This window comes from Apium graveolens, chromosome 4 (assembly GCF_009905375.1).
Source record: "Apium graveolens cultivar Ventura chromosome 4, ASM990537v1, whole genome shotgun sequence".
NCBI classification, from domain to species: Eukaryota; Viridiplantae; Streptophyta; class Magnoliopsida; order Apiales; family Apiaceae; genus Apium; species Apium graveolens.
In genome coordinates, this window is record NC_133650.1 from 115,004,972 (window position 1) to 115,077,060 (window position 72,089).

General features: G+C 37.6%; 2 protein-coding genes and 1 non-coding gene across 3 annotated transcripts; 1 reads left to right on the forward strand and 2 right to left on the reverse strand.

Annotated features, from left to right (window-relative positions):
• Positions 1 to 22,613: 22,613 nt before the first annotated feature.
• LOC141719148 (heat shock factor protein HSF24-like) lies at positions 22,614 to 27,015 on the reverse strand. Its single transcript, XM_074521530.1, has 2 exons — positions 26,348 to 27,015; positions 22,614 to 23,569 (listed from the first exon to the last, which is right to left on the reverse strand). Exons 1-2 carry the CDS (start codon positions 26,549 to 26,551, stop codon positions 22,925 to 22,927), a joined length of 849 nt encoding a protein of 282 aa, XP_074377631.1. The 5' UTR covers positions 26,552 to 27,015; the 3' UTR covers positions 22,614 to 22,924.
• Positions 27,016 to 31,681: 4,666 nt separating this feature from the next.
• Positions 31,682 to 38,970, forward strand: LOC141718888 (uncharacterized). Its single transcript, XM_074521264.1, has 3 exons — positions 31,682 to 31,871; positions 33,956 to 34,321; positions 38,942 to 38,970. The coding sequence occupies exons 1-3, from the start codon at positions 31,682 to 31,684 to the stop codon at positions 38,968 to 38,970; spliced, it is 585 nt and encodes a 194-aa protein (XP_074377365.1).
• A 28,618-nt stretch (positions 38,971 to 67,588) lies between these two features.
• LOC141723230 (small nucleolar RNA R71) lies at positions 67,589 to 67,695 on the reverse strand. The gene has a single exon (XR_012576216.1). It is a non-coding gene; the product is annotated as a small nucleolar RNA R71 (small nucleolar RNA).
• Between the last annotated feature and the right edge of the window lie 4,394 nt (positions 67,696 to 72,089).

Sequence of the window (72,089 nt, forward strand, 5' to 3'; positions counted from 1 at the left end):
CCCTGAGATCATTATTCTTTGCTTTTCTTATATCCTGATCTAGTCTGATCAAATAAGCTTTATCAGACTCAAGATTGAATTCCACAGCCCTGTAACCCAGAAAGGTAGTTATAATTTGAGCAGTGTTGGGTTTCATTTCAACTATATCACCCTTGTGATCTCTGTACTTTGGAACATATGTACTGTCAGACTTAACAGAATAAAGCCTTTTCTGTCTCTAAATCTGATCCTTCAAATAGTTTGTAGCACTTTCTGTCAATCTGTCATTCACTTGAAGTAAGAATAGTACATGCTCCAATTCTTCAAAATACTTCAAAGGAATGGCATTTTGCCTTATATGATAAACCTACAATCTGTCATGAAGTACAACAAGATGTGTTCTTTTAAGTAGGTATGGTAAACCATTCGTACAGATTCCAGTTGATTCAATCTCTCAGGGGTTGCTCCAATACCTGGTTCACTCAAGGAAGTTGGATCATTGGTAGTGTTCTGTATTCTTCTTTCATCAGCACTTCCCAATCCAGTTTTATCTCTTGCTTCCTTTCCAGTAACTACTCTTACTTCAAAACCACTTGCAATAGTCTTCAAAGGTTGAGTATGTTTTGCTTTAGTGAACATCCTGGTAGGAGTGTCTTTGATCTATCTTCTGATATCAAGTTAACTTGAGCTATGTCAGAGGTTACTTGCTTCTTTGGAATATCTGAACTTACTGTCTCTTGACTCTGAACAACTTGAGCCATGTCAGAGGTTGTTTTAAGAACTTTTCTTGAAGTCAGAGCAAGATCATCATTTTCATCAGTTTTTTCTTCATTCTCAGAAGGCACATAAACCTTGATAGGTTCACCAACCTTTTCTTTACCCTTGGATCTTGGATCTATCTGCGGTTGTGATTTAGCCAATGTTGCTTCAGTATTTGTCCTTTCTTTTATCACAATGCCTTTGAGTTTTGGAAGTGTCTTTTTACCAGAAGCTTCAGATTTTGATGTGACTTTTTCTGATTTAAGTCTGGCTTCTTCTACCATTAAACTCTCCAAGTCCATTCCTGGATTTTCCCGAAGAAATAACTGTCTTGACATTTCTTCATCAAGATCTAAAAGTTCATCAGAACTTATCCTTTTACCAGTAGCAGAACTAATTCTTTTTCCAACATCAGAACTTGTCCTGTGACTTGTGATTTCAGCTTTTCTTGATGAGAAACCTCTACCTTGACTATGACCTCTACCCATTCCAGAGTTTCCTTGGTCATCCTTTTCATCATCCTTCCCTTTCAGTGTCTTATCAGTTTTGCATTTGGACTTAATTACTTTCTCCCCCTTTTTGGCATCAGCAGGTAGTAGAAGAGAGACAAGCAATTCCACTGAGGCTTGGATTTCACTAAGTTGAGATTGCTGAGAAGCTTGATTTTTCAGAATATCATCAATCTGAGCTTGTTGTTTCTCTTGAGTCTTCTCAATATAAGCAATCCTGTCAAAGGTAGGTTGGAAGAACTTTTTCTTATCAATCTTTTGAACCTGTTCCTGTTTGATGAATTCTTCCTGAATCTTGTGTATCTCTGCATGAGTAGTTGAATGGAGACCTTGAAGATGTTTAGTACTCAATGCAGTGACTCTACGCTGGGTTTTGAAATCATCAGTATTTAACATCTCATCAGCTTTTGTCAATTGCTCAGCCAGATTCTTTGCAGATGGAACACAAGTAATTGAGTTCCATTCCTTAGTCCACTCCTGACCAGCAGGAGTTTCACTCCAAGGCACTGGTGCTTCTCTAGTAACAAACTTCTTAACAAGTTCAGATTTAAGAATAGTTTGTTGAGGAGCATGTCCTGAAGGACCTGCTTCATCAGTATCTGCTTGTAGAGCAGCATCACCAGTATCTCCAGCATTAGCAGTATCAGAACTTACAGAATCAGTATCTTCTGATAGAACAACAGTGTGAGTAGCAATGGAGGCTTCAGCATCCTCTAAGTGCTGATCTGGATCCAAGTTCTGATCAACAGCCATATCCTGATGCTCACCTAAATTCTGATCATCAGCATCTAGATGCAGAGAAGGTGAAGTAGATAACTCTGGAGTTTGAACAACATCAGTAACAGGTGTTGGTGATGGATTAGTTGTTGTTGGAGCTTCTAAGTAAAGTACTTCAGGCACAACCAAGGTCTGAATATCTATATCAGCACTTGTGCCGGTATTAACAGGAGATACAAACTTTTGAACAGGAGACACAGATGGTGTGTTGGCCTGTTCAGGAACAGCTTCCTGAGGTGGAGTTGATGGAGAAGCAGTGGCTTTACCAGATTCTGGTTCTTGTGAGATCAGAGATTCCTGATCTCCTTCCTTAGCTGCTGCTTCTTCATCATCTGAAACTGGCCTTTTTTTCCCTCTGTTTCTTGTATCTCTTTAAAGATATGGATTCCTTGGGAGTTTCATCAACAGTCATTCGTCTAAGTCTTTTGAGAAGCCTAGATCCCCCAATTGCAGAATCCTTCTGAGAAGGAACTTTCTCAGCTTCTTTAACAACAGGTTCTGAAGAGGGAACCTGTTCCTCAGTATCAGATTCATCTCTCAAAGCAATCTTCCTTCTCTTTTGAGGTGTTTGAGAAACAGTCTTTGTCCTCTTTGGCTTGGAAGATGAAGGCTTCACAGGAGGTTCTGAGGATGAGGGTTGAACTGTCTGTGAAGTTGAGAGATATGATCTAAGATATTGCCTTAGTGTAGGTTGAGTAGTATGGGTGGTAGGTGCTGATGGTTGTTGTGGTGTTTGGGAGGTTGTTGTTGGGTGGACATCTGGATAAATAGATTTATAAGTCTCAGGATCAGCATTTACTAAGATCTGTTTTACAGACTGAGGAATCTGTAAAGGTCTAACCACTGGTTTCTTAGTGTCAGCATGTACCAGATCATTAAAGTATCATTTTGCAACTTTAAAAGGTGGAGTTGAGGTACTGGTTAGTTGAGGTTCATCAGTAAAAAAAGTATATATAAGTTGACGGAATCTAGTAAAGTAGACAACATTCCTATCCTCTGTCATCATATCCCCAATAAAACCAATTATAGCAGTTGCAAAATCAAAATGAGTTTGGTTTATAATGGCATACCCGATGTGCTGACTCATTATGGGGATAGCATCAAAATTCGAACACTTGTTCCCAAAGGCTTTAGTGATGCAGTCGAAGAAGAAGCTCCATTCCCTTCTGATATGAGCCCGTTTCAACTGCCCAAGCTTTGCCAAACTTTGTTCATACCCCAAACTGGCCATTAACTCCTGAAGAGCTGATTCCTCTGGAATTGAAAAAGTACATCCTTCTGGGAGATGTAGAGCCTTGCGTATTGTACCAGGAGTGACTGCATAAGAAGAATTACCCACTTCAAAAACAATACTAGGAGTACCATTTGGACCACCATTATCAAAGTTTCCAGTCCTCCAAAGTGTCAGAACTTGTTGGCTTGAGAAGATGGAAGGTTGGGTCAATGCATACCCGATTTCACTCTGTGCAAGAAGGTCTTGCACAAAATGCAATTCAGACGGAGCTTCAGCATTATCAAGAATTGCAGCATAGTTGTTTGGAACAAACTGAGCTCCATCAATGATTAAATCCTTTGGTGCCATGAAATTAATCGAGATGTGTCAGTGCCTGTTAGGTGTTTGATAGAATGTCTATATGAAAAACCAACGTTAGAAGAAGAAAGAGAGTAAAAGCAAATAGAGAGAAAAAGTGTGAAAGGAAATAAAAGATTAAAAAATCCTCTTTCTGTCTTACTTATACTTTTGAAAAAAATGTAACCGTTGGACACCTGTCAGACATGCAGTAAAAACAAATAGTTAATGGGCATGAGAAAACAGTAATCATTACTTACCCACTTGCAGTTTTTCAAGGAAAAATCGTTCCACTTACCAAGTTATTCCATTAATCAAGGTGAAATAGTTTTAATTGAAAATTGAATCTGTTCCCACTTATTGAATTATTTTTCACTGCAACATCAATATTCTAAAAAAAATTGAGTGAAAATGACCATAATAAATCGGACAAGCAAGTACTGATAAAAGAAAATCAGAACTTATGTTAAAACAGAATTTATATAGTCATCAGAATATGAATATGTATCAGGATTTATCAATGCATTACAAAATATCTCAGAGACAAGATCTTGAAACAAAAACAAATTTCATTAATATATCAAGAGAATACATTCATGAAATTTAAATTACATCAGAACTTGTACAAGATGTCCCTAAGCTGTTAAACCTAACGTCAACAGCCTTTGTCCTAGCTCAAGAAGCAGGGCAAGGCTGATGATGAAGAAAAACAGGAAGAAGAAAATAAATCATTTCTTCTTCCTACTCTCGATAAACAGAATAGCGAGTCGTATGATTCGCTCTTGCTGGGGGAGAGCTTCCAGCCTTTCCTCCTCCAATCGCTCCAGATGGCGATGGTAGTCCATGTAGAAGAACAGGAGGTGGGTAAGTACCTCCTGGGGAATAGAGTGCTATATCTCATCAGGAATGGCAGTGACGTGCCATTCCTGCTGCCAATCGGCACAGCTCAGCTCCATGTTGAATGTTTCGTAGTTCAAAAACATATTGTAATTGACCATGGTGTTTTTGATAGAAAAAGTATGAAGGTGAGTTTGTGATAAAAGAGGTGATGGGAAGGCTGATGTGAAGTGGTTGTTTATATAGGCAAGAGAATGCCAGGAGACGTAAAGAAATTTAATGCTGACAGGTAGAATTAATTCCACCTCGTCTCCCCATACTTGGAAAAAGAAAAACATTCATTGGAAAGAGAAAACATGGTTTAATGCGCACAAGAAGCAAGTAAAAGTTGACTGTTCATGTACGAGTACCACTATCCCTAACTATAGTGACTATTAATCTTCCACTTCAACAGTATTCAGGTTTAAACTAAGACTGTTGTCAAATTTTATCCACAAATAAGTCAAGTAAAAAAATCAGACTGTAATATCAGAACTTAGACTTATATCAGAACTTAACAGTCATCAGAACATAATTTCTTAACTCGAAAAAGGAATGCCTATTTTAGTAAGTCCTCACACAAATTCTGATTTATATTCTTCAGAACTTAATCATCAGATCATGCAATCAGAACTTGTCCTCAGAATTTTTGCAATGTGACTCAATGACTGTTCATCTAAAACAACATAGATCCCCACAGTGATTTTCATCATTCATATGGAGTGGTTAGTGTGTGCATTAAGCTAAATATCAGACAAAGAGAAAAGTCTGATTCACTTCAGTACATCTTAGAAATAAAGCATAACTAAAACTTTACTAAAAACCTGTCAATATTCTGAAACCTACTATTGAATGAATTCATGCTTGAGTCCACCTCAACTATTTTGTGCTAATTTTGTGCATCTTTTTAAATTCTATTTTACAGTGGCTTCTCAGTGTAAGTGAGTCACGACTGCTTATCAGAATTTATGCTATTATCAGAGTATTTCTCCAGTAATCATAGAGTGTGAAAAGTCACCAAGAAAATATTTTATTTGCTTTTCTGATGCATATTACTTAATACCAGCAATGCACTTGGGTCTTCCCTTCCACATTTTTACTCTAGATCTCAAAGGAGTACCTGATTTTTAATCCTTGTTTCTCTTTCTTTTTCTTTTGATAAGTGAGGTTTATCAGCACGTAGTACATTTAACAGATTGACTAGCATCAGAATTTAACAGATGGGTAGCATTATTTTAGTTTGTGACTTAGTAATAAGATATATAAAGTAAACTCAACTAAGCTCAATTATCAGAATTTGCTTGTGTCAATTGATTTCCACAGAAATAATTACTTCTTACATAGGATCCCTTGTTTATTGAAGACTACTGGGTCAACATCTAGCACAGTTATCCTCATAGGATTGAATAGTTACCTAAACAGACATATCACTATCAGAGTTTAGAAACATTGATCAGACAACAGTCAGTACTTAAACATATTTTTCAATTAAGCACAGAATACACAAAGAGATTGAATTCTGTAAATTCTGATCATAAAGTCTGATGCAACAGAACAAAACTAAGCAGATTTAGAGAAAGAACCTAAAACCATTCCAAGTTCATTTACCAATATTGTAAAAGTAGCTTCACACAATAGTTTTGTGAAGATATCTGCTAGTTGTTGATCTGTTGGAACAAAGTGCAATTCCACTGTACCTTCATCTACATGTTCCCTGATGAAGTGGTACCTGATGCTGATGTGCTTTGTCATAGAGTGTTGAACTGGATTACCTGTCATAGCAATAGCACTTTGATTATCACAGTAAATAGGGATTTTGAAATATGTTAACCCATAATCCAGTAATTGATTCTTCAACCAAAGAATCTGTGCACAACAGCTTCCTGCAGCAATATATTCTGCTTCTACAGTTGATGTGGAAATTGACTTTTGTTTCTTGCTAAACCAAGAAACCAATCTGCTTCCAAGAAATTGGCAGCTTCCACTTGTGCTTTTCCTGTCAATTTTGCAACCTGAAAAATCTGCATCTGAGTAACCTATTAGTTTAAAATCTGATTCTCTGGGATACCATAATCCCAGATCAGCTGTTCCCTTAAGATATTTGAAAATTCTTTTCACAGCTGTTAAGTGAGGTTCTCTTGGATCTGCTTGAAATCTTGCACAAAGACAGGTAGCATACATGATATCAGGTCTACTAGCAGTTAGATAGAGTAGAGAGCCAATCATACCTCTGTAATCAGTAATATCTACTGATTTACCAGTATCCTTATCCAGTTTTGTGGCAGTGGCCATGGGAGTGGATGCACTTGAACAATCTTGCATTCCAAATTTCTTCAGCAAGTTTCTGGTGTACTTAGTTTGACAAATAAAGGTGCCTTCTTCATTTTGCTTGACTTGAAGGCCCAGAAAATAGCTAAGTTCCCCCATCATACTCATCTGATACCTTGACTGCATCAGTTTGGCAAACTTCTTGCAAAGTCTGTCATTTGTAGACCCAAAAATGATATCATCAACATAAATCTGGACCAAAAGTAAGTCATTTCCATGGTTGAGGTAGAACAGTGTTTTGTCTATAGTTCCTCTGTTGAATCCACTTTCCAGAAGAAACTGAGCTAAAGTCGCATACCATGCTCTGGGAGCTTGCTTAAGTCCATAAAGTGTTTTATCAAGCCTGTAGACATAATCTGGATGTTTGGAATCTACAAAGCCTGGAGGTTGTTCAACATATACTTCCTCCTCCAATTCTCCATTGAGAAAAGCACTTTTCACATCCATTTGAAAGACAGTAAACTTTTTGTGAGCAGCATAAGCCAAAAATATCCTTATGGCTTCTAACCTAGCAACTGGTGCAAATGTTTCATCATAATCAATTCCCTCTTGTTGAGAATATCCTTTTGCAACCAGCCTTGCCTTATTCCTTGTAATTATGCCATCACTGTCAGTTTTGTTTCTGAACACCCACTTTGTACCAACAACAGATCTATTCTTTGGTCTTGGCACTATGGTCCAGACTTTGTTTCTTTCAAATTCATTTAACTCTTCCTGCATTACTTGCACCCAATCAGCATCTTGAAGAGCTTCTTCCACTTTTTTTGGCTCAGTCTGAGAGAGAAAAGAATTGTAAAGACATTCGTTTGAAGTACCTATTCTAGTTCTGACACCTGCATCAGGATTTCCAATTATCAAATCAGGTGTATGCGATTTAGTCCACTTCCTTGCAGATGGAAGGTTTTCTCTAGAACTGGATGCTCCCCCATAATCCATGTTGTCTTCATTTTCATTTTCTGATGCTCCCCCTGAAACTATGCTCTCTGAGTTGGATTCTACAGAATTTAGATTTTCAGAACTATCAGAACTTGGCTTATCAGAACTTGACGAATCAGAACTTGAAGAGCCAGATGTATGTTCTGATGCTTCTTGAGATGTGGTATGTTCTTGAGTATGCTCCCCCTGCATAGGTGCATCTTCCTTTGGCGTAGTCACCACAGTTTCAATAACATCAGAGTTTAATCCATCAGAGTTTACAGTATCAGGACTTAAACTGTCAGGATTTTCAGTATCAGAACTTGAGTCTTCATTTTCAAATCTCAGCTGATCATGATCAATAAAATCTTCAAGACCATTAATATTCTTGTCATCAAAAGAGACATTGATAGATTCCATGACCACTCTTGTTCTCAAATTATAGACTCTGAAGGCTTTTGTGGAAAGTGGATATCCAACAAAGATTCCTTCATTAGCTTTTAGATCAAATTTAGATAGCTGTTCAGGATGAGTCTTGAGAACAAAACACTTGCATCCAAATACATGAAAGTACTTCAGATTTGGCTTCTTTTTCTTCACCATCTCATATGGTGTTTTTCTTTGCTTGTTAATGAGTGTTGCATTTTGAGTAAAACAAGCAGTCTACACAGCTTCAGCCCAGAAATAGGTTGGAAGCTTTGCTTCTTCAAGCATTGTACGTACAACTTCAATGAGAGTTCTATTCTTCCTTTCAACAACTCCATTTTGCTGTGGAGTTCCAGGAGCAGAAAATTCCTGCTTAATTCCATGGTTTTTGCAGAACTCTTCCATTATCAAATTCTTGAACTCAGTGCCATTATCACTCCTTAAGGTTTTCACAGAATCTTTGACCAATTTATCCAGATGTTTGACATGATCAATCAAGATAGATACAGTTTCACTTTTTGTGTGCAAGAAATACACCCATGTGTATCTGGTGAACTCATCCACTATGACCAACGCATATTTATTCTTTGCAATAGACATGACATTCACTGGACCAAATAGATCAACATGTAGTAGATGATAAGGCTCAAGAATTGATGATTCAGTCTTGCTCTTGAATGAAGATTTTCTTTGTTTGGCCTTCTGACAAGAATCACAAAGGCCATCAGGAGCAAATACTGACTTTGGCAGTCCTCTCACAAGATCTTTCTTGACTAGTTCATTTATATTGTTGAAATTTAAATGAGAGAGTTTCTTGTGCCAATTCCAGCTTTCTTTAATTGATGCTCTACTCATCAGATAGATTGCAGAACCATCAGTACTTGTTGAAAGCTTAGCTTCATAAATGTTACCACGCCTGTATCCTTTTAGAACAACTTTGCCTTTGGATTTACTCACAACTTCACAGTGTTCTTCAAAGAAATCAACATGATAACCTCTGTCACAGATTTGACTTATACTCAGCAGATTGTGTTTAAGTCCTGAGACCAGAGCTACTTCTCTAATGATGACATTCCCAAGATTAATATTGCCATATCCCAATGTTTTTCCAATGTTGCCATCTCCATAAGAAACACTTGGGCCAGCTTTCTCCACAAAGTCTGATAGCAGGGCTTTATTTCCAGTCATATGTCCTGAACATCCACTGTCCAGAACTAGAATATTTTTCCTGTTGCCCTGCAATCACAAAGACCACTAATGATTAGTTTTAAGGACCCAGACTTGCTTGGATCCTTTGGCCTTATTAAGTTTGTTAACATTTGCAGCGGATTTAGCATCAGAGTTTATGTTAACATTTTTCTTATCAGAACTTACACTATCAGACTTTGAATCAGAATTTACAGTAGAAGGAACAATGGAAACTCTCTTCAAAGAAGGTTTTATTTGATAATAATCATAGTACAAACTATGATATTCCTTATAAGTATAAATGGAATGCCATAAACTACCACAATGAAAACAAGGATTTTATGGTTTATATCTAACAGACTGACTCTTAACTCCTGATTTTGAAGGTAAGGAGTTTATGTTCTTATTCTTCCTGCAAAAAGAAGCCAGATGATTAGAACTTCCACAGTTATGATATATTTTCCTAGGAGCATCAGGAACCGGTTTATAATCATTGCTTTTATTCACACCTTCCTTTCCATTCCTATTTTTCCTAGATGATTTTACCTTGTTTGCATTCTTAACATCTTTCAGCTTATGCTTAAGCTGCTTCTTAGTCATTAAGCCTATGTTTACTTCAGCTGACTTTTCCTGTTTTAGTTTTTCAGAAGTTAATTCCTCTTTAACTTCTGATTTCTCATTATCAGACTTTACAGTTACAAACTTAACAGTTTTAACTTTGGCTTTTGCTTAACAATAGGCTTAATTTCTACAGTTCCTTTATCATTCTTATCCTCTCCATAACCTAAGCCCTTTTTCCAGTTTCCACTACTAAGAATATCCTGAGTTGCTCTACCAAAGTTAGTCCAAGTCCTGATAATCTCTCTTTCCTTTTCTAACTCAGTTTTTAGAGATTCATTCATTTTTAGCACTTCATCCCTAACATAAAAAGCATCATCTCTATCCTTCTGAGTTTGATGGAACATAACTAACTCTTTTTTTAAGAAATCATTTATTTTCTTAAAAGCAAGATTTTCAGAAGTTAATCTTTCACATGTTAAAGTCTGATCTCTATAACTAACAAACATGGTTTTAAGATATCTTCTCAACTCATTAATATCATCAGTATGAAAAGCATAAGTAGTCCGAGGTACCTTTGTTTCAGCAGCTTCAGAACTGCTCTCAGCACTTTCTTTATCAGCATTTGCCATCAAAGCATAGTTCTCCTCACTTTCAGAGTCTGAGGTGTCTGTCCAGCTTTTCTTCTTTGTGACCAGAGTCTTGCCTTTGTCACCCTTCACTTTCTTGCAATCAAGAGATATGTGGCCTTTCTCACCACAGTTATAGCATTTGACATTAGTATAATCTCCTCTATCAGACTTTCCTCCTCTGCCCTCAGATCTTCTGAAATTCTTTTTATCAGAACTTGTGCCTTTCCTGGAAAACTTCTTTCCCTTCCTGAACTTCCTGTATGCAATCTTTGTGATCCCTTTCACCATAAGAGCACACAGCTTCATCATCTCCTCATCAGCATCAGTCTCAGGCAAGCTTTCAGAATCTGAGTCATCATCACTTTCAGAACTTGATGACTCAGTATCAGACTTTGTGAAAAGAGCTTTACCATTGTCTTTTCTTGAGGTAGCTGCCTTGGGGGATTCTTCTTCAGCCTTAAGAGCAACTGTCCTTGACTTTCCTCCTTTCCTCTTGCTTCTTTGTTCCATCTCAAGTTCATGAGTCTTGAGCATTCCATAAATTTCATCAAGAGTTGTTTCATCAAGATTATAGTTGTCTCTTATTGTTGTTGCCTTCAAATCCCAGCATTCAGGAAGAGCTAACAGGAATTTAAGGTTTGAATCTTCAAGATCATACTCCTTATCAACCAATGACAAATCATTCAAGAGTTTGACAAATCTATCATATAAATCAGTCAATGACTCATTAGCCTTTGAGTCAAAGTGTTCATACTCTTGAGTGAGTATTGTCTTCCTGTTCTTCTTAATTGTATCGGTTCCCTGACACCTTATTTCCAGAGCATCCCATATCTCCTTAGCAATCTTGCAGTTAATTACCCTGTTTGACATTACATTATCAATGGCACTATGCAGTAAGTGTCGTACCTTAGCATCCTTAGCAATTGATGCGATATCTTTAGCAGTATAATCACTCTTCTCCTTTGGTACGGTCTTTGCTACTTCACCTGCAACTGCAACAGCGAGCTTGGTTGGTTTGTGAGGTCCTTCCTTGATTCTATCAAGATATTCCGGATCTGTAGCTTCCAGAAATATGGTCATCCTCACCTTCCATATGGCATATTCAGATGGTCTCAGTATGGGAACTCTGATGATTTCATACCGACTTTGAATTTGTGTCTTTGGAGGTTCTTCAGTTTTGGTATGCTTAGTTAGAGTTTCTGTGTCAGACATGATTGTGTTTGGATCTTTAACTGTATGTGCGTTAACAGATAGGCTCTGATACCACTTGTTAGGTGACACACACTGTAGAGGGGGTGAATACAGTGTAAAGTACAATCAAATCGAACTTTAATATCACAATTAACAGAAAACAAACTTTATTGAAATAATAAACTCTGTTACAGTATAGAACTGTTACCTCTCAGTGATGAATAATTATCACGAGAGCTGCTAGGGTTACAATGAATAATCTTCTCGAATATGATAACACTTATAGTGTAAACCCTATGTCTGTGTTTATATACTACACAGTTACAAGATAATCGCTAATTGATATGGAATATAATTCTGCTTCCTAAAATATATCAATCAGATATCTTTTCTTCCAAGTATTCTATTCTTCATAGAATTCCTTCTTCATGCATATCTCTTCTTATGTTTATCTCGATCTTCTTTCCTTTAATCAGCTACTGTCCTTATCTGAACGTCCTTCAGCACTTAAGTTTTGATATCCATCTTCTGATGATTATCTCCTGATAATATAAGTACTGGTATCCTTAAGTCCTGATTCCAGTAAGTACTGATTTATCCTGTTTAAGTAAGATCTGAAAACTAAACATAAATCATATTAGCCATGACATTATCAAATATATCTAACATAAAACAAACATAAATCATGTATATATCAGTATATATACAGATTACATAATCATCTTATGATTATACAACTCACATGAATATCATATATTCAAAACCATATATATATAAGCATATTATATCAACATCAAATCATGGCGAATCACGTACATGCTCATATATCGAAAACAGTTAAACACATAAACAAATTAAAAACTTTTTGCAAGTAGCTTTAATGCCATTGAAGGGTTTTTAGCACATAAACGCAGCGAAAATATAAATTTAAATCTTAAAAAAAACTGAAACCCTCCGCAGGATCCATGCGAAAAATAATATTTAATTCGTAGTTCAGTATGTTTACCTTAAGAAGCTTTACGTTAATGGAAAGATGGAGGTCTATAATAGCGATCCAAGAACAACGAGTGGAGATCCTTAGCAACTGCTCCTCAAGTGTGAAGCACTCCACCGATATCCACCAAGAAAACGATGTAATGAAGGAGGAGGAGGTGGAGAGAATTAGGATTTTGTAAATCTTTTGGTTGAGGCAAAAATAGGGTTTATAATAGTATATTTATATGCAAAATTTTCAGCTGAAAATTTTCCCATAAAATATTATTATTATTAACCCTTTATTATTCTCACTAATAATTAAAACACCTTTTAATTATTAATCCTTTTTCTAAACTCTTTAGAAATTATTCTCTCACTTGATTTAATTTCAAAAAATTAAATTCTTAATTAATAATATTAAGAACATTTTCTTAATTAATTTATAATCAATTAAATCTCATTTAATAAATTATTAAATTTGTCAATTAATTATTTATTTCATAAATAAATAATTATCAGCCATTATTAATTAATTCCTCCACCATTAAATCATTCTCTTTTATGGTGTGACCCTGTAGGTTCAATATTAAGCCGGTAGTAGAAATAAATAATAATAAAACTATTTTATCATTATTTATATAAATTCTCTAATTCATTAAATATAATTACTCTAATTCATTAAATATGATTAATTAATTAATCATATTTATTCTACATCGTGACGGATACTTTTCAGCATATCGCGACTATCCGGATAATAAGAATTCACTGCTTAGAATACCAAGAACCTATTCAGTGAGTAGTTACCGTACAATCAATTCCTTCTACCCTGCAATGTCACGATTAAATACAAGGCACAGAACTTGTGTCAAGCCTATCTTATTTAATCACTTGCTTTCCCATTCACTATGCTTAGTTCTATTTAATGTAAATTAGAAAATCCTTTCTAATTTCATTCACTCTGGCCAGAGATTCCTGAACTAGCATAAGTGGATCAGCATTGAACATTCTCTTCCTTCACTGGAAGGGGTAGATCCTTTATTGATCATACACTATCTTCGTGTACAAAATCCTATACCCAGTAGAGCCCTTATAATTGTCCCTAGAGACTAAGAACTAAACCAAAGCATAGTTCAGTGTACACAAGATGACTATGATGACCTCAAGTCTAAGGATACTTGTACAACTATCACTATGTGAACAACTGCTGACACGTGAGTGAACTCCATCAGTTGTTCAGACGTGAGTGAACTCCATCAGTTGTTCAGCTGTGTGAGTCATGTTCAGTGAACTTATTCTATAATAAGCACCTACATACTAGCTATAGTGTCACCACATAAATGTCTATGAGAACAGACATCCTTCATAATGAAGCAAGCATAGTATGTACCGATCTTTGCGGATTATTAATTACCAGTTAGTAATCCTACGACCAGGAACTATTTAAGTTTAGAGTTATCATCTTTTAGGTCTCATTATTATGATCTCATCACAATCCATAAAAAGCTTTACTCTAAACTGTGGTATATCTTATTTAAACACTTAAAATAGATAGAGCCCGTAATAAAAAACAAAACAAGTCTTTTATTAATATCAATGAAATCAAAAATAGATTACATAAAATTTATTCCTAAATCCTCATACATGATTGAACTTAGGACATATCTCTTTCACATAGCATATTCAATCAAAAATCCATCGAGGCTTTGCAAAACGAGCCCTGCTCCACTTGAATTTGTTTTTGATGCCCCATCAAAATAGAGAACCCAATATTCCTTTTTCTTAACATCCTTCTCTTTGTCCCCTTTATCACCTTCTGTATTTGGAGGTATAGTATCTTCCTGCCCCCGACTTCTTGGTTGGGTATGGTACATTCCACCATGAAGTCAGCCAATGTCTGGGCTTTTATTTCCGTTCATGGCTTGTACGTGATGTCAAATTCTCCTAACTCTATTGCCCATTTAATCAGCCTCCCACTAGCCTTGGAACTATGAATAATATTCCTCAATGGTTGATTTGTTAACACTTCAATATTATGAGCTTGAAAGTAAGGTCGGAACTTCCTTGAGGCCATTACCAAGGCTAAAGCAAACTTCTCAATGGTTGAATAGTTCAACTCAGCCCCGTGCAGGATTTTGCTAACATAGTATATGGGTTTCTGGACTTTAAGTTCCTCCTTAACCAATACAGCGCTCAAGGCATTCTCTAAAACGGCCAAGTACAAGTATAGAGTTTCATTCAGAGCTGGCTTGGCCAACAACGGGGCATGGGCCATATATTTCTTTAATTCTTCGAATTCCTTCTGGCTTTCCTCAGTCCATACGAAATCCTTAACTTTTTTTAAGGACTTGAAAAATGACAAGCACTTGTCCCCAGATTTAGAGATGAACCGCCTCAATGCAACAACCCTTCCAGTAAGCTTTTGAACATCTTTGGTAGTCTTTGGTGGCTCCATATCCAAGATCACCTTTAACTTATCGGTATTGGCCTCGATTCCTCTCTTGGAGACCATTAGTCCCAAAAACTTCCCAGATCCCACTCCGAAAGCACACTTTGCAGAATTTATCATCATTTTGTGGTCTCTCAGGACCTCAAAAGCTTCCCTCAAATGGTTATATGATCAGTCTTCACTAGATTATTGACTAACATGTCATCGACATAAACTTTCATAGTCTTACCAATAAGATCCTAAAAAAATCTTATTTACCAACCTTTGATAGGTGGCTCCTGCATTCTGGAGACCAAATGCCATAACAAGATAACAAAAAACACCAAAGTCAGTAATGAATGATACCTTTGGGATGTCATCCTTATACATCTTGATCTGATTGTATCCACTGAATCCATCCATGAAACTCAGCATCTCGTGACTAGCAGTAGCATCTATCAACGTATCTATCCTCGGTAACGGGAAACAATCCTTTGGGCATGCATCATTTAGATCAGTGAAGTCCACGCACATTCTTCACTTTCCATTAGCCTTCTTCACCATCACAGGGTTTGCTAACCATTCCGGAAACTGAATCTCTTCAATGAAACCAGTCTCTAGGAGCTTCTCTACTTCTTGTTTAATAGCTTCTTGCCTCTCTGGAGCGAAGCTTCTTTTCTTTTGCTTCACTGTCTTCTGATTTGGATCCACATTCAGCTTGTGAGTGATCAGTTCCGGGTCTATACCTGGCATATCAGCTGACGACCATGCAAACACATCACTATTTTCTTGTAAATATTTTACCAACTTCCCTCTAAGGGGCTCCTCTAGTATGGCTCCAACGAAAGTCACTTTCTCAGGATCCTCGGGAACCAAAGGAATCGAAACCAAGTCTTCTGCTGGTTTACCTATTTTCTTATCATTCTCTCGGATATCCAGATCTTCAATAGGCAAAACCTGCCCCCAACTTCATCTGCCCTAAGAGAGGCCACATAACAACTCCTTGCCATCTTTTGATCTCCTTTCTCTTCTCCAGGTGGGAAACTTCATTACTGAATGGTAGGAGGAAGGGACTGCCTTGAAGGCATGTATCCCTGTTTTGCCCATGATCACGTTATAAGTTGAACTAGCCTTCACCACCACAAAGTCCAACATCTGTGTTGTTTGCCTTGGTTCCTGACCTATGGTTGTTGGAAACTTAATTATCCCTTCTATGGGGCACTCCACTCCTGTAAATCTATATATCGGCATATCAGTTGGGGTCAATTAAGAATCATTATAACCCATCCTTAAAAAGGTATCATGAAGCAAGATATCCACCGAGGCTTCATCATCTACAAGGACCCTCTTCACTGGGCTGTTCCCTATTATCGGTGTTATGACCAGCGGGTCGTCATGAGAAAATTTCACACCTTCCAAGTCAGAATCATCAAATGCCATTGTCACTCCTATCCTAGCCCTCTTTGGGGCTTCCACAACAATATGCAAGACTTCTCTAGTATATGCTTTCCTTGAGTTCTTGGATAAATCAGCAGCAGTTGGTCCCCCAAAGATTGTATTTATCACAGGACCTCGGGGTCGCGGTCCTCCAAAGATCGCATTTATCACTAGTCCTCTAGGCTGGGGATTTCGTCCCTGATCATCTTGATCTCTCCTACGATCATCAAAGTTCGTTCTCACAGTTTTGTTCCTATCTCCTCCATCTCCAGAGTACTTGCTCAATCTTCCTTTTCGAATGAAGAACTCTATTTCATCTTTCAATTGTCTACACTCATCGGTGTCATGACCTGCATCCTTGTGAAATCTGCAATATTCTCTCTTATCTAGTTTGGTAGGATCAGCTTTCAGAGGTTTAGGCCAACGAATATCTCTATCTTTTTCAATTTCCATTAAGATCTGGCTTCTAGGAGCATTCAACTTAGCATATTCAGTGATTTTTTGTCCAGGTCCTCCCTTCTTCGGGGTGGAATCATTGCTTTGCTCAGTTCTAGGATACTTGTCTTTGGCAATATATTCCAGGTCAGTCCTTCGCTTCTTTCCACTAGTAGGCTCGTTATTCACTACCGTTTTCCTCATACTTTCCTCTACCCTGATATACTTCCCGGCCCTATCTTGGAGCTGTAACATAGTTTCAGGAGGGCACTTGGCCAACGACATCTTGAAGAACTCGTCCCTAGTTCTCTGCTGTAGTGCTATCATAGCTACCTTATCATCAAGATCTGGGACCTTCAAGGCTTCCTTGGTGAAACGATTCAGGTAATCTCTCAAGGACTCTTTTGCTCCTTGCACAATGCTCATGAGGGTTGCTGAGCTTTTCTCATGCACTCCCCCATTGATGAGCTGCTTAATAAAATCCTGACTTAACTCTCTAAAAGACACAATAGAATTCGGAGGCAAACGACTATACCATCTTTGAGCCATTCCTGACAGGGTTTGAGTAAAGGACTGACACTTAATAGCGTCGTTCACGGGTTGCAACAACAATGCATTAGAGAACGTCCTGATATGGTTAGCGGGATCTCCAGTGCCATCATAAGCTTTGATGGTGGGCATCTTAAATTTTCTTGAGATATGAGCGCTCATTATTTCTTCACTGAATGGTGGAGTAGGATCATTAGGATCTCCAAGGGGAAGAAGATTGCTTGGATCAGCTCTTGGGACAACATTCCTTCTTTGTAACGGACCATCCAGGTCTTTGATTGGAGGATGATTTCTCCCCCTTTGAGATAGTGGGGGTCTGGGGGCCTGGTACGCTTCCAAGTCGCGCTTCAGCCTTTAAATCTCAACCTCGTGAACCCTAATTCTTTCCTGCACTTCTTGGGCATTCGTCCACCGGGTGCTCCTGGGGCGTTGGTTACCATCGGGCATCGGTTCTTTGCCAGCACGCCTCCTTCTTGGGGCCACTTCATCATCCGAAGATTTGGAGTCTCTCTCGGTGTAAGGACCAGAGAATTCTTGATCCTCTGGGATAAGAGCCAAATCACGTATATATTGGGGCGTCTGCCCTTGTGCTTCACTCCGATTGGCATGTCCACTTCCTCCAACCTCGGGGTAAAGGGGAATCCCATAAGGGGAGTTAGTGGTCACAACAGTTGAATACTCATACCCAACGGGTTGAGAATTCACATGTGTAAGTAGCTGCTGAAGTTGGGAACTCGTCCCTCGAGGAGCCGGGGGAATCGTCCCTTGTGGTAGAGGTTCAGCTGCCCCTACATGGGTTCCTCCTTGGGTGGCGGCATAGGTTGAATGCGGAGGTATCTCCACTATTGACGAAATCGCTTGGGTTGTCCCCGCTGGTGTTCCTCCAGGGGCACTGTTTCCACTCCGAGTTCTCGCCATGGTTGTTGTTATGCTTTCCCACAGACGACGCCAAATGTTATGGATTAAAAACTAAGGTACATTAATTGATGTATTTATTACTAAGGTTCGGAAGCTCAAGGCCTTTAATGGCTGCTCTCGTGTTTCGTAGCTTAACTCTACATTTACGAGATGCCTATGTATCTCTGTGAATTAGAGAATCAAGCCAAAAATGTAGTTCTGATTTGTGGGGGTGAGGTCCCTTATATATACGTTGGGAGTCCTTGAATTTGACTTGGGTTAGGAGACTTGGTGGGCAAGTCTCTGAATTAGAATGGACTTTGGAGTCCTAGGAATTAGGACGCTGATTCCTTATCCCATGAGGTTCCTTGTAGGCCAATCTACAAGGATTTATATCCCTACTAGGACTCATCTTAATAGTTGTTTTCTCCCTTATTAATTAATTACGAAATTAATTAATATTCAGGGATTTGGGCCTTGTTAGCTGGGCTTCGTTACTAGACCATATCAGGTCTAATTAATTCAACATTAATTAATTTTTTAGGCTATATTTAGGCCCATATCAGATACCATCGTGTAAAGTAGAAGAATAGCAACTTGAGATGCCTATATATTGAGAGATATACTTGAGATAAAAATAACATAAGTCTCCATGGCTACCTCACAAACATATATGAGTTGCATAGGGTTTTTTTTGGCGAACTGAGGTGTTAGCTGTTTTATTTCCATCACAGCGTAAGTAGGGTACAATAATCTCTTTAAGAACAGGCAAGTCCTCTTGAAGGGTTTAGCGACTCAAGTGCTGTGTTCTTCTTTTTATCAGAATTTAAAAAGTAATAAGAGATAAGTATTCTTTATTTTTTTGTCAATGACAGTTTCTGATTATAGTTTGTTATTGCCTTCGTATTTTGTTTCATTATTTGATTATTTGACTTGTTCTTGATATTATATATATAGAGAGAGGAATTATCAAATACAAACTAAAATTAAAATAGAAACTAGGAAACAATTTAAGCCATTAGATCTCCCTAATCTAATGGCCCCCTTAAATCACTCCACCCAACTACTCTCCACCCTCCCTCACCCAATTTCAGCTTTTCCTCTCCGTTGTTAATTTGATTTTTCCTGTCAAACCATAAGTTTTTTTCAAAATCTAATTTCACTGTATCTTTCTACATCTCTCAACGATTGATTTGCATACCATATGTGTTATATTTTGAATTAATTTTTAAAAAATTATTTGATTTCTAGTTTCTATTTTAAATTGTTTCTATTCGAGTAGCCCTATATATATATATATAGGGTAGCACTCCATTGAGTACCCTCTTATATAGAGAATCGTGGAGAATCATTATTTAAAAAATATAAAATATAAAATATATTTTATTTTTCATCATATATAGTTATAAATTTTAATTATCAAGTTAAAAATCGAAGTTAGAAAATTTTTTATTTAAAAAATCATTGAAATTATTAAAAAAGATTAAATCGGTTCTGTAGCAGAATCACAGTAGAATCACACTTATTAAAAATTATTCTACAGTAGAATCAAATTTATAATCAAGTAATGAGATCAAATTTTAATTGTTAAATTTTTTATTATATTTATTATTCCAGATTAGCATCAAATTTTATATTTTTTAAAATAAAATTTTACAATTTATGATGAGATTCTATAATAAAAATAGTGGTTCTCCGCGGTTTTTCATATAATATTTTTTAACATAAACATGTGAATGGACTCGGATCACTTAATTTTCTGCTAGGAAAATGTTGTCGATGGTAGTATTAGAGAAGTGTTAGTGGGACGTCGAATTTAGAGACCGGGCTCTCCCTCAGAACACCCCCGCCCTTGATCAAGTGACGGACTCATCTTGTGTAAGAAAGTTTATAACTAGAGCTTCTTTAAAAGCTAACTCATCTGATGAGGCTTTTTTTGCTAACTAATGTGAGCTGCATTTACCACTGTACACTTTTTCCTCCACGAATTCTTGTACAATATGTTTCAGTAATAGTACTGATGGTAAACTAGTTGGAATGTTTCTTAATACTAAATAGAGGAAGAAATTGAGATAAATTCTTCTTCAAGACAGAACAACATTGATAATCTATCAAAGACATCCATTATTTACAGAAACTTTGTACCGTGCCACAAGGATTCATCATACCAGAAGTCTTGCTCAGCTTTCTTTACACCAATGATCAATTCAACATGTAGCATCTCATCCACTGTTTATTGATTTGAGTTCATTGGTCAAGTATGTCCAACTTCACTCTGATCCGTTTTAACTCCATGCTCTGAGACTATTCTGCTTCTATGGTGCTTCTATTCTCCCCAGCAAAGTTTGATGTATCAGTTGAGGAGTTGTGTCCTATGAGCTGGTTATATTCCATGGTCTTCCGTGTGGCAGTTCATTTTGATTTGTGAGTTAGTAGCTTGCATCATTGTTCTAAACAATTTATAAGATTTGAAGTATGTTGCCTTGCATATCTACTCATTGCAACCAATTTTCCTGATCCACTTCTTCCAATATGCTTTATAGATCAATAAGTAATTATTTGTTGGTTTTAACTTTAAAATTCACCGAAGTCTTCATCTTTTACAAATGCAGCTACTAACTAGAAATTTTCCCTACAAGTTGTCTTAGACCAGCAACACTCATCACCTACACATTCACACTCTTGATATATTTTTATATGACTGAAAATTCCATAAGGCAGTGCAAAGTCATGTCGAATGTTTTAAAATCGGACCCCAGGCAACTTGCTTGACATTTCAAGGTCTTCGCATTCCAGATCTTCTGCCTACACTGTTAAATCCTCTTTTCGAGAGGAAAGACCATTTGCATTCTCGTTATGAATTGAAAGTTCAGTGTACCATTGTTCATCGTCTCTTGACATCACATTTTCCTGCAATCGGTCATCAACAATATGTCAATACGGGCCTGGTGTTCTTAGAATTACGCATTATAATTTAGGGTTAACTGCATAGTGCACCCCTTTGGTTTGGACCATTATGACTTTGATATCAATAATTTCAATAATTGCACTTAGCACCCCAGACAAGTTTGTGCGCTGCACTTTGCACCCTTTCCGTCGGTTTTCACCGTTACCGTTAAATAGGTCAGGGGTAAAAAAGTAATTTGACAATGTTTAATTGCATTTTGACCATTAAAATTCAATAGATTTTTCATATCAACCCCCGAACATTTTTTTTTACAATTTCGACATTCAACTATAAAAAATATACATTTTAACCATTATATTAAAAAAATATATTTTCTGAAAATTAGTTTGATAATATTTTTTTCGAAAAATTTATTTTTTTCGAAAATATAGATTTATTTTCGAAAAATACAGATTTCTATTTTTCATTTTTTTCAAAAAATACATATTTTTATTATCGAAAAATACGAAAAAATATAGTTGAACTATTATCGTGAAACATTAAAAAAATTAAACACAAAACTCATTTTTATAATTTTTCATTGAATGTGTCGTTATAATTCCATTTTTAATGAGGCTCATCGTTTCATAAACGATAATTTTATTATCTAGCACTTTCGTTTTTTAAAAAATTTCTGAAAATATCATTTAAGGGGGTTATTATCTTTGAAAACAAAAAAAAAAATCAAATTTTCAGAAAATAAAAAAAAAATTCAAATTACTTTTTTCCAAAAGCAATTTTCGAAAATATTTTTTTTTAAAATTTTCGAAAAAATAAATTTTCCAAAATAAATCTTCGAAAATAAATTTCCTAGAAAAAATATTATCAAATTAATTTTCAGAAAATAATTATTTTAAAAAATGGTTAAAATGTACATTTTTTATAGTTGAATGTCGGAATTGTAAAAAAAATGTTCGGAGGTTGATATGAAAAATATGTTAAACTTTAATAGTCAAAACGCAATTAAACATTGTCAAATTACTTTTTTGCCCTTGACCTATTTAACGGTAACGGCGGAAACTGACAGAAAGGGTGTGCGAAGTGCAATTATTGAAACTATTGGTAGCAAAGTGACAATGGTCCAAACCAAAGAAATACACTATGCAATTAACCCTTAATTCATCTAACTCATTTTTTCTTGATGAGAACAGCATCGTTTTATATACATCTATTACATATATTGGGAGCTCTAAGCCTACAGTATCAAACATTGTCATGAATTGTATACAAGATCGCATATAAACAAATACAAATGTCCCTTGACTACCGCGTAGATACATTCAAATATTCAATCGAAAATGAAATTCCCACATTAATTTGTTCAAACAACAGGGAGACCACCTCCCAAGTCTAAAACTTACTTAATTACAACATCAAATCAAACTAAACAACACCAAAAAGGCCAATGACTAATTCATCCCCCTTAATTTATTTCTTAACAAAACAACAACTAGTACATTTCAACAACCTATAACCTTTGGTTTGGTCTGTTCTTGCTTTTTACCTACTCATCTCGACCGACGACCACACTTGTCTATCTTCCATTGCTCAGTTGCATACCTTGCTACAATTCTCAGTGTAGGGACCCACCATATTCATCCATGCCCCACCCCGGGACTTTTTCATGGACCCACCAAAATCCATTATTTCTTCTACACCCCTCTTTTTCTTTCTCTCTTTCATCCACACCCCAAAAAGTTTCAAACACTCCCCATTTTCGTCATTATCATCCTCCCACTCATTTTTACCACTTTTCTCCTTCTCAACAACCATACGGCCATCCTCAATAAACTGATTTGGGCCCACATTCACATACTGACTCAGAACCACAATGAGCTTGTCTAGCTCTTCCTTAGTCTGAGCCAACTCGGAGTTGAGCTTCTCATTTTCCTTCTTCAGCTTCTCGTTCTCTTGAGATATCATGCCGAACTTGGCCACATTTGAGGTTTCCGCATTCTTGGAGTCTTGCGATGAGGATGTTGAGATAGAGCCGGAGCCCAAGTACTCTCCAGAGTTCGACGGTGACTTGGGCCTGGATAAGACTGCAGCGCTGCCCGTTTTTGCGCCACTTTGAGTTGCAGAAGTAGCTGTGATACTTTTACGGCGACGGATGTCTGTGAGGAGATCTTTGTGTCCTCTTTTAAAGTTATCATTCGAAAATTCCCATTTGTCAGGCACTATCTTGCGGAAGCCCTGTTAAATTTCCGAACCCAAATTACATTTATGGAGCTATTGTTAAAATGATCAAATACACTTTTCGCATGTAAAATTAACTAGCTAGCAACTTGCATGCATGGACTCCTCTGCTAACGTTTTCCATAAACATCATATTAAAACAAATGTACCAAAATACACATTTGGAAAATTAGTATAAAAACAATTGAAAATCAGCAGCAGCAATCGTTGACACTGAATTATCAGCTCACCTGCCACACGACTGGAGTATTGGAAGTCATATACTCAAAAAAATTAAATATTTAAAGTCCACAAGTTTGTTGATTGTTTATATTTAGTCTTCTTGTAAGATGAACGGTCAATATCGTGAATTTGAACATCTTACACGTTTGGTTAAAACTTAAAAAGTCTTCCTTCTCTTCATTTTACGCAATCAAAGTTAGAATAAAGACTGGAAATATGTATTCAATTTTCAACTTTAACATTATGTATCAATAAAACTGTCACTTTCTCTAAGTTCCCCAAAATTTGTTGCAACTTGAAATTTATAATTTAGCTTGTTTCACTTGTAGAACTTTAATTTTTCATATTAGGAAGCTAGTAAATAGACTGAATTAAAGTTTTTAATATGTGTAATTTAAACGTTTTATTCACCTTCAATTTTTCATCACTGATTAACATCTATACAAGCAGGACTCGGGAACCTTCAAGTGAAGAATGCTGCTGACAATTTTGACCTTAAAGACTGCAAAGACAGGTTTATCCCTCACCTAAAATGGTTTACACTAAGTTAACCCACCACCTAATAAGATAATTATCATAGGCTATTAGCCACTAAACTGTACTTAGTGGTTGAGGCATCTTTATCGAAAGGCAACAAAATAAATTTAATTTCTTCTTTTGTTTCTTTCTAAAAAAACCAGCAACTCTAAAGCACAGTTTTAGTGGATACTATACCAATGATTGGGCAAAACTCAAAAAATAATTTTTATCACAGAAATCATTAGATTTACAGTATATTATCAGAAACCGGCCACGTCCCTTTACAAGAATCGGAAGAGAGAAGTGAAATAATGTTTTTTTGCTAGGTATAATATATAATGTTTCTAATGAAAAAAATATTGTGCTTTTTTTTTTACTTTGCCAATGACATGGAGCAGATGATACATGCTAATTTCAAACCAATGACAAAAGTCACATAACTCAAGTTCAGGTAATTACCTAATGCAGTATTAAAATAATTCAACTTGTATAGACTGAGTAAACTTTCTATTTCTTTGTCCAACCCAATTGTTTACATTCTTTATTTTTAAAATGTTCCTCCTAATCTTTTTTATTTATAAAATCTAAAAATGAATAAGTTTACTAATACTAAAAACTAATCCGACACGCTATTTTTGTCCAACATTCTAATATATTATATTAGCATACCTTATTTTTGGGGGATAAGAATTTTTTTTGTTAAATGAGAGATAAGAACTTATTTCTGAAAAAAATTACCTCGATTCTGAAATTTTTACCTTTTTCTGAACGAAAGTTCTTATTTAAGCTAAATAACGATTATAAAGTACCTTCTCAATATTTATATCTTAAAAAAAGCACATATATATGCCATATTATCCACAAATAAGTCCTTATTGCGCCAAAAATGTTTTTTCAAACACTCGTATGTCAAAAGAAGTAAATAAATATTCCCATCTAACGGAAAAAAATTTGAATGGGGTCAACAAAGTGCCGGTGCAGTGATTGAACTAGTGCCCCTTATAGTATGTCACGAGTTCGATTCAACGTGTGTAATTAATTATAAAAAAGATCGGGTGAGAGTACAACCGAATTCAGTATTGTTCAAAGTTATAATCATCATCCCTTTGACTATATAGATTTACGCATATGCTGTAAATAGGGATGGCAATGGGCCGGGTTCGGATCGGGTATCATAAAATCCAAATTCAACTTCAAATTTTTTCGGGTTATCCAAATCCAAATCCATCGGATTTCAGATCAAATCGGGTATTTTTCGGATATCCAGAATTACGAATAATGTAGTCAAATATTGTATTATTTATACATACAAACACTATTAATCAAATTTATATGATAGCTAAAATTAAAATATATTAACTAATAAGTAGTTAAACACATTATATTGCACAGGTTGACATGGTAAGTAATATCTAAGATATGTTGATAACATAATATTTAGTATTTTATCAGAAATTATTATTTTTATAAATATATACAAAGTATATCTTATATAATAAAAGCTGATTTTGAAATAAAAAGTTATAATCCACTAAATAAGTGTTGATAATCTTGATAATAATCTACTGTTACACAAATAATACAAGAAAACTATGTAAATTATATGTATTCCATCTAAAATATTATATATAATCTATAATAAATGTGTCGAGTTTTAATCGCGTTTCGGATTTCGGATCGGGTTTCGGATTTCGGATCGGGTATCGGTTCGGTATAGTTGAAATCCAAATCCAAATCCAACTCCAAAATTTCGGGTTCGGTATATCCAAAATTTCGGGTTTCGGATCGGATATCCGTCGGATCGAATTAATTTGCCATGCTAGCTGTAAAGATGTAGAAATGAATACTCCAGAAGTCTTCAAACTTCAAATTATAACTAGTATGTGTAAAAATGTCTTTTCTGCGTAGTTTGTTAAAGTGTCAAGCAATACGAATATTCAGCACAGCTAGCTAACACTTTTTGACTATAACATGCAAATATGACGTAATCAATAAAAATGAGAATAAAAAAAGGAGAGTAAAGAGAAATCGTACATAAGTGTTGAGCTGACGAACAAAGCTTGAGAAATTATTGTGCTTGAAATAAGCAGGCAGCAAATCTTTCGAGAAATCATCGATCTTCCACACAATGAACGTCGTTCCGGATTCATTCCACGACACGACGTCGTCGGTGACCCGATCATCCACCAGCTGATACGTCTTCGTCAGAAACGGTGCCGGCACCGATCTTTGCGACATGATTGATGATCTTAATAATAATAATTATAAATATATGGTATATTTTCTGATATAGTAACCTAGGTAGCTAGAGATGGTTGTAAAGGAACTGAAAACTTAGAAACTAATTAAAGATCAAGATAGCAGTGATAATAACCCAATCCCAGCAGTAAAAACCTGATAAAAACACCGTAAATTGAGGAAGATCTTTGTTAAGTCTAGTATCTTCCATTAATTTCTTCTTCTTGTTTGTAAATCAAAAAACATAACTTTCACCTGCAGGAAGAAGAGTCTACTTATCTGTATAGTAATTATAAGTTGAGGTTCGGCTTCTAATTTTATAATTGTTGTAGAGAGAGATATGGAGGGGTTGGATTTGGAAAGTTGCAAGCAAACCCACAAAATAAAGTGAGAAAGAGAGAGTTTATTCTTAATATTTATACACACAAGAATAGGCTACTTTCTTCAACATAATTTTATTTTATTGGAAACTGGAGGAAACTTCTACAAATATACAACGACCATTACGGAACGGAAAAAAGGTTTGCGCACGCATCTGCTGGCTCTTCTTATTACAACGCATCCGTCCATTTCGTACATAAAAACAAAAACTTTAAGGCTTTATAATATTCCGTCTTTCAAAAAAACACTTGACTAGCCAGAATTACTCACTCGAAGGATAATTATTAGTAGTTCTTATCGTGTCTTAATTAGATTAAAAATCAATTGTATTAGATATAGGTCTTCTTACCTATAATTGATTTAATTGTTTTAACTGATCAAAATCCATAATATCAGTTTTAAAAAATCCAAAAAATTGGAGAGTGAAAAAATTAAACCCAAAATTATAAATTTTATTTTCATGTGACTAATACATATACTAAACGTCAAATTAGAATTTTCTCTAAATTTATTTCAAATCAATCCACAGACTAATTAGTCTGATCACTTAACATTTTCTTTTTATTTTTCCTTGTCAATTACTAATGATAGCAAAATCGAACCTTGAAGCATCCACAGAGTCGGCATTTAATCTGTTGCTTTTCCCCCATCAACAGTAAATAAGTATTCCCTCTATTCCATTAAATTCTTTACATTACTTTTTGACACGCTTTTCAATATTTTTTTAAAATATAACTCCATTATATTTTTTAAAATTTCTTTTGTGCTATATAAAAGTTTTATATTTAAACTTTTATTCAAAAAAAAATTATAAAGAACATCACAAAACTATATTTTATAAAAGTCTTGAAATGCGTGTAAATAGTAAACGTAGCAAAATCAACGGAACGAAGGGAATAGCATTTTAAACTAATGTCATTTATAATGATATTTCAACTTTTTAATACTTGGTCGGCTTTGTTCCTGATAGTGGCCGATCATGTTTGGTTGAGGGTGATAGCCCTAAATGTTAATCACAGGAAAAAAGATAACCCAAAATGTCTAAATTCAATTTCAAAACCCAAAATACTGATTAGATATGCATCATGTGAATACGCATCACACGATACATATATGATACATGTGTATCTTTTCTTCTGTTTCAGTTAAGAAAATGAAAAGAAAAATATTTAAAAAAAATAAGATTGAATACACATTTCAGTAATGCGTATACGAGGATGCGCATGTACATAACGCGTATCTTGTACAATTTTTTTAAAAAAATAAGTAAAAACACGCATTCTTGAAATGTGTATCATGTGATGCGCATTTACAAAATATGTGTCTTTTATAAATTCAGATACTTATTTCCAAAATACGTATCCCGTCGGTATTTTGGGCCATGCATTTCATTTGGGTATTTAGGACCGTTGATACTGAATTGTGGGTGATATGGATAGAAAATACATCCTAAAGACACATTAAATGTCACATTAATTATACTCGAGCTTCTTGTCTGAAGTCCAGTACAGATCTGGCTGGTCCGAACTCGTAGCAAGCTCAAGACGACCCATATAGACAAGGCCCACCAGCTGAGGTCGTCAAGGCCCACGAACACAAGCTGTTCACGGACTAGGGCAAATACTGTTGGAAGAGTAGAGACATGTGTTCTAAAAGGACTCAAAGTCCTACACAGAAAGTTCTGGAGTTCCTTCCCTTATAGGACTCCTAGTTAACATCTAAGTTGGAGACTTGTCCACCAAGTCTCCCAACACAAGTCTAACCCTAGACTCACCTCTATATAAAGGGCTCTACCCCTCAACTTAGAAATACGTTTTTTGGCTTGATTCTCTTCAACATAGAGATACGTAGCCATCTTGCAAGGACCGATAGTCCTGAACGTAAGAGCAACCATTAAAGTTCGAAGCTCACAAACCCTAACATTAAATACTAACACACCCAGATGTTTATTCCACAACATTTGGTGCCGTCTGTGGGAAGACTACAACAACCATGATGAATACACGGAGCAGAAACAATAGTGGAACAAACACTCCTGTCCCATCGCGAACGATCGCATCAGTGGTGGAAGTACTACCGCACTCAACTTATGCCTCCCCCTAAGGAGGAATCCTGGTAGGGGCAATTGAGGCTCAACCACAAGGGACGAATCCCCCGGCTCCTCAAGGGACGAATCCCCAATTTCAGCAGCTACATGCACATGTGAACTCTCAACCCGTTGGGTATGAGTACTCGATGATTGTGACTACTAACCCCCCTTACGGGATGCCTCTATACCCACGCAGTTGGAGGGAGTGGACACTCTAATAGGAGTGAAGCACAAGGGTGGACGCCCCAATACATACGTGGCTTGGCTCCTATTCCGAAGGATCAAGAATTCTCTGGACCTTATACTGATAACTCTGAATCATCAGATGATGATGTTGCTCCGAGAATGAGGCGTGCTGGCAAAGAGCTGATGGCTGATACTGAACAACGCCCCAGGAGCACTCAAGGGACGAATCCCCAAGATGTTCAAGAGAGGATTAGAGCTCATAAAACTGAGATCCAAAGGCTAAAGTGTGACCTGGAGACGCATCTGAATCCGAGACCCCTACTTGCTCCAAGGCGGAGAGATCCTCCTCCAATCATAGACCTGGATGGTCCAATATCGAGGAGGGTTGTTGCCCCAATGGCTGATCCAAGTGATCTTATGCCCCTAGGAGAACCTAATGATCCAAACCCACCATTCACTAACGAGATAATGAATGCCCGCATATCAAGAAAGTTCAAGATGCCCACCATCAAAGCATACGATGGTACTGACGACCCTACTAATCATGTTAGGACATTCTTTGACGCCCTATTGCTACAGCCCATGAACGACGCTATTAAGTGTCGGGCCTTCCCTCAAACCCTATCGGGTATGGCTTAAAGGTGGTACATCCGTCTACCCCCAAACTCTATTGGATCATTTAAGGACTTGAGCCAAGCTTTTATCAAGCAGTTCATAAGTGGCAGAGTACATGAGAAGACTTCAGCCTCTCTCATGGCCATAGTCCAAGGAGCAAAGGAGCCCTTGAGAGAATATCTGAATCGATTTATGAAGAAGGCTTTGAAGGTCCCTAATCTTGACGATAAGGTAGTTATGATAGCCCTACAGCAAGGGACTAGAGACGAGTTCTTTAAGATGTCCCTGGCTAAGCGCCCTCCCGAAAGCATGTTGCAGCTCCAAAATAGAGCCGGAAAGTATATCAAGGTGGAGGAGAGTATGGAGAAGACGACTGTGAATAATGAACCTACTAGAAAGAAGAAGTGGAAGACGGATCAGGAGTACGATGCCAAAGACAGGTATCCATGAATTGGCAAAAACTCTGACTCCTTCTCTTTTAAGAAGAAGCAGCAACCAAGGTTCACTGAATATGCAAGGTTGAACGCTCCAAGGATCCAAATTCCCATGGAAATTGAGAAGGAAAAAGACTTCAAATGGCTGAAACCACTAAGGGGAGACCCCGAGAAGGGAGACAAGAGTCGGTACTGCAGGTTTCACAAAGATGTTGGTCATGATACTTACGATTGTAGGCAACTCAAGGATGAGATTGAGTATCTGATCTGAAGGGGAAAGTTCAGACGTTTCACCAAGGGTGAAGAGGCCGGAGGCCAAAAGAGAGATAATGATCGAAGAGATGATGATCGAAGGGGTGACAACCCGCAACCCCGAGGGCCAGTGATTAATATTATCTCAGGAGGTCCTACAACAGTTGGTATTACAAGGAACTCCCGAAAAGCTTATGCGAGAGAAGTGATGAGCATAGTTGGAGAGACGTTTAAGCGTTCTAAGTCAGAGATGACGCATGAATTTGGTGACCCAGACCTTGAAGGTTTGAAATTTCCTCAGGATGATCCTCTAGTTATCACTCCGATAATTGGAAATTATGCTGTTATGAGGGTCCTAGTGGACAATGGAGCTTCTATGGACATTCTGTTCCATGATACGTTCATAAGGATGGGCTACAATGATTCTCAACTAACTCCATCTGACGCACCCATCTATGGGTTTAACCATGTGGAATGCAAAGTCGAAGGAGAAATACGACTTCCCGTAGCTATCAGGGAAGAGCCCAGGGAGGCCACACAGATGTTGCACTTTCAGGTTGTCAAGGCAGCCTCTACTTACAATGCTATCATAGGTAGAACATGGATCCATGCTTTTAAGGCTGCGCCCTCAACCTACCATATGGTACTAAAGTTCCTAACTAGGAACGATATTGGAGAAGTAAAAGGAGATCAAACGATGGCTCGTAGTTTCTATGTTGCAGCACTTAGGCCCGATGGAATCGGGGAGCAGGTCCTTCCCATAGAAGACATGGATGTCCGAGAGAATGACGAACTGAGAGGGAAGCCAGCCGAGGACTTGGTCCCAATTTCCCTAGACCCCTTAGACCCGGAGAAGGTGATGTATATTAGGGCATCTCTGGACCAGCCTTTGAAAGGCCAAATGACAACTTTCCTCCAAGAGAATAGTGATATGTTTGCTTGGACATCAGCTGATATGCCTGGGATAGACCCGAACCTTATATCTCATAGGTTGAATGTTGACCCAACCCGAAAGGTTGTGAAGCAGAAGAAGAGAACTTATGCCCCTGACAGGCTGGAAGCCATTAAGTAGGAGGTCGAGAAGCTTTTAGAAGCTTGATTTATTGATAAAGTACAATTCCCTGAATGGTTAGCCAATCCCGTAATGGTTAAGAAGTCAATGGGAAGTGGAGGATGTGCATTGACTTCACCTACTTGAATGATGCTTGTCCCAAGGACTGTTATCCCCTATCAAGGATTGATACCCTGATCGGCGCCACTGCTGGACACGAGATACTAAGCTTTATGGATGGTTTTAGCGGTTACAATCAGATTAAAATGCACAAATATGACACCTCCAAGGTATCTTTCATGACTGACGTTGGTGTATTTTGTTATCTTATTATGGCTTTTGGACTTAAGAATGCAGGAGCTACTTATCAAAGATTGGTAAACAAGATATTCTCCCATCTAATTGGGAAGACCATGGAGGTCTATATTGATGACATGTTAGTCAAAAGCCTAATCAAGGCCGATCATATTAGTCACCTCAGAGAGGCATTTGAAGTGCTGAGACACCACAAGATGATGTTAAACCCACCAAAGTGTGCTTTTGGCGTTGGGTCTGGAAAATTTTTGGGTAGCATGGTCTCTAAGAGGGGAATAGAGGCCAACCCCGACAAGATAAAAGCCATCCTAGACATAATGCCGCCACGCTCCATCAAGTACGTTCAGAAGCTGACAGGAAGAATCGCAGCTCTAGGGAGGTTCATCTCCAAGTCTGGAGACAAGTGCCTTCCCTTCTTCAAAACCCTTAAGAAGGTGAAGAATTTTGAATGGACATCTGAGAGCCAAGAGGCCTTTGAGCAGCTAAAGAAGTACATGACAGAAGCCTCATTATTGGACAAACCAAGTCCCGAGGACACTCTTTACTTGTACCTCGCGGTATCTAAACAAGCCGTGAGTGCAGTCCTAGTGAAGGAAGAACAGTAACTCCAGAAGCCTGTATACTATATAAGTAAGGTGCTCCATGGAGCAGAGTTGAATTACTCCATCACGGAGAAGTTCGCGCTTGCTCTCATCACAACCTCGAGGAAGTTGAGACCATATTTCCAGGCTCACAAGATCGAAGTTCTGACGGACCAACCCTTAAGGATCATTCTTCATAGCCCGAAGGCCAGTGGGAGGTTCATCGAGTGGGCAATTGAGTTAGGAGAATTTGATGTCAAGTACAAGCCTTGAACGGCCATCAAAGCTCAGGCTTAGCAGACTTCGTGGTTAAATGCACCATTAACGACCAAGAAGTCGGGGGGCAAGAGATAGTAACCCCAGAAGAAGAAGAGAAAAAGAAGGATAAAGAGACAACCCTGAAGGAGTATTGGGTTCTCCATTTTGATGGGGTGTCAAAAACAAATCTAGCGGTGCAGGCCTAGTCTTGCAAAGCCCTGATGGGTTTATGATTGAGTATGATTTGAAGTTGGACTTCCCAACTACGGATAATGAAGCAGAATACGAAGCGTTAATAGTCGTCTTAGGCTTGGCTAGAGCCGTGAGGGACAAAAACCTGAAGGTCTGTGGAGACTCAAGACTTGTAGTTGCTCAAGTTAATGGAGAGTTTGAGGCCAAGGATGATACTATGGCCAAGTACCTGAGAGTCGTAAAGGGAATAGGAATATTGACTCAGTTCAATGAATGGTACGCAGAACATGTTCTGAGGGAGGAGAACACTACGGTGGATGCCTTGTCTCAGTTCGCCTCATTTGAAATCGAGAACTGTCCGAGAAGTGTCTACTTCTAGATCTTAAGGACCCCTACTGTTCATGTCATAAATCTGATAGCACCGATCGGTGTGACAAGCTATTTGATAGACCCGATCAAGACCTACTTAGGAACTGGGTGGCTCTCTGAGAATTCCCAGGTAGCACACAAGTTGTCGGTTAGAGCATTGAGATTTTCATTGATTGAAGGCCTTCTTTATAAAAGGTCCTTTGTTATTCCGTATATGAAGTGCTTGAGACCTCTTGAAGTAGAGGAGGCACTTAAAGAAGCCCATGAAGGGATTTATGGACAACACTTGGGGGGGCAGGGCCCTCGCTCACAAGATAACTCGGTTGGGATTTTACTGGCCAACTATGCTAGCCGATGCAAAGGCTTATGTGAAGAAATGTGACAGATTCCAGAGGTACGCTCCGATAGTACGACGACCCCTAGAGAGGCTTACATCGATCAGCACACCCATCCCTTTTTTGATGTGGGGAATGGACATACTTGGACCATTTCTTGTAGCATCGAGATATAGGAAGTTCATTGTGGTAGCCATATACTACTTTAAGAAGTGGATTAAGGCTAAAGCACTGGCCAAGATAACCATCAAATAAGTTACCCAATTCTCCTGAGAGAATGTGATATGACGATATAGAATCCCACGCATCCTTGTCATGGATAATGGGAAATAATTTGATAATGTAGAATTCAGAGAGTACTGCGATGATATTAGCATAGAACTTCGCTTCACCTCGGTTGCACACCCACAGGCAAATGGGCAAGCGGAAGTTGCTAACAAGATCATCCTTGATGGACTTAAGAAGAGGGTCAAATGCTCGAGAAACACTTGGGTGGATAAGTTGTTGCCTATACTATGGGCATATTGTACCACCTGCAAAGTGACAACTGAAGCTACCCCATTCATGCTGGCTTACGGAGCCGAGGCGGTAGTGCCCCTTGAGATCACTCATGGATCCCCTGAGATCGAAGCCTACGAGCAAGAGACCAACGAAGAAGGCATGAGGCTCACTCTCGATCTCATTGACGAGGTCAGAGATGAGGCTAACACCCGTAATGCAGAGCATCAACGAAGAACCTCCCTCTATTATAATAGAAGGGTTAAAGAAAGGTTCTTCCAATAGGGAGATTTTGTTCTGAGGAAGATTGAGGCGTCGGGAGTAAGGGAGAGAGGAAAGCTAGACCCTAACTGTAACACCCCCAAATCCGGGGTCAGGGATCCGGGTTGTCACGAGTTCCATTTCCCTTAATAATACATAATAATAATACTTAATCTTAACAATCAACCAACTATTGCGTACTGTGACCCCACAATATACACACACACACACACCACAAGTTATAGTCTCAGAGATGAATACCAAAACTACCACAAGTCATTTTATTCCACAATTATAAGTCATTACACCTCAAAAGGGTTTCTGAATAAATTTACATATTCTTTGCCATTATTACAATTTATAAATATACATAAGTCTGGTACATCAAAAGTTGAAAGCCTAGCCTATTGGTAGATCCTACCTCAGCTACAACGGCATCAACGCCTACAGGAAACTGCGGAACGTTTCCTATCCGCTCGCGAATTGGGAGCTTGATCCTGTTCATCTTGTCTATCTGTTGTTGTGTGATGAAAGAAGAAAGCAAGGGTGAACAACAAGCCCACCGAAATAATATGTATAATGATTAACAATATATGAGCATTCTCATAGTACTCATGAAAGTCTTGGTCAAGTAAAAAAATGAACCAAGTTTGATATCTTATCGCGACCAAGTCGCAAAATATTCAGTATATATGTATATATACTTTTCAAAATCTTGGAAGTCCTCTTCCATGCATAATATACACAGAGTTCCAGTTGATAATTGTATAAAAATATCGTTGCAAGGGGATCTCATATATCTAACCTTGTCTCAACGTTTTTGTGAAAATCTTTGTCATGCATAATATAATCATTAACCAGATATAAGTTGAAAAGATGAAGTTACAAGATACTCCAATATACTTATATCTTTTCCGGATACTACTTGAACTACCACCGTTCAAGGTATCATCAGTTTCAAAAGTGCATCACATAGATGAGACTACAAGAAAAGACTTGAATAGTTTCAATCTTTGAAATATCCTCAAAATGAAATGAAGTTACGAGATACTTCATTTGATGAAAACGTCATTTTGAAAACTCGACCCTGCCAACACTCAACAATCGCCCAACCGTAGCCTTTCTATCGATGTGCTCTGGGTAGTGTTGCAGAAATATCCAATTGGATGATGAACTCATTACGGGAGTTTGCCGCGCCAGGAAGACCACTCACGATGATCAGTCGCAGTAGTGCAACACCACCATTTTCTACATGTAGAGGAGAGCCTGTCGAATTTACTTGTCAACCGAACACTGGACTCCTAAGGAATGGACCGTCTTAGCGGAACTTTCAGGCCAATTGGGCCAATATAATAAGGCTGGACCGGCGCCACTCGACCACTTTCGCCACTCCTAGTTCAGATGAAATCCATGACTCTAAAACGTAAAGCTCGTCCCCACTTTCCCCAAGTAGAACTTGTTGATACGGCTCCACCAAGAAGTCGTATCTAGTTGGAAAGGAAAACTCACCGATATTTCCCAGGCGATGCCTGTTAATGGATTAACTTGTTCCAAGAATTTTACTTCCCGAGTGTTGGGTAAGTAATCAAAAACTCTTTTATCAGAATAGCAACCTTGTTGCGAATATAAAATACACCACAGAGCCGGATCCCTCAGGTTTTGAGCGAGTATTTAAATCCCCTTCGAAAGGAGGATCTTAAATAAAATGAGTTTTGGGATCCGCCCTAACCTTTAAAATCATTTTGAAGACTCGAAAACATTTTTAAGAATATTTGGAGTGATGCTGATTTAATAAAATAAATCAGTCTCAATATATTAGAAAATATCTGAATATTATTATTTAAATAATATTCCCATAAAGAATAATCTTTATAAAAATAATTGAAGTAGAAGTTTTAAAACTTATACTTGAAATGAATATTAAATAACCAAAGATATACTTATACGAAAGTACTATCTTTATTTGAATAATCAAAAGTGACTTTGATTATCGACACATTATTCTTTAATAAAATAAAGAATAATAATTAATAAATAATCGGAGTCATAAGTCCTCGAATGAATATTCAAATAATAATATTCATTAAATAAAATAAACGGAGTCATATGTCCTCGAATGAATATTCAAAATAATATTCATTTATAAAATAAACGGAGTCATATATCCTCGAATGAATATTCAAAATAATATTCATTAATAAAATAAACGGAGTCATAAGCTCTCGAATGAATATTCAAAATAATATTCATTAATAAAATAAACAGAGTCATAAGCTCTCAAATGAATATTCAAAATAATATTCATTAATAAAAATAAAGTTATCGAATAAACCTTATTCGATTCATAGTTTTGAAAACTATATATATATATAAATATATATAATATACTCGGGAACATCGACTCCCGGTTTTAGAAAATGTTCACCTTTGGGTCCCCTATACTAAGGGTATACGCAACTACTGCTTATCTCTAGCATAGGTATTATGCAACTTATAAGCAATTGAATCAACAATATATATCAAGATTACGAAACAGACATGCATATATACCATATCACATGCTCTAATATATCGCAAGATTTGCTAATTAACCACCATGCATCTATCACAAGATAATGCATATACATATGTATACATCACAACAACAGTATAACGGGTAGAAAACTTGCCTGAGTGTTCCCGGATAGACTTAAGCTTAGAGTGGGTCCGATAACCTATGAACAACAACATAAGTCGGAATTAAACCCCGTCGCTTAAGAAACTAGACTTTAACCAATTAGAGCCCTAACGTTCGCTTTCAAGCTAAATGATTCACTTAAGTCGCTCGAGTACCCTCGGCTCCACCATTTTTAATAAATTAACCATTAAGAGTTTTAAGGCAATTCTTTTGCGAGTACCCTACCAACTGCCTAATCCACTTTACATAATTGTTTCATACCCCAATTAGTCATTTAAGGTCCTTAACCAAGGTTTCAAAGTAAGGCGAAGGGAAATGGTTCGTTCGCGAAATGCCGTTACTTAAAACGGTTGTTTCTCCTAAACCGTACATCGGATTCAAGCGTACCACATATCAAAACGAAGCTCGTAACATGAACTATCTAATCATGGCAATGGTCAAAACCTAACAGTGAGTTCACGGGTCCTGATGTTAAGAACAAAAGCAGTCTAAAGTAAATCGGGCATTACGACGGCTATGTTTACACGATTACCAAATTTTATCCTACTTCAAATCAACCACAAATCAACCACAAATTAACCATACAACCAAAATCCATCCATACCATACTACAACAGCCCCAACACCTCAAGTTCTCCAATTTATATTATTCTCAAACATGAACTAAAACTATACTTAAGTTCATTAACGAATAATCTAAGATTTACAACTCCAAAAACATCACAAAACCAACCAATCTCTAAACACACAATAATTATGCCTCTCATCAACTAAACTACTCATAACAAGCTCTTAATCATTCAATAATAATGCTAGGTCAAGAGACTATACCTTCCTTGAGAGTAGGAGTAAGTAATGAGCTTGGAAACAACCTTGGAAAATCCTTACTAAAGCTTTATCTAAACAAAAACACAAGATCAAAATTTCAAGTTCTTGAAAAACACTATTCACCAAGAACTTTGATGAATTGATTAGCTATGTTAAACATGGAATCTTGAGCTTAAACTTATGGCTCATCTAAGTTATGAATTATGGAAGCTAAAGAAACAAACCTCTTGAATTATGAAGGTGTGTAGCTTGATTTTTTGAAAATTTTCCTTTGCTTTTCATGGAAAAGCCATGAGCAATAGATGGGGGAAGAAGAGAAATGAGTTTGTTTTGGTTGCTTTTGATTTTGATGTTTGTGAAATGAATACTTGGTGGAGATTGCTTTGATAAAGTGATGACATCACTTGGATGACCTCACCTCCAAGCCACATGTCTTTCCCTTAAGATTTGATGATGTCACATTCTCTTTTAACCACTTGTTTTAGCTTCTCTTGGAAGCTTCCTTCCCATTCTACTTGTATGTGCTTGTCCCTTGGCCGTTTATTTGTTTTACGGTTCGCTTAACTCTGTTCTCTTTCGTTGTTTGAGGGATCACATCCGGGATCTTATTACTTGGGTTTCCCTAAATCTTTCTCAATATCTTATAATCCTTTAATGATCCTCTCTTATAATCCTTGAATTAAAATCCTTTCAATCATGTTACCTTATACTCAATTCTTTCGGTATATGGTGGATTTTTCGGGAAAAATCAAAGTGTTCGAATTTGGATTCTGACGATCTTTACATACACTTATATACCACATAGAGTACTAATAATATCTCAGAAGATCAATAAAAGAACCCTTACATAGTGTGGTATGGAAAGTTTTCTTATTCAGCATAATCAGCAAAATCACTATTCATAAGGGTTTCAAAAATTCCAAAAATTGGGGTTATTACACTAACTGGGAAGGACCTTAGAAGGTCAGGAAGATATTGGGACGAAGATCCTACAAGTTAGAGACCTTGAATGGTGATGAAGTGCCTCGCACTTGGCATGATTTAAACCTGAAGGTTTTTTATATTTAGGACATTCACTACATGTTCCTAGTACTTAGTATTAAGTTTATAAATAAGGTCGACGAAACCATCTTATGTAAGGGTTGAACCCATTTTTTAGAGATATTATCTATTTATGCAAGTTTATTTCTCTCATCTTGTCTATCAATTTATTTAAGTACGGGCATCTAAAGAATGCAAGTCCCGAAGGACCAAATGCCGAAAATAAAATACAAGTATGAAATGGAACTAAACAAGTTGCATAGATAAGGATCCCGAAGGATAAAGTCCCGAAGGACCAATAGGTTACAGACCAATAAGGTTTGAATAAATAAGTTCTCAAAATAAAAGCCACATATGGCAATCAGAGCCATGAAAGGCCACAACATTCACTCATCAGAAGAATCCTCCCCTTCGTCATCCGAGCATTCCTCAGAAGAAAAATCGCTGCTCCCTGGAATCGACTCCCTCATCTTCCCACGAAGGGATGCTCTAGAGGCCTTACCCTTAGAACCGGAACCCCCGTGACTAGAACTCGATTGAGACCTCATACGAGGAGTCGAGGGCACAAATCCAGAAGCTTGTCCAGATGGATCCATAATAGGTAGCTGCCAGGGGCAAGAAAGAAGACTTGGATGAACCACATCCGGTCATACCACCTGAGCGTCTTTGATTCCCCTCTTCCAACCTATGGCCAGGTTAACAGGGCACATCTTATCATCATGCTCGTCCATCATTTTGGTGAACCTAGAGGACTTGTGATAAGCTCCCTCGAGGTCTTTCCATTCCTTCTTCCTCTCTCCTCCGAACTGGCATATTTCCTCTCCAAAACATCGAGCTTACCCTCTACTTCATGTGCTTTGGACTCCCACTCCCCCGTGGAGATAGTAATTTTGTTTATGGAAGTCTGCAGTGTAGCACAGTCGCCTCTCATCTTGACAGCCTGAGTGGAGGATGCCGTGAAGTAGGCATTGGCCTGACAAAGAAAACACGAGTATAGTTATAAAAAGTTTAAGTATGAAGGGACGAGTCCCCAAGGAGTGATTCCTGTAATGTTTTTCAAATTCTAAGGAAAAATGCACTTAATTGAAATTCATATACGAAGAAGTAAACCCGGTAAAGGCATGAGCCCCTAGCATCTCAGCCTCGAGGAGCTTCTCACTAGAAGAAAAAAATAGGAGGTCAGGAGGAGTAATGCAATTCTTCGACCACTCAAGGGAAAGGCTCAGACTGTTGAGCACATAGTCATTAATGGATATACCCCATCCTGATTCAAAGGGGGTCCTCATATTCCCATCAAAGTCTTTAGTCCTCTTCCGACCAGATCCCGACACCTCAAGGAAGGCAGGAATCTTAGGAAAATGGTTGTCCTTCTTAGCTTCATCTTTGGCCATCTGTTGAGTGGCATTTATGACACTTTATAACGCTACATTAAGCTTTGAATTGGTGTATTTGTACTCAAGTTATTGGTGTTTTAATGTGTTTTCTAGTGTTTTTGCATTTCAGACATTAATCCGGGATTCAAGTGAGTTAGCATTGATTTGATGCTAATATGGTGTTAGGATGGTGTCCAAGGAATAAAGGCTCATGAAGACCAACTCATTGCAGCAATAAAGAAAGGAAATTCCAGTTTTTCCAGAAGACCGGCGCGCCCACGCTGTGCTAGCGCGCGCCCGCACCAGAGATATAGAATGTCAGCGCGCCCGCGCTGGTGAAGCGCGCGGCCGCGCCAGGTCGGGAATCCAGTTTCCTGTTTCAAATAGAAGACTGTTTTTCTGGGATTTTGTCTTAATTGGAAGGCTATTTAAAGACAATAAAAAGACATTCTTTTATAACGGAGCTTAAGGAGAAGACGACAAGAATACCTGTAGCACAATTCAACGAAGGTGAAGAAGATCTAATTTATTCTTGTGAATCTTTGTTCTAAGTTATAATCTTGGATGCTCGTTTCTTATTTTGTTGAACCTAATACTTTGGATTACATACTTTGTTTATTATTTGTTTATAAAGACTACGTTTATCATACCATGCTTTCATCGGAACCCACGTTGATGATGAGTCCGATTATGGGCTAATCGTTATCGTGGGGTTCTGGCGGATTTATTTATGGATTTCTTTAGTTGATTTGTTTCGATGCCTTAGTGTGTGGTGATTGTATGATAACCCAGTATTGGTTGTGCTTATTCGTCTTATGAGCGTCGTGAATGTAATAACCCCAATTTTTGGAAAATTTTTGAAACCCTTATGAATAGTGTTTTTGTTGAATGAGAAAACTTTTCATGCCACACTAGGTAGGGGTTCTTTTATGGATATTCTGAGATTTTATTGGCACTCTATATGACATATAAGTGTATGTAAAGATCGTCAGAATCCAATTCCGAACACTTTGATTTTTCGCGGAAATCCACTAGATACGGAAAGAATTGAGTATAAGGTAACAGGATAAAAAAGATTTAAATTAAAGGATTATAATAGAGGATCATAAAAGGAATACAATATATTGAGAAAGGTTAAGGGAACCTAAGTAATAAGATCCCGGGTATGATCCCTCAAACGATAAACGAAAACGAAAGTTAAGCGAACCGTATAACAGATCAGCGGTCATTAGGCAAACAATTAGGAAGTTAATCAAAGGGATTAGAGAGGATGATGTCACCCAACCAATGAGAAGAGGACAAGGAGGGGAGGATGACATCATGAGGATGACCTAAGCATGACATAAGGGAAGGAGGTGTGGTTGATTAATAACCACACAAATTTCATGGTTAAAAAGGTAATTTACCAAAATCAAAAGCTAGTAACCAAGCAAACAACTCACAAAACACAAAGATATTTCATTTCTTTATGAAGCTCTCGGCTTCTTTCTTAACAAAATGAAGATCCAAGCTCCGCCATTTACTATTTAGCAAGGTATTTATCTAAGCTTCCCCATGGATAGTTACATACTTCCTATAAGTTTAAGCTTCTAATTCCAAGCCAATCTTTTTCTATAAATCATGGAAGAAGATGGTGAATAGTGTTTTTCAAGAACTAAAATTTGTGTTCTTGAAGTTTTGTTTAGATTAAGCTTGGATAAGGACTTTAAGGGTGATTCCAAGCCATTCTCTTGATTCTCCACTCTCCAAGGAAGGTATAAACTACAAACCCTAGCTTTAGTTTTGAGTAATTAGGAATGAATATGTTTGATATAGTATATGTGAAGCATGATGCTTGTTTGTTTAAAGTTTGGTTGAGTTTGTAGAGATTAGTTGGTTTGGTGGTATTTTTGGAGTTGTAAATCTTGATAATTAGTTAAAGAACCTAAGTAAAGCTTTTAGTTTATGTGGGGAATAAGTATAAATTGTTAATATTGAATTGATTGGGGCTGTTAGGATGTGGTATGGATGGAGTTTGGATTGGGATGTGATTGTGGCTTGATTATGGGTTGTTTTGGAATGGTTTAAATTTGGGAAATCGCGTAAACATAGCCGTCGTAATGCCCGATTTACAGTAGACTGTTTTTGTTCTTAACATCAGAACCCTTGAACTTACTTCTAGGTTTTGACCATTGCCATGTTTAGATTGTTCATGTTACGAAATTCGTTTTGATATGTGGTTCGTTTGATTCCGATGAACGGTTTAGGAGAAACGGCCGTTTTAAGTAACGACGTTTCGCGAACGAACCCTTACCCCTCGCCTTACTTTGAAACATAGGTTAAAGACCTTAAAGGATTAATTGAAGTATGAAACATTTATGTAAGGTGTAATAGGCAGTTGGTAAGACACCCGCGAAGGAATCGCCTTAAAACTCGTAATGGTTAAATTATTAAAAATGGTGGAGCCGAGGGTACTCGAGTGACTTAAGAGAATCAGTAAGCGCAAAACAAGCGTTAGAGTCTAAGTTAGTTAAAGTATAGATTTACAAGTGACTTTGGTTTAATTCCAACTTACTTGTTGTTTATAGTTTACCAGACTCGTCCCGAGCCATTCGTAACCCCCAGTCGCTCAGGCAAGTTTTCTACCCGTTATACTGTTGTTGTGATGTATATGTGTATATGCATGATCTTGCGATAAATGCATATTTGTGATTAGCAAATTCTTGCGATATATTGTAGCATGTGATATGGTATATATGCATGCCTGTTTCATATTCTTGGATTATATATCTGTTGGTTAAAATGCTTACAGTTACATAATACCTATGCTAGAAATAAGCGGTATTGAGTTTACCCTTAGTATAGGGGATCAAAAGGTGAACATATTTCTAAACCGGGAGTCGATGTTCCCGAGTATAATACATATATTTTTATATATATATGGTTATAGTTTTCAAAACTATTAATCGAATAAGGTTTATTCGATAACTTTAACTTTATTTTATTATTGAATATTATTTCGAATATTCATCCGAGGACTTATGACTCCTTTATTTTATTATTGAATATTATTTCGAATATTTATTCGAGGGCTTATGACTCAGTTATATTATTAATGATTATTAATTGAATATTCATTTGAGGATGTATGACTCCGTTATTTTATTTAATGAATATTATTTATAATATTCATTCGAGGTATTATGATTCCGCTTATTATTTAATAATATTCTTTATTTTATTAAAGAATGATGTTTCGATAATCAAACTTATTTTCGATTATTCAAATAAAGATAGTACTTTCGTATAAGTATATCTTTGGTTATTTAATACTCATTTCAAGTATAAGTCTTACAACTTCTACTTTAATTATTTATATAAAGATTATTCTTTATGGGAATATTATTTAAATAATAATATTCAGATATTTTCTAAATATATTGGGACTGATTTACTTCATTAAATCAGCATTACTCCAAACACTCTTTAAAGTGTTTTTGAGTCTTCGAAATGATTTTTAAAAGTTAGAGCGGATCCCAAAACTCATTTTTATATTTAAGATCTTCCTTTTAAAGGGGATTTAAATACTCGCTCAAAACCTGAGGGATCCGGCTCTGTGGTGTATTTTATATTCGCAACGAGGTTGCTGTTTTGGTAAATGAATTGATTACTTACCTAACGTTCGGGAAGTAAGTCCATCTATCGAGTCGGCATAAGCAACATGGGCTCAGTGGGCGTCCATGATAGTGTAAGTGGCTCAGTGGGAGTCCATCAAATGCGTAAGTGGCTGAGCGGCAGTCCAGCATAAGGTCCTATTGCGACCAGGGTGATGACCAGTGGGGAATTCGTCCATCTACTAGTAGAAAAGGTTACTTATTGGTATCTTTGCCTGATCAGCAAGATATCGGGTTTATGCCGCAATTTTTTTTCCCTTCCAAAAATTCATTGGATGTTACAAACTCTGTTCATACTTTACATGACAGAGGTTTTCAGGGACTGTATAAGGAAGATGTATATGTGGATATATATATCGGGACTTAATGAAGTATATCATAACTTCATTTCCTTCAAAATATTTCAAAGATTGAATCTATTCAAGTCTTATCTTGTAGTCTCATCAGTGTGATGAACTTTTGAAACTAATTATAACTTGAACGGTGGTAGTTCAAGTAGTATTTAGAAAAGATATAAGTATATTGGAGTATCTTGTAACTTCATCTTTTAAACTTATATCTAGTAAATGATTATCTTATGCATGACAAAGATTTTCAGAAAAACGTTGAGACAAGGTTAGATATATGAGATCACCTTGCAACAATATTTTTATACAGTTATACACTGGAACTCTGTGTGTATTATGCATGGAAGAGGACTTCCCATATTTTGAAAAGTATATATGTATATATATATATACTGAATATTTTGCGACTTCATCGCTTTAAGATATCAACTTGGTTCATTTCTTTTGACCAAGACTTTCATGAGTACTATGAGAAGGCTCATATATTGTTAAACATATTATATATTATTTTAGTGGGCTTGTTGCTCACCCTTGCCTTCTTCTTTCATCACACATCAGATAGACAAGATGAACAGGACCAAGCTCCCGATTCGCAAGCGGTTAGAAAATGTTCTGCAGTCTTCGGGAAGCGTTGATGCCGCTGTAGCTGAGGTAGGAACTACCAATAGGCTAGGCTTTCAACTTTTGATGTACCAGACTCATGTCTAATATGGATTGTAATAATGGCAAATAAAATGTAAATTTATCTAGAAAACCTTTTAAGGTGTATTGACATATAATTGTGGAATAAAATGACTTGTGATTATTTTTGGATATTCATCTCTGAGACTATAACTTGTGGTGTGTGTGTTTATTGTGGGGTCACAGTACAGAGTAATTGATTGTGTATTAAGATTGGGTGTTATTAAGGGAAATGGAACTCGTGACAACCCGGATCCCCGACCCCGGATTTGGGGGTGTTACAGAAATGGTATCAGAGCTAAGCGTTATAAACCTCAGAGATGATGTGACGTTAAGATAATAACTAAGATAATAAGAACTCTTGCCAAGTTTATAGTCGGGCTACCTAACGTAGTACTGACAGTTAAAACCCTTACGAGAACCCTTATAAATATTCAGATAATATCATAGTTCGTTCTCGTATAGGGCAGCGGGGCACCGAACCCTGAGGTTCAGGAGCATCAGCATGAGGATGTTTTATTACAAGCTGGAGATCAAATTGTGAATCCGATGGAGTACCCTAATGAGGGACCGGATGAGATTCATATTGAGAATGTTGCGGTTGAGGATGTTATTCCGGAAAGGATTGTGGCTGAGGAGGATCTCATGGAGGATCCTGATGAGAATGAAGAGAGGGTCGCTGAGGAATTGATGACCGTAGTCAGGGCGACTACCAGAGCAAGAATGGCCGTGAGGGTGGCACTAGAGGATGAAGAGTTACCAAGGGCACAAAGGTTAATGAGGGCAGAAGGAGTGGGGCCTTCCACGACACCAATTATACCAGTATCAGACCCTCTTGCAGAGGTTCCTGTAGACATCCATGAGGTTCCACCAATTCCTGTTCCATCCCCGGTACAGAGCCCAGCACCTACTGAGGAAATGCCACCTTTATCTCCTGCACCATTGTCACCTGATACCGTGCTTGGTTATCCATTTGGATCTCCTGGGTCTGCACCACCTGCACCCCATGGACTGCTAGATGCTACCACTCAGGCTTCTCTTATCGCCAATTATCATATGACTTTGGGTGGCCTGTCTGAGGCCCGTAATGTTAGGAGTGATCTGTTGGATCGATTTACTGCACCAAGGATTAAGGGTGGGGTACTTCCGGCAGGATTAGCTCATAGCATGGAAAGGATTGAGGCTACCACCCGTGTTACAGTTAGAGGCCATCTTGAGGGTCAGATTGATCCAGCTCTACTTGCAACTATCTTAGACCTCATCACATCTGTGATGGAGCAGGCTAGGGATGTCGTGCGTGCTCACATTTCTTGATCCATGGTAGTGTGCAGAGCCAGAGCAATCAGACAAGGGTTTCATGTAGCACCATTTTTGGAGGATTAGCCTAAGTTATGAATGATTAATTTTAATGACTAGATGATTATCTATGGTAGTACTTTTGGGTTATAAGCGATCAGATCAAATGATGTAATTCTCTTTAATATGTTCAGTTGTTGTACCCTCGAATAAATGGTTATATATATATTTGTTAAATTCAGTTCAGATGAGTTGTTGTGATAAGATCACATTGTTAATTGCTCTATTAACACTTAAGAGAGTGTCATGAAGTTTATCGAACTTAAGAATTCGTAATTTGCAATCGTGCAAGGACTAAACGAGGGAAAGACTTAAGCAAAGTAAGTAAGACAAATATCCAGAGATTCTTAAAATTTTTCCAAGTAATATGCCCCCACAAGGAATAAGATTAGGGGCAAATCTTGAATGTGATAATCGGGGAGGTCGCAATTAAGATATAAGGAACCCAGAATATAATAAAGTGGAAAATGAGGATTTTAAATTAAAAGATGACCCCAATTATGGGGAGTAGGAAGAAATATTTAGACTAAGAAAACAAAAGTCGAGCGAGATAAGAGGACCTGAGGCGGTACTCCTATACGGAAATTCATGGACCTGTCTAAACAGAACTTATACTTTATTTCCCAACCACCACCTTGAGAGAAATAATGTAGTGGGAAATTCTTTCAGGACCTTTAAGTCACTAAGCTCTCAGAGTTCCAAGGGACGAGCTGACCCAGCCGAGGCAAGAGCCTGGATAAAGGAAATAGCGGAATCATTTGAGATTCTGAATGATTGACGAATCACAAAAGACTGTTTTTGTCACTTACCCTCCTAAGAGAGAGATCACCCGCTGGTGAAAGGCCAAGGAAGGCACAGAGCAAGAGATTATAATAAACTGATTTAAGTTCAGTCAATTGTTTTCAGAAAGTACTTCCCAAGGTTATGGAGATAATATAAAAGCTTTGGAGCTAGAACAAAAGCGAATAAGTATGATGAATTATGAATCTAAGTTGTAAAAGTTGTCAAGATTCGTTCTGAGGACACGAATCGAGAATGACGGGATGTTTGAAATCAATGCTTATGTTGTGTTGGTTCATGAAATAATGATAAGAGAGAGGAAAATAAAAAGAAACTGAAGTGGAAAGGAATATAAAGGCAATAGAGTTTGAGGAATGATAAGGGAGTTGGGTGTGAGGAAACCCTAAAGACTCGTAGCAATAGAAATAGAAGAGTATGTAATCGTCAGGATGAGGGTGATTCACCATGAGTTAAAATTGATGGTTGAGGGCATAAGAGATACATATATTTTATCCCCTGTAAGTTGGGAAGATTCAAGGAAACCTTGAGATAATTCGAAGGATAAATAATGAGACGCGGATAGACTGAGGAGACAAGAAAGTAAGAAATTAAGAAAATTGGATGAAGGAAGTGACCTTCAAGAAGGTGAAGTGTAAGACCGGTGGCATGATACCCAGAAAGGGAGACGCCAGATATGAAAGATATCCCAACATTGAGGTGACTGTTGAGATAAACAACAAAAGTAAATAAGGAATTACTAAGAAGAGGTTCACGTTGAACACGACCAATATCTTCCAGAACATCCTTGTTATCATTACCAAATTAGGCAAGAAAAGCGGATAACCGTTGTTATCTTTTGGAGGCCATATTGATTGACCTCATTTTGAATACAGATGTTATTGTGAAATTAGGCATATACTATCGAGGTGGGAATGATTGAATAAGACACCCTTATCAGGGATATATGACTTGATTTATCCATGGAAGGATGCATGTACCTTTTTAAAGGTGAAATTAAGGATAGAACATCGGTAACTTAAAACGAATCCTAGGGGAATGCATACAGGTTGGCATTTCACCCTTAATAGGGATAGTATGAGTTTTGACAGTATGAATTGAAAATGATTAAGGTAATAACAATCTTTAAGGATCAGTGGAGAAATTTTTCAGAAGTATATAGACAATGATTCTGGTATTAGTAAACGGTATTTTGATATGCCCTGTATCTAGGGAATACAGGAGGAACGATTCAAGGATAACCTTAGAGGTTTTACAAGAAGAAAGGTAATATTCAAAATTCTCAAAAATAGAAATGTTGATAAAGGAAATATGAAGTAATTATAATGATGCCAAGTGGGGCACGTGTTAAACCACGAGAAGGTATGGATCGAACCAGTAATGGTCGAAGTTGTTCAGGGTAATTAGGACTTAAGATAAAAAGATGTTCTAATTATGATTGAGAGTCAGTTGTGACAGTAATTAACCTCTAAAAGACCGAGGCAATAACTCATGGAAAAATGGTGATATATTTTTACCAAAGCGTAAGGAAGAGCATTTTCACACAAGCAGTGATTGGAAATGAGGTAGAAAATTTAGTTGAAGGTCATTTAAAAGACATTGATTATAAGGAAATTTTACTATCAGGAAAGGCCAAAGAGGTGGCCGACACTTTAAATGTAAGAGGATAATTATAGGCGCTCGTGCCAGAGGAATACAATGATGATGGTTGAAGCCGTGAAGGTTGTATTATGGTGTGAAAGATTGACATTCCTTCTGATGACTGTGCAATACCCAACCGTAATAGTAGTTTGGTAAAGGTTTAATTCGTGTAATCGCCATGAGCGGGCTATCTATCTTAGAAGGTCCTATCCTGAGGATAATCCAGGACCATGTTTCAAAAAGGACTAAACGAACCTTCGAGTTAAGTCTTCTAATTAAAGCATATGATTAAGAATGGTATTAACCTGCTATCGTTGCTTTGATTGAAACTCTTCTGCAATTTTATCTGCTTCATGTCATGTATGTATGTCAGGATCAGGAGTGTTCTTCATGAATCAGGAATGGTGATTATGTTACCTCCTTAGAAGGATTTGATACGACATATATGGACTCCGTATGGTTAGATATTAAGATTTCATGGAAAATGAATGACGACAGTAGGTCAGTAGTGGACCATAGTAATGCAGCAATGATTCTGCGAGTAATGAGCTGGTTACAACCGTGAGAGTTGTATTGGAATGGATGTTGAGATTGGGTACCACTAATCGGGTCGTGGTAGTGTATAGGTTATCATTGATAGACTAATTAAGTAGAGTATCTACCTATTGAATATTTATTCCCTCTTATAAAAGAGAGTCGTATTACTATATGAGGAAGGTTACGGTACAAGCATAGAATTCTAATAACGATGATGTTTAGAATGAGATCCCAGATTCGATTTTCGATATCGAGGGAGTTTCAAAGGTGATTGTGTATAAGCTCGAGGAAGAGCCTGGGTCCATAGAATGATGGACGGAATAGCGAAAATATTTAGGCATGTGAAATACGATGCTATAACACTTGATGTTGATATAAATACATATGTTTTGTCCTCCTATGACAAACCTCTATAGTTCAGAGGTAGGTTCCAAGCCAGATATTTTGTGGCAGTATATTTTTTTTCATATATACAATTCTCTTCAATTCGTTCTTTTCTCTTCTTTTCATTTCATATAAACTGAGAAGAACAACCCTTCCAGAAGGGGAGGTATTGCCGAATGACTATCTATCTGTGTGATAGAAGCCGAGTAGGATACCAGCTATTGTTTAATTGCTTGTCAAGTATTAAAGGCTGGCCACCTTCTGTACTAACTATGCAATGTAACAAGTGTTCATGATCATAGTGATCTCTCAATGAATTCTTTTACTTCTATATGATGGATCAAGCTTTCAAAAATAGAAACAGCTGAAAAAGGAGTAGTAAAGTTATGGTGGTATTCGGAATGGAAACACATTCGTGATACTAAGGTTGACGTGGTTATTAAAAGGTTATAGAACGCTAACGAGCAAAAGTGTAACCAGTATAATATTAGGAACGGAAGGTAGTAGCGACTACGAACTGGAAAAGAATGGGTATTGAGAAGCAAAAGCTATAATGCTAGAAGCTATAATGAGAGTCGGTGCAATAGACTTGAAAGAATTTGGAATGATCACTTAACACGGATTGAGTTTTCTTACGATAATAGATCATATGTCAGTATTGAGATATCGCCTTATGAGATCCTTGAGGGAAGACAATGTCAATCTCCCTTATGTTAGGATGAAGTTGTAGAGCGCAAGATGCTCGGACCCGCAGCAGTCCAAAGGACCAAGGATATGATAGATCTAATCAGAGGACAGCTGGTAGTAGCCCAAGATGGACATGATACATATGTGATTTGACACGAAAGGACAAGGAATAGGAAGTAGGGGACCTAGTACGGTTATAGGTATTCCCTCGGAAAGGATTGATGAGATTCGGAAAGAAAGGAAAGCTAAGTCCACAATGTGTCGGACCCTTGGATATACTAAAACATATTGGGAAGATAGCATACGAGCTAGCCCTACCCCCAAACCTGTAGCAGGTTCATAACGTGTTTCACGTATCAATGTTAAGAAAGTATAATTCGGATGCCAGATAAATAGGGGCATATGAGCGCATAGACATGCAACCCGACGTAACCTATATGGAGCAACCAGGAAGGGTTATAGAGTGAAAAGGAGCAAATGCTTAGGAGAAGGGTTATCAAACTAGTCAGAGTTTGATGGAAGAACCACAATGTGGGAAAATTTACTCGAGAGTTAGAAAGTGTAATGTTAAGAAAGTATCCCTATTCATTTTCTATCTGATTCCGGGACGGAATCCTTTTAAGGAGGGGAGATTGTAATAACCCCAATTTTTGGAAAATTTTTGAAACCCTTATGAATAGTGTTTTTGCTGAATGAGAAAACTTTTCATGCCACACTAGGTAGGGGTTCTTTTATGGATATTCTGAGATTTTATTGGCACTCTATATGAAATATAAGTGTATGTAAAGATCGTCAGAATCCAATTCCGAACACTTTGATTTTTCGCGGAAATCCACTAGATACGGAAAGAATTGAGTATAAGGTAACAGGATAAAAAAGATTTAAATTAAAGGATTATAAGAGAGGATCATAAAAGGAATACAATATATTGAGAAAGGTTAAGGGAACCTAAGTAATAAGATCCCGGGTATGATCCCTCAAACGATAAACGAAAACGAAAGTTAAGCGAACCGTATAACAGATCAGCGGTCATTAGGCAAACAATTAGGAAGTTAATCAAAGGGATTAGAGAGGATGATGTCACCCAACCAATGAGAAGAGGACAAGGAGGGGAGGATGACATCATGAGGATGACCTAAGCATGACATAAGGGAAGGAGGTGTGGTTGATTAATAACCACACAAATTTCATGGTTAAAAAGGTAATTTACCAAAATCAAAAGCTAGTAACCAAGCAAACAACTCACAAAACACAAAGATATTTCATTTCTTCATGAAGCTCTCGGCTTCTTTCTTAACAAAATGAAGATCCAAGCTCCACCATTTACTATTTAGCAAGGTATTTATCTAAGCTTCCCCATGGATAGTTACATACTTCCTATAAGTTTAAGCTTCTAATTCCAAGCCAATCTTTTTCTATAAATCATGAAAGAAGATGGTGAATAGTGTTTTTCAAGAACTAAAATTTGTGTTCTTGAAGTTTTGTTTAGATTAAGCTTGGATAAGGACTTTAAGGGTGATTCCAAGTCATTCTCTTGATTCTCCACTCTCCAAGGAAGGTATAAACTACAAACCCTAGCTTTAGTTTTGAGTAATTAGGAATGAATATGTTTGATATAGTATATGTGAAGCATGATGCTTGTTTGTTTAAAGTTTGGTTGAGTTTGTAGAGATTAGTTGGTTTGGTGGTATTTTTGGAGTTGTAAATCTTGATAATTAGTTAAAGAACCTAAGTAAAGCTTTTAGTTCATGTGGGGAATAAGTATAAATTGTTAATATTGAATTGATTTGGGCTGTTAGGATGTGGTATGGATGGAGTTTGGATGGGGATGTGATTGTGGCTTGATTATGGGTTGTTTTGGAATTGTTTAAATTTGGGAAATCGCGTAAACATAGCCGTCGTAATGCCCGATTTAACGTAGACTGTTTTTGTTCTTAACATCATAACCCTTGAACTCACTGCTAGGTTTTGACCATTGCCATGTTTAGATAGTTCATGTTACGAGCTTCGTTTTGATATGTGGTTCGTTTGATTCCGATGAACGGTTTAGGAGAAACGGCCGTTTTAAGTAACGACATTTTGCGAATGAACCCTTACCCCTCGCCTTACTTTGAAACATAGGTTAAAGACCTTAAAGGACTAATTGAAGTATGAAACATTTATTTAAGGTGTAATAGGCAGTTGGTAAGACACCCGCGAAGGAATCGCCTTAAAAATCGTAACGGTTAAATTATTAAAAATGGTGGAGCCGAGGGTACTCGAGTGACTTAAGAGAATCAGTAAGCGCAAAACAAGCGTTAGAGTCTAAGTTAGTTAAAGTATAGATTTACAAGTGACTTTGGTTTAATTCCAACTTACTTGTTGTTTATAGGTTACCAGACTCGTCCCGAGCCATTCGTAACCCCCAGTCGCTCAGGCAAGTTTTCTACCCGTTATACTGTTGTTGTGATGTATATGTGTATATGCATGATCTTGCGATAAATGCATATTTGTGATTAGCAAATTCTTGCGATATATTGTAGCATGTGATATGGTATATATGCATGCCTGTTTCATATTCTTGGATTATATATCTGTTGGTTAAAATGCTTACAGTTGCATAATACCTATGCTAGAAATAAGCGGTATTGAGTTTACCCTTAGTATAGGGGATCAAAAGGTGAACATATTTCTAAACCGGGAGTCGATGTTCCCGAGTATAATACATATATTTTTATATATATATGATTATAATTTTCAAAACTATTAATCGAATAAGGTTTATTCGATAACTTTAACTTTATTTTATTATTGAATATTATTTCAAATATTCATCCGAGGACTTATAACTCCTTTATTTTATTATTGAATATTATTTCGAATATTCATTTGAGGGCTTATGACTCAGTTATATTATTAATGATTATTAATTGAATATTCATTTGAGGATGTATGACTCCGTTATTTTATTTAATGAATATTATTTATAATATTCATTCGAGGTATTATGACTCCGCTTATTATTTAATAATATTCTTTATTTTATTAAAGAATGATGTTTCGATAATCAAACTTATTTTCGATTATTTAAATAAAGATAGTACTTTCGTATAAGTATATTTTTGGTTATTTAATACTCATTTCAAGTATAAGTCTTACAACTTCTACTTCAATTATTTGTATAAAGATTATTCTTTATGGGAATATTATTTAAATAATAATATTCAGATATTTTTTAAATATATTGGGACTGATTTACTTCATTAAATCAGCATTACTCTAAACACTCTTTAAAGTGTCTTCGAGTCTTCAAAATGATTTTTAAAAGTTAGAGCGGATCCCAAAACTCATTTTTATATTTAAGATCTTCCTTTTAAAGGGGATTTAAATACTCGCTCAAAACCTAAGGGATCCGGCTCTGTGGTGTATTTTATATTCGCAACGAGGTTGCTGTTTTGGTAAATGAATTGATTACTTACCCAACGTTCGGGAAGTAAGTCCATCTATCGAGTCGGCATAAGCAATATGGGCTCAGTGGGCGTCCATGATAGTGTAAGTGGCTCAGTGGGAGTCCATCAAATGCGTAAGTGGCTGAGCGGCAGTCCAACATAAGTTCCTATTGCGACCAGGGTGATGACCAGTGGGGAATTCGTCCATCTACTAGTAGAAAAGGTTACTTATTGGTATCTTTGCCTGATCAGCAAGATATCGGGTTTTTGCCACAATTCTTTTTCCCTTCCAAAAATTCATTGGATGTTACAAACTCTGTTCATACTTTACATGACAGAGGTTTTCAGGGACTGTATAAGGAAGATGTATATGTGGATATATATATCGGCACTTAATGAAGTATATCATAACTTCATTTCCTTCAAAATATTTCAAAGATTGAATCTATTCAAGTCTTATCTTGTAGTCTCATCAGTGTGATGAACTTTTGAAACTAATTATAACTTGAACGGTGGTAGTTCAAGTAGTATTTGGAAAAGATATAAGTATATTGGAGTATCTTGTAACTTCATCTTTTAAACTTATATCTAGTAAATGATTATCTTATGCATGACAAAGATTTTCAGAAAAACGTTGAGACAAGGTTAGATATATGAGATCACCTTGCAACGATATTTTGAAAAGTATATATGTATATATATATACTGAATATTTTGCGACTTCATCGCATTAAGATATCAACTTGGTTCATTTCTTTTGACCAAGACTTTCATGAGTACTATGAGAAGGCTCATATATTGTTAAACATATTATATATTATTTTGGTGGGCTTGTTGCTCACCCTTGCCTTCTTTTTTCATCACACAACATCAGATAGACAAGATGAACATGACCAAGCTCCCGATTCGCAAGCGGTTAGAAAACGTTCTGCAGTCTTCGGGAAGTGTTGATGCCGCTGTAGCTGAGGTAGGAACTACCAATACGCTAGGCTTTCAACTTTTGATGTACCAGACTCATGTATAATATGGATTGTAATAATGGCAAAGAAAATGTAAATTTATCTAGAAAACCTTTTAAGGTGTATTGACATATAATTGTGGAATAAAATGACTTGTGATTATTTTTGGATATTCATCTCTGAGACTATAACTTGTGGTGTGTGTGTTTATTGTGGGGTCACAGTACAGAGTAGTTGATTGTGTATTAAGATTGGGTGTTATTAAGGGAAATGGAACTCGTGACAACCCGGATCCCCGACCCCGGATTTGGGGGTGTTACAGCGAACTTATAAGATAGTGTGTTAATTCTTAATGAAGCGACATTGAATTTAAGTATTTAGAACTTGCCATGCTAGCATAGGTTCATGTGTTATTGTTATGCATGATTCGTAGGTAATTTTAACCATCTTACTTGTCCTATATAATCATGATAGATAACTTGTGCATTAAACCGTTATGTTGTCAAATTCTATAGACATATAAGATTTTAATATAATTGGTGTCTATTTAGCTTCTATCTCTTTTGTGGATGTCTGATAGTATGATATTCGTACAATGAAAGTTGGCGTTTATTAGTTTCGTGTTATCTGATTAGTGTCATCATCATTACATGCTAAGGCTAAAAACGAAAAGGCTATTTAATGAAGTACTTAATGAAGTTAGAATCCCATGTTTGTGTCATATATTATTCAACTGTCTTTACGGTCTTTAGTTAATGTTCTCTAGTATAATTCTCAATAGTTAATCGTAGTATAATCAAAACCCAAATTATAATTCATCTTATCATTGAATAATAGCCATATCATTGTTACATAAGTACATAAATGACATAGTTAATTTAACCAGTCTCTGTGGGAACGAACTAGAAATAATTCTATATTACTTGCGATCGCGTATACTTGCGTGAATTATTAGTGCGTGCTTAGCGACTAACAAGTTTTTGGCGCCGCTGATAAGTAGCATTTATACCACTTAGAGCGTTTCATAACGGATTGAATTGGTATCTTGAACTCGAGTATTTTGTGTATTTAACGCGTTTTCGAGTGTTTTTGCTTTTTAGGGTATAACTTGCTTAGATAAGTGGATTTCATCAAAATAAACTTAAGGAAGTGCTTGGAATTAGTCCCGGGTTGATGTCCGAAGAATTCAGCAAAAATAGAAGCAAAATAATAATTTTTCCATAAGGGTTGCAGGCGCCCTCTTGATGAGAGCAGGCGACCGCCTGGTAGCAGGCGCCCGTCTGGAAGGAGAAGGCGGCCGTCTGGGTGCATAATTTCAGAATCTCATTTTTAGAATTCGAGTTCTATTGGGCTTCTGTTAGTGCTGGTTCTTTTGGGCTATTATATAAACAATCTTGGAAGACGTTTTCGACAACAAGTAACAAGAAGCGAAGGCAAGAAGATCAAGAAGACCGTTTTAGCACGCAACAACGAAGAAGAGGAAGCATACATTTATCTTGTGATTCTTTTAATTCGTTGTAACAGTGGATGCTAATTTTCTTTATTCTTTGAACCTTAATACTCTTGTGACGTACTTCATTATTTATTAAGTATTTTTATTAGTTTATATCACTGTGTTATTATCATGTTTTCATATGAACCCATGGTGACGATGAATTCTATTATGGGCTAATCGTGATCATGGGATCATAGTGGATTTACTATGGATTTCTTTAGTTAATTGTTTAATAACTTGGTATGTGGTGATTGTATGATATCTAGCATAGGTTGTGCTTATTCATCTTATGTGCGTCGCGAACATGTAAGATAGCCTGTTTAATCTCTTGTGAAGCGACATTGAATCTTGAGATTTGGAACTTGCCATGATAGCATAGATTCATGTATTATATGCATGATTAGTGGGTAACTCTAACCGTTTTACTTGCCCTGTGTAATCATAATGAATAATTTGTGCTTAAATCGTTATGTTGTCAAATTCTGTAGACATATAGGGTCTCAACATAATTGATGCCTATTCAACTTCTATCTTAATTGTGGATGCTTGGTAGAATGGTATTCGTACAATGAAAGTTGGCGTTTATCAGTTTCGTGTTGTTCGATTAATATCATCACCATTACATGCTAAGGGTAATAACAATAACTATTGAATGAAGTAGTAATGAAGTTATGATCTCATGTGTGTTTAATATTGTTAATTCAAGTATTTAATTCTCGTAGTTAATATTAGTTAATCATCCTTAATTGTTATTATCTTAACATTGAAAAATAATAATACATTGGTAAGTAAGTGTTAATTAAATATAATTAATCAGAGTCTCTGTGGGAACGAACTAGTAATCATTCTATATTACTTGCGAACGCGTATACTTGAGTGATTTATTTAGTGCATGCTTTGTGCCTAACAAGTTTTTGGCGCCGCTGCCGGGGACTCGGTGTTAATTTTTTTAGTTTATGTACTTGCCATCAGTGGTCATTAGGATTCATTGATTAAGACTTGTTACTTACTGCTTCCGGTTGTGTTTCAGGTACTTTAGCGAGCGTTTATGCAAACACATTCTCGCACCCGCACGAGAAATCTAGATATGGCTGAGGAGACAGATACAGCTCTTGACTTTCCGGAGAAGATAGTTTTTGAAGATTCGGATAAAGAGAGTGAAAAGAAAGAACCTGTAATAATGGGTGATCGTATAGTTCAAGCTGATCCAGCTCTTATGGACTTTTCTCGGCCTAAAATTGATGACATTCAGTTAAGCATCATTCATCCGACTATTGAGGCCAATACTTTTGAAATCAAGCCGGGCACCATTCAGATGGTGCAAAATTCTGTTTCTTTCGGAGGTGTTGCGACTGAAGATCCCAACATACATATCAGGAATTTTGTCGAGATCTGTAGTGCTTTCAAATAATGGTGTTACTGATGAGGATATCAAGCTGAGGCTTTTCCCATTCTCTCTGAGGGACAAAGCTCTGGACTGATTACATTCTTTACCAGCTGGATCCATCACTACTTGGGAAGATCTTGCGTAAAAGTTTCTGGTAAATTTCTATCCAATGGCCAAGACTGTAGCTATAAGGAGTGCTCTTACTCTGTTTGCGCAGCAATAAGGAGAATCTATGTGCGAAGCTTGGGAGCGCTACAAGGAGATGTTGAGAAAGTGTCGACATCATGGTATGCCTGACTGGATGGTGATCACTAGTGTCTACAATGGTTTGAGGGCCCAATCTAGGCCCATGCTCGATGCAGCTTCTGGAGGCGCTTTGTGGGCCAAAAGCTATACTGAGGCCTATAATCTCATTGAAACTATGGCTACAAATGAGTATCAAAACCCAACTCAAAGGATGATGCCTGGGAAGGTAGCAGGTATTCTGGAAGTTGATGCAGCTACAGCTATTGCAGCGCAGCTACAGGCGCTGTCTATGAAGGTCGATTCTTTAGCCAACTATGGAGTAAATCAAATAGCTATTGTCTGTGAGCTTTGTTTAGGATCTCATGCTACGGATCAATGTTCTCTTGTTAATGAATCTGTTGAGTTTATGAACAATTTTCAGAGATCGCAGCAGCCTGTGCCCGCTACTTATCATCCTAATAACAGAAATCATCCCAATTTCAGTTGGAGCAATAATCAGAATGCTGTTCAGAAACCATATCAGCAAGCTGCAAGTAAACAGTTTAATCCACCTGGATTCCAGAAACCTCAGCAATATGCTCAAAGGCAATCATATCCTCAACAAGGAGGTGTTGCTCAACCTTCTAGTGCTGATTTTGAGGAGTTAAAGTTGTTGTGCAAAAGTCAGGTTATTTCTATCAAGACCTTGGAAAATCAAATTAGACAAATAGCCAATGCCTTGCTGAATCGTCAACCTGGAACATTTCCCAGCGATACTGAAGTGCCAGGCAGGAAGGAAGCCAAAGAGCAAGTCAAAGCTGTCACCTTAAGGTCTGGAAAAGTTGATGATACTGAAAAAGCAAAAGATGGAGAAGTTGAAGTTGTAGATGAAGAAGAAAATCAAAAGGAGAAAGAGGGGGAACCAAGTAAGACTACTGTTGAACACACTCTGCCTGAGGGTAATACAGGGGAGAAACAACTATATCCTCCACCACCTTTTCCTAAGCGATTGCAAAAATAAAAGCTGGACAAGCAATTTGGTAAGTTTCTAGAGGTGTTCAAGAAACTTCACATCAACATACCTTTCGCTGAGGCTCTGGAGCAAATGCCTAGTTATGCGAAATTCATGAAAGATATTCCTTCAAGGAAGGTGAAACTAGATGATCTTGATACCGTTGCTCTGACGGAAGAGTGCAGTGTCGTGCTACAATAAAAGTTACCTTCAAAGTTTAAGGATCCAGGTAGCTTCACCATTCCTTGCACCATTGGCAAGTTGTCATTCGACAAGTGCCTTTGCGATTTAGGAGCAAGCATCAATCTGATGCCGTTGTCTATCTTCAAAAAGCTGATTTTGCCTGATCCAAAGCCCACCTATATGTCTCTACAATTGGTTGATCGTTCGATTACATACCCACGAGGCATCGTGGAGGACGTGCTAGTAAAGGTGGACAAGCTCATCTTTCCTGCAGATTTTGTCATTCTGGATTTCGAGAAAGATAAGAAGATTCCCATAATCTTGGGAAGACCTTTCTTGGCTACAAGCCGTACCTTGATAGATGTGCAAAAATGTGAACTCACTATGAGGGTGCAGGATCAAGATGTGACATTCAATGTGTTTAATGCGATGAAATTCCCTATGGAAGATGAGAAGTGCTTCAAGGTGGATTTGATTGATTCTGTAGTTACTTCAGAACTTGATCATGTGCTAAGGTCTGATGCCTTAGAAAAAGCCTTATTGGGGGAATTTGACAGTGATGATGAGGAACACAATGATCAGTTACAATATCTAAATGCTTCACCTTAACAACGAAAGCTAGACATGCCATTTGAATATCTTGGTAATACTGATCTGAAGAATGCTGAGGGAAAGCTCAAACCATCTATTGAGGAAGCACCTACTTTGGAGCTTAAACCACTGCCTGAACACTTGAGGTATGTTTTTTTAGGTGATGCATCTACTTTGCTTGTTATTATTGCATCTGACCTTTCAGGTAGTGATGAGGACAAGCTCTTGAGGATTTGAGAGAATTCAAATCGGCCATCAGATGGACTATAGCAGATATAAAATGGATCAGCCCTTCGTACTACATGCATAAAATTCTGCTAGAGGAAGGTAGCAAGCCAATAGTTGAGCAACAGTGAAGGCTTAATCCTATCATAAAAGAAGTGGTGAAGAAAGAAATTCTAAAGTGGCTGGATGCAGGAATCATATATCCTATTTCTGATAGTTCTTGGGTATTACCGTGGTAGCAAATGAGAAGAACGAGCTCATCCCCACTCGAACAGTCACATGATGCAGGGTATGCATGGACTATAGAAAGTTGAATAAAGCCACAAGAAATGATCGCTTCCCTATTCCATTTATTGATCAGATGTTTGAGAGGTTGGCTGGTCATGAGTATTATTGTCTTCTGGATGGCTATTCGGGCTACAATCAGATTTGCATTGTACCAGAAGATCAAGAGTAGACTACTTTCACTTGTCCATTTGGCACGTTTGCTTTTCACAAAGTTTCTTTTAGCTTATGTGGTACACCTGCCACTTTTCAGAGATGCATGATGGCTATATTTTTTGATATGATTGGAAATAATGTCGAAGAGTTCATGGACGACTTCTCCGTCTTTGGACATTCGTATGATGAATGCTTGAATAATTTCCGTTTGGTGCTCAAAAGGTGTGTGGAAACCAATCTAGTGCTCAATTGGGAAAAATGTCACTTCATGGTGCAGCAAGGCATCATTCTTGGGCACAAGGTCTCTAATATAGGTCTTGAGGTAAATAAAGCCAAGGTGGGCGTCATTGAAAATCTTCCGCCACCTATTTCTGTGAAAGGAATCCGTAGCTTTCTTGGTCATGCGGGTTTTTATCAGCGTTTCATTAAGGACTTCTCTAAGATATCTAAGCCGTTGTGCAACTTGCTCGAGAAAGATGTGTCTTTTAAATTTGATGATGAATGCTTGGCAGCATTCGAGACTCTCAAGAAGAGTTTGATCACTACACCAGTTATTACGGCACCTGATTGGAGAGAACCTTTTGAGATGATGTGTGATGTAAGTGATTATGCAGTGGGAGCAGTTCTTGGGCAGCGAAAGTCTAATATCTTTCATGTGGTTTACTATTCTAGTAAGACGCTAAATGGAGCCCAAATGAACTACACCACTACTGAGAAGGAGCTCTTAGCTATAGTTTTTGGTTTCAAAAATTTCGATCTTATCTACTTGGGACAAAGCTGATAGTGTTCACTGATCACACTGTCATCCGCTATCTGGTCTCAAAGAAGGATTTGAAGCCTAGACTTATTCGTTGGGTTCTCTTGCTACAGGAATTCGAGTTGGAGATCAAGGATCGAAAAGGTACTGAAAATCAAGTAGCTGACCATCCCTCTAGATTGGAGAATCCCGATTCTACTTCACATGATAAGACATTGATTAACAAATCTTTTTCGAATGAGCAGTTGTTCGCAATTCAAAAGGAAGAGCCATGGTTCGCAGACATTGTGAAGTATCTTGTTAGCAATATAATGCCTCCTAATATGAATGCAGCTCAAAAGAAGAAGTTTCTGCATGAGGTGAAGTGCTACATGTGGGATGAACCATATTTGTTTAGACAAGGAGCTGACCAAATTACCAGGAGATGTATCCCATTATGTAAGACAGAGGGGATATTACGAGACTGTCATTCCACAGTTTATGATGGACATTATGGTGGTGAAAAGACAGCAGCTCGTATTCTTCAAGCAGGTTTTTTCTGGCCTACGTTTTTTAAGGATGCACATCAGTTCATTTTAAGGTGTGGCTGTTGCCAAAGATTTGGGAATCTTACCAAAAAGGATGAGATGCCTTTAAATGTGATGCTTAAAGTTGAGGTCTTCCATGTTTGGGGATTCAATTTCATGGGATCATTTATCTCGTCCTGCAATAATCAGTACATCTTGCTGGCAGTCGATTATGTCTCGAAATTTGTAGAAGTCAAGGCTCTACCGACTAATGATGCAAAGGTAGTGTTGAGTTTTCTTCATAAGCAGATATTCACAAGGTTTGGAACGCCACGAGTTATCATAAGTGATGAAGGGTCGCATTTCTGCAATCGTAAGTTCACTTCTATAATACAACGCTATAATGTGAATCATCGTATCGCTACTGCCTATCATCCTCAGACTAATGGTCAAGCTGAAGTGTCTAATACAGAGATCAAGCGTATTCTAGAGAAAGTCGTTTGTCCGTCAAGGAAAGATTGTTCTTTAAAGCTCGATGAAGCTGTTTGGGCTTATAGAACACCATACAAGACTCCACTTGGGATGTCCTCGTTTCAACTTGTCTATAGTAAGGGATTTCATTTACCTGCGGAGCTTGAGCATAAGGCTTATTGGGCATTGAAGAAGTTAAACCTTGATCTAGATGCAGCTGGGAAGAAGCGAATGCTTCAGTTAAATGAACTTGATGAATTTCGACTTCAAGCGTACGAAAATAATAAAATATATAAGGAAAAGGTAAAAAGGTGGCATGACAGGAAGCTATCGCCTAAGTCATTCGTGCCAGGGCAACAAGTTCTTGTATTCAACTCTCGTCTCCGACTATTTCCTGGAAAGTTGAAATCAAGGTGGTCTGGACCATTTATCGTCAAAACTGTGTTTCCACATGGAGCGGTGGAGATATTTGAGAACGATCCGGGCCAAGCATTCAAAGTAAATGGTCAGAGATTGAAGCACTATTATGGGGATACGGCAAACTGTGAAGTGGTTAGTGCCGTTTTATTGTCAACTTGATCGCATTACTCTACGTCAAGCTAATGATGTAAAAGAAGCGCTTCTTGGGAGGCAACCCAAGATATGAGACCATAGGAACCCTTAGAATTTAGTACTTTATCCAAAAACCCAAAAAAATCAGAAAAATGTTGGTAGAATTTTTTTTTCCAGAGACCTTGCAGGCACCCCCTGCTAGGACCAGGCAGCCGCGCGCTAGCAAAGGCCCGCCTGCTGGTGCCAGGCGACCACCTGCGAAACTAATTTTTGAAAAAATAGTTTTCAGCCTATATAAAAAAACAAAAAAACAAAAAACAAAAACCACAGCCCACAATCCCCATTAACCCACGATTTCTTCCCCATAATTAACCACAATCCCCACTCCTAATCAAATTCTAACCCTAATTTTCCCTATATATACATACAACCTCTACATATATATCCCACACACTTTCAACTCTACAAAATCTCTCCTACACACCAAACACAACTGTTTAACCCTTATTCTCAGATTCCATGGCCCCAAAGAGATAACGAACTGTAGGGAGCAGCAACACCATTCTGACTGCTGATTCTTCGAGGAATACTACTGCGAGGCCCTGATTATTGGATGGGGTTGTTGAAGAAGAGTACACCAAGCTTCTGACTAAGCCTATTATGAGGGAGAGGGGATTCTTGCTATCAGGGAGGGATGGTGATTTGTTACCGATGATTGCTGAGAAGGGATGGATTACATTCTGTGAGTCACCTGAGGCGGTTCCGATGAGTATTGTTCGCGAGTTCTATGCGAACGCCAAGGCCGATAAGAATGGGTTTTCAGTTATTCGTGGGCTTACTGTTGATTATTAGCCCAAGGCGATTTGCCGGGTAATTGGACAGCGACAAAGGAAACCACAAGAGGAGAATTGGAATGAAAAGGCCCCTGAGGATTTTGATATGGACTTGATTATTGCTACTTTCTGTAGGTCGGGCACAGTGTGGAAGTTCAAAAGGGGAACCAACGAGTATCATAATTTCCCTGCTGTCGCGATGAACAGGTATGCTCGTGCTTGGAATGAATTTATGTGTGCTAATATTCTTCCTTTTGTATATGTGCATGAGGTTACAGTGGAGAGGGCGAGGTTGTTTTGGGGGATTTTGAATGATGAGTATTATGTGGACCTTGGTGAGTACATCTACCAAGGGATTTTGAAGTTTTTGAGGGGGAAGTCGTAATACTCTATCCCGTATACCCCTATTATCACAAAGCTTTGCAAAGCATGTGGAGTCCAGTGGCCTTCTTTTGAGCAGTTGCAGATGTCGGCCGCTCCTATTGATTTATCGATGTTGAATGCGATGCAGGAGTGGACGGATGGAGAGCCCGAGTCACATGATTTGGGTTATCACCTTCCAGGAGGAGTTCCAGCAGCTGGTGCTATCATGGCGAGGCCCAGTCAGGCTCGGGGAGAGGCAGGTCCTTCGAGAGCCCAGGGAAGAGATGGTTCGGGATTGGCTGATGTCCAGTACAGGAGGCTTTCCAGAAGGATGGATGCGATGTATGAGTCGCAGAGTCGGTTTGCGCAGGAGCTCACCCAAGCACTTGGGACTCCATTTAGAGGCCTTGGAGCTAACATCCAGTGGCCCGTTTATGGTGAGGATTCTGCTTATGCATCTCCTGACACTCCACCCTCTGAGGGTGATGATGATGATGATTCTTCTGAGTAGGTATACCCTGTGTTCCTTTCTATTACCTTCACTGGGGACAGTGAAAATTTGAAGTTTGGGGGTGGTAGTTAAGGAACATATTTGTATGTGTGTCATGTAGTTGCATTTTCATGTTAGTTTAGTTCATATAGTTGCATATTTTTGCCATATAGTTTTTTTATATAGTTTTTAATTTTATAGCTTTATTTATCATGACATATAGCTCATGCATATACCATGATCCCTTTTGTTTTGCTTTACTGATTAATATGTGATATTGATGCGAGTGTAGTGATAGCGCTAGAGTCATGTTGAATCTTGTTAGGTTGGCATGCATGCTAGAAACCCTTGTAATTTCACTAAGTCTTAGAGTATGCTTAAGGACTAGATTGTTGTCATGGTTTGATGGTTTTTGAGGTTAATCTATTGGTTATGCTTAGAATTTATGATAGGCTCTTAATGATAAAAGACATGAAAAGTTAAAAATTGGAAAAAAAATTAGAATTCATTGCTAGATGTGGCTAGGCATCAAATGGATAGTAGCCGGCTCGTATTGTATACGAGTAGTCTAGGGTTGAGCAAGATGGAGCGAAATGAACTTGTTCAGAAATTAAAAAAAATATATAGAAAAAAAAGAAAAAAAAGAGAAAAGAAAAAATATATGGTTTAATGCACAATTGATCACGAGTGAGCTCTTTGGTATTCGAGTTATTAAGTTCTTAGGGGTTTTTGTGCCTAGTAACCTAAGGCTTTTATAGTCTGAGATCTGCTAACCTAATGCTCGCTAAATGGATACCATTGCATAAGTCTTTTGTGGACCTCACTCATTGCATGATCAAATAAGCATTTGTTTATGCATTGAATAAAAGCATGATTCCGTAATAAACTCCAATGATCTTGAAGTGTTATAAATCATTTTGTGTCTAGAATATATTTTTCGTATAATCTTGTCATTGCCTTGAGGATAATTAAGTTATGGTGATTGATCTAGTTTCGAAGCATATCTGTTAAGCATTCACACACACCACGTTTCTAGTTGTATGTTAGCTTGTGTGATTTGATTGATCTCTAGTTGCCTAATTACATTTGTTCATATGTCATGTGTTAGTTGGTTTAGTCATCGCGATGGGGATCGCTGCATTCATATAGTTTACATTCATGCATGTTTTATTATGAGTTTGAGTCTGTGACGCTTGAGGAAAAACATCGATTCAAGTTTGGGGGTGTGATAAGTGGCATTTTATACCACTTAGAGCGTTTCATAACGGCTTGAATTGGTGTCTTGAACTCGAGTATTTTGTGTATTTAACGCGTTTTCGAGTTTTTTTGCTTTTCAGGGTATAACTTGCTTAGATAGGTGGATTTCATCAAAATAAGCTTAAGGAAGTGCTTGGAATTAGTCCAGGGTTGATGTGCGAAGAATTCAGCAAAAACAGAAGCGAAATAATAATTTTTCCAGAAGGGTTGCAGGTGCCCGCCTAAAGAGAGCAGGCGCCGGCTTGGTAGCAGGCGGCCGCCTGGAAGGAGGAGGCGACCGCCTGGGTGCGTAATTTCATAATCTGATTTTTAGAATTTGAGTTCTATTGGGCTTCTGTTAGCGCTGGTTCTTTTGGGCTATTATATAAACAATCTTGGAAGACGTTTTCGACAACAAGTAACAAGGAGCGAAGGCAAGAAGATCAAGAAGACCGTTTTAGCACGCAACAACGAAGAAGAGGAAGCATACATTTATCTTGTGATTCTTTTAATTCATTGTAACAGTGGATGTTAGGTTTCTTTATTCTTTGAACCTTAATACTCTTGTGACGTACTTCATTATTTATTAAGTATTTTTATTAGTTTATATCATTGTGTTATTATCATGTTTTCATATGAACCCATGGTGACGATGAGTTCTATTATGGGCTAATCGTGATCATGGGATCATAGCGGATTTACTATGTATTTCTTTAGTTAATTGTTTAATAACTTGGTATGTGGTGATTGTATGATATCTAGCATAGGTTGTGCTTATTTGTCTTATGTGCGTCGCGAACATGTAAGATAGCCTGTTAATCTCTTGTGAAGCGACAATGAATCTTGAGATTTAGAACTTGCCATGCTAGTATAGGTTCATGTATTGTATGCATGATTAGTGAGTAACTCTAACCGTTTTACTTGCCCTATGTAATCATAATGAATAACTTGTGCGTAAATCGTTACGTTGTCAAATTCTGTAGACATACAGGGTCTCAACATAATTGATGTCTATTCAACTTCTATCTTAATTGTGGATGCTTGGTAGAATGGTATTCGTATAATGAAAATTAGCGTTTATCAGTTTCGTGTTGTTCGATTAATATCATCACCATTACATGCTAAGGGTAATAACAATAACTATTGAATGAAGTAGTAATGAAGTTATGATCTCATGTGTGTTTAATATTGTTAATTCAAGTGTTTAATTCTCGTAGTTAATATTAGTTAATCAACCTTAATTGTTATTGTCTTGACATTGAAGAATAATCATACACTGGTAAGTAAGTGTTAATTAAATATAATTAATCAGAGTCTCTGTGGGAACGAACTAGAAATCATTTTATATTACTTGCAAACGCGTATACTTGCGTGATTTATTTAGCGCATGCTTTATGCCTAACAGCCGCTGCCGGGGACTCGGTGTTAACTTATAGTTTATGTGTTTATCATCAGTGAGCGTTAAAGTTCATTGACTCGGACATTGTTACTTACTTACTCTGTTCCTTGTCGTGTTTCAGGTACTCTAGCCAACGTGTATGCATACGTGTTCGCGGGCTCGTAAGAGAACTCTGGATCAAGCCGAGGATGAAGCTGTAGTGATTCGAAGGGAAGTTTTTGAGGACGAAGAGAAAGTAGAAGAAGAAAAAGTCGAGTAACCAACTTTAGTAGTGACGGGAGATCAAGCAGAAATTCCTAAGGCTTTGATGGACTATTCTCATCCTAGGATCAATCATATTCAGTTGAGCATCATCAAACCAACCATCTCGGCTAACACATTTGAGAACAAGTCGAGCATGAATCAGATGATATAGAAGTCAGTTCAGTTTGGGGGTTCTCCTATAGAAGACCCCAACATGCACATCAGGGATTTCATCGAGATCTATGACACTTTTAAGTTCAATGGGGTGACTGAAGATGCTATCAAGTTGTGACTCTTCCCATTTTCTCTAAGGGATAAGGCAAAGTGCAGGTTACATTCTCTACCACCAGGGTCTATCACCAAATAGGAGGATCTAGCTCAAAAGTTTCGCACTAAATTCTTTCCTATGGCGAAGACTGCTGTAATCAGGAATGCTCTTACTCAGTTTGCACAGCAAACTGGAGAATCTCCGTGTGAGGCTTGAGATCAATACAAGGAGATGCTAAGGAAGTTCCCACACCATGGCATGCCTAATTGGATGATTATAAACTGTTTCTATAATGGTTTGGGCGCTCAGTCTAGACCTATGCTTGATGCAGCGTCTGGTAGAGCCTTATGGGCCAAAGGCTATAATGCAGCTTATGAGTTGATTGAGCTAATGGCAGCTAATGAATACCAGAATCCTACGCAGAGAATGTTGCAAGGCAAGGTAGCAGAAATTCTAGAAGTGGATACAGCTACTGCTATAGCTGCTCAACTTCAACCTTTGACGATGAAAGCGGACTCTTGGGCGAATTATGGAGTTAATCAAATCACTAGTATTTGTGAGCTTTGTGTGGGGTGCATGAAACTGAGCAGTGCACTATTTCTAGAAAATCAGCTCAATTTGTGAGCAACTTTCAGAGATCACATCAACAAGCTCCAGCCACATATCATCCAAATAACCGCAATCATCCTAACTTTCTGGTTTTCAGCAAACCGCAATATGCCCCTAGGCAAAAACTTCAACCTCAACAGTTACGGCAAGCTAATGAAAAATCTGAATTGGAGGAGTTGAGGGTCATGTGCAAGAGCCAAGCTATGTCTATCAATACTTTGGAGAATCAGATTGGGCAAATTGCTAATGCATTACTGAATCGTCAACCTGGAACGTTTCCGAGTGATACTGAAGAGCCAGGAAAGAAGGAAGCTAAGGAGCATGTTAAGGAAATTATATTGAGGTCTGGCAAGGTTGCGAATCCTGAAAAAGCAAGAACTCCAGAATCTGAAGTTGAGGCTGAAGAAGAAGAAGTGCAGAAGGAAGCAGAAGTGGAACCAAGGAAGACTACTATTGAGCACACTCCTCCTGAGGGTAATATAGGGGAGAAACAGATCTATCCTCCTCCTGCTTTTCTTAAGAGGCTGCAGAAGAAAAAGTTGGATAAGCAGTTTAAGAAGTTCTGGAGGTGTTCAAGAAACTTCACATCAACATACCTTTCGCTAAAGCTCTTGAACAAATGACTAGTTATGCGAAGTTTATGAAAGGTATTCTCTCTAGGAAGGTGATGCTTGATGACTTAGAGACTGTTGCTCTCACGGAGGAATGCAGTGTTGTGTTGCAACAGAACTTGCCTCCAAAGCTTAAAGATCCTGGAAGCTTCACTATTCCATGCATCATTGGAAATGTGCCATTTGACAAATGCTTATGTGACTTGGGAGCTAGCATCAATTTGATGCCCTTGTCAATCTTCAAAAAGTTGGACTTGCCTGATCCAAAGCCAACTATATGACTATGTAGTTGACCGACAGTTCTATTACATATCTGCAAGGTATTGTGGAGGGTGTCTTGGTCAAGGTGGATAAATTCATCTTCCCTGTTAATTTTGTATTTCTTAATTTCGAGGAGGATAAGAAGATTCCCATAATATTGGGAAGACCTTTCTTGGCTACTGGTCCAACCTTGATAGATGTGTAGAAAGGTGAGCTCACCATGCGAGTGATGGATCAGGATGTAACTTTTAGTGTGTTTAATGCCCTGAAATTCCCTACGGAAAATGAGGAGTGTTTTAAGGTGGGGATGGTCGATTCTGTTGTCAATTCTGAACTCGATCAATTGCTAAGGTCCGATGCCTTAGAGAAGGCCTTGTTGGGGAATTTTGATAGTGAAGATGATGAAGGGGACGAGCAGTTATAATATTTGAATGCTTCTCCATGGAAGCGAAAGATGTATATGCCTTTTGAATCTCTTGGATTGGAGGAGATGAACAAAGCTCCTAAGCACCTCAAGCCATCTATAGAGGAAACTCCTACTCTTGAGCTTAAGCCTTTACCTGAACATTTGAGGTATGCGTATTTAGGTGATGCATCTACTTTGCCTGTTATTATTGTATCTGAACTTTCAGGTAGCGACGAGGAGAAGCTTTTGAGAATTCTTAGAGAATTCAAATCGACAATTGGTTGGACTATAACAGATATTAAGGGAATCATCCGCTCATATTGCATGCACAATATTCTACTAGATCCAGGAAGCAAGCCTATTATGGAGCAACATAGAAGGCTAAATCCGATCATGAAAGAGGTTGTGAAGAAGGAAATCCTCAAGTGTATAGACGCAGGTATCATCTATCCTATTTCTGACAGTTCATGGGTGAGCCCAGTTCAGTGTGTGCCCAAGAAAGAAGGTAGCACTGTGGTAGCAAAGGAGAAGAATGAGCTTATTCCTACATGAACAGTCATGGGGTGGAGAGTTTGCATGGATTATAGAAAGCTAATCAAGGCTACAAGGAAGGATCACTTCCCTCTTCCTTTTATTGATCAGATGTTTGATAGATTGCAGGGGCATGATTATTATTGTCTTGTGGATGGCTATTGGGGATATAATTAGATTTGTATCACTCTAGAAGATCAAGAAAAGACTACATTCACATGTTCTTTTGGTACTTTTGTATCCCGGGGAGTTTCTTTTGGGCTATATGGAGCACCGACCACATTTCAGAGATGCATGATGGCTATCTTCTCTGATATAATTGGTCAGAATGTGGAGGTGTTCATGAACGATTTCTCTGTGTTTGGTGATTCATTTGATGAGTGCTTGCAGAATCTAGGCAACATTTTCAAGAGGTGTTTTGAGACCAATTTGGTTCTCAATTGGGAGAAATGTCACCTTATGGTGCGACAGGGCATTATTCTTGGGCACATGGTCTATAGTAAGGGTCTTGAGGTGGATAAAGCCAAAGTGGGGGTCATCAAAAATCTTCCCCCACCAATTTCTGTTAAGGGAGTTCATAGTTTTCTTGGTCATGCTGGCTTCTACAGGCGGTTCATCAATGACTTCTCAAAAATTTCTAAACCTTTGTGCAATCTTCTTGAGAAGGATGTCCCGTTTAAGTTTGATGATGAGTGTGTGGATGCTTTTGAGTTCTTAAAGAAGAGTTTAAGCATGACACCTGTCATAACTACACCTGATTGGAGTGAACCGTTTGAGATGATGTGCGATGCAAGTGACTACAACGTTCATGTAGTCTACTATGCTAGTAAGACTCTTAATGGTGCTCAACTGAACTACACTACTATGGAGAAAGAACTTTTGGCTATCATCTATGGTTTTGAGAAATTTCGATCTTATCTGCTTGGGACGAAGGTGACAGTTTTCACTGATCACGCTGCCATTCGATATCTCGTCTCGAAGAAGAACTCGAAGCCTAGATTGATTTGATGGGTTCTTTTACTCCAGGAGTTTAAATTAAAGATCAAGGACTGAAAATCAAGTCGCTGATCATCTTTCGCATTTAGAGGATCTAATTGCAACTTCACTAGATAAGACATTAATAAATGAGTCTTTTCCCGATGAGCAGCTGTTTGGAGTGCAAGAGGAAGAACCGTGGTTTGTACACATTGTGAACTACCTTGTGAGTAATATCATGCCTCCTGACTTGTCATACACTCAAAGGAAGAAGTTTTTGCATTAAGTGAAGTGGTATATGTGGGATGAGCCATTTCTTTTTCGACAAGGAGCTGACCAAATCATCAGGAGATGTATTCCATACAACGAAATGGGGGGGATCTTGCGAGATTTCCACTCAACGGCTTATGGAGCACATTATGGTAGAGAAAAGACAGTAGCTCGTATTTTTCAAGCAGGTTTCCTTTGGCCGACTTTGTTTAAAGACGCTCATCAGTTCGTTTTAAAATGTGATCGATGTCAACGTGTGGGTAATATATCCACGAGGGATGGGATGCCTCTTAATGGGGAAAAATCTCAAATTGGTCACTGAAGTGAAGCTGTAATATCAAAAAATTGATTAATCTTAACGGGGTCTCAACCGTACCACTCTAGTAACCGATAATGACATCTATGTTAGTTTGACCGGTTGACCAGACGGGAAGGTGACGTGGCTAACGTTTCTTGGACATAATGGTTGTTAACGGCTCTTTCAGCAGCTGAGGTGGATTGTAACATTATAATTAATCAAACACAACTGTGTTCTCTTCTCTAACCCAATATATATATGTATATAACTACTTCTTCCTAATATCACAAGTTTTATTGTAATAAACATGAGTACTTCTACCATGGAATCGAGCCAGAAAAGGGAGCAGAAATGGTGTTGGTGTGGTAAAAGAGCTAGGGTGAATACCTCATGGACTCACAATAACCCAGCAAGACGATTTTATACATGTGGTACAGTGAAGGTAATTGAAAAAATAATTAGAAATTATTCTTGTTTGTATACGTTTTTTTTCTTGAAATTTATATTTTTTGTTACTTCGAATTTTTTTAGGAAGTTGGTGTTGGATGCCATTTTTTCGAATGGTTTGATCAAGATTTCAGTGGAAGGGCATTTGATGTGATTACCCATTTAAATCACAAAAGATTATATTTGGAAGAAAAATTAAAGCTTGTGGAGGAAAATCTTGCAGAAAATGTTGAAAAAAAGAAGGCA

What these genes read in the sequence shown, in the direction of transcription:
- LOC141719148 (XM_074521530.1), bottom strand. Translation starts at nt 26,551, where the DNA reads ATGTCGCAAAGATCGGTGCCGGCACCGTTTCTGACGAAGACGTATCAG. An exon ending in TTCGTCAGCTCAACACTTAT is followed by an intron (nt 23,570 to 26,347) that starts GTACGATTTCTC and finishes GAAATTTAACAG; the next exon opens with GGCTTCCGCAAGATAGTGCC.
- LOC141718888 (XM_074521264.1), top strand. Translation starts at nt 31,682, where the DNA reads ATGTGCATTGACTTCACCTACTTGAATGATGCTTGTCCCAAGGACTGT. An exon ending in ATCTTTCATGACTGACGTTG is followed by an intron (nt 31,872 to 33,955) that starts GTGTATTTTGTT and finishes TTGATAATGTAG; the next exon opens with AATTCAGAGAGTACTGCGAT. An exon ending in CAGAGATGAGGCTAACACCC is followed by an intron (nt 34,322 to 38,941) that starts GTAATGCAGAGC and finishes TTTTATATTTAG; the next exon opens with GACATTCACTACATGTTCCT.